The following is a 72,089-nucleotide window of genomic DNA, read 5'->3' as shown; positions in this document are numbered from 1 at the left end:
ATGTAACTGGAAGAGCCAATCGAAAAGAAACAGGATTAAGAATCTCCAAAATCTTATAAGGTCCAGTGAATCTTGGCTTGAACTTTGGAGATGCAACCTTCACAGGAATATTCTTTGATGACAACCAAACCATATCGCCCACTTTAAACCGAGGACCAATGGTCCAATGCCGGTTGAAAAACCGTTGGGCTTTTTCCTGAGAGCGGGACAACTTATCCACCACTTGGTCCCAAATCTGCTGCATTCTCTCTACCACAGTGTCCACACTTGGGCAGGTCGAAGATTCCACTTGCCCTGAAGAACATCGAGGATGAAACCCAAAGTTACAGAAAAAGGGCGACATCAAAGTGGCAGAACTAGCTCTATTGTTTAGCGCGAATTTGGCCAAGGGCAAAAATGAGACCCAGTCATCCTGATCAGCAGATATAAAACATCTCAAATAGGACTCCAGAGTCTGGTTTGTTCTCTCAGTCTGCCCAATTGTCTGAGAATGAAATGCAGAGGAGAAAGATAACTGAATTCCCAGTTTGGAACAAAAAGCTCTCCAAAATCTGGAAACAAACTGGACTCCTCTGTCTGACACAATGTTCTCAGAAATCCCGTGCAACTGAACCACCTGTTGTAAAAACAAGGGCAGCAACTCAGAAGAAGATGGCAACTTTGGGAGTGGTACAAGATGGATCATCTTAGAAAATCTATCACAAATCACACAGATAACAGTCATTCTCTGAGAGACAGGAGATATGGGTCCATGGTCTCTTGGGCACTGGCAGGGGCTTCAACAACCCACTAAAACGAGAACAGGGTTTAGACCGAGAACAAGTCCCACAGGACTGCACAAAATTCCTGACATCACAAGATAAGGCAAGCCACTAAAAAGACTGACTCACCAAATCTCTGGTACCAAAAATACCTGGATGACCAGCCAACGCAGAGCAATGCATTTCAGACATTACTCTCTTCCTCCACTAGAAGGGACATACAATTTTCCCATAGGGCAACGTTCAGGTTTGTCCTCCCGAAATTCCTCCAGGGCACATCTCAAATCGGGTGAGATGGCGGAAAGAACTACCCCCTCATTTAGAATGGTAGTAGGCTCGGTCACAGTAAGAGAATCTGCAAAGAAACCCCAAGAATGGGCATCCGCCTTAACATTCTTAGTGCCCGGAAGAAAAGAGACCACAAAATTAAAACGCTTGAAAAACAAGGTCCACCTAGCCTCACTAGGATTCAAGCGTTTTGCTGATTCAAGATAAATCAAATTCTTGTGGTCGGTGAGCACCACAACTTGATGTCTAGCTCCCTCCAACCAATGTCTCCACTCTTCAAATGCCCATTTCATGGCCAATAATTCTTGATTCCCCACGTCATAGTTACGTTCAGATGGGGAGAATTTTCGAGAAAAGACGGCACAGGGATTCATTTTAGAAGTCATCGGATCTTTTTGGGACAAAACGGCTCCTGCACCAATCTCAGAAGCATCTACCTCCACCTGAAATGGGAGTGAGACATCAGGTTGCCGTAGAACCGGAGCAGAAGTGAATCTCCGCTTAAGCTCCTGAAATGCCGAGACTACCTCTGGAGACAAATTCACCACATCAGCGCCCTTTTTGGTCAGATTAGTCAGTGGTTTGACAATACCAGAAAAATTACTTATAAATTTACGGTAGAAATTAGCAAAACCCAAAAACTTCTGGATAGCCTTCAAAGAAGTGGGCTAAACCCAATCATATATGGCCTGTATCTTGGCCGGGTCCATTTCAATAGCAGACGGGGGCAAAATGAATCCCAAAATGAAATCCTCTGTGCACCAAAGAGGCACTTCGATCCCTTAACATACAGAGAATTTTCCCTGAAAATCCAGAACACAGTCCGGACATGTTCCACATGAGAATCCCAGTCACTGGAAAAGATCAAAATATCATCCAGATAAATGATCAAAAACTTATCCACAAAGTCCCGGAAAATATCTTCATAAAAGATTGGAAGACAGAAGGGGCATTAGTGAGCCCAAAAGTCATCACTAGGTACTCAAAATGTCCCTCCGGAGTATTAAACGCCGTCTTCCATTCATCCCTGTGCTTGATGCGAATAAGATTATACGCCTCCCTGAGGTCAAGCTTGTTAAACCAACAGGCACTTTTAACTCTTGAAAATAAATAAGAAATCAGGGGTAACGGGTACTGATATTTAACAGTGATTTTGCTAAGGGAACGATAGTCAATATATGGCCTTAATGAACCATCTTTCTTGGCCACAAAAAAAACCCAGCACCTAAAGGTGAAGAGGATGGTCTAATATGACCCTTCTCCAATGACTCCTTGATATAAGATCGCATAGCATCATGTTTGGGTATTGATAAGTTAAAAAGCCGACCCTTGGGAAATTTACACCTGGGCATTAACTCAATTGCGCAGTCATAACTCGTATGAGGAGGCAAAGACGCAGACTTACTCTCACCAAATACATCCAAAAAATCAGCCAAAAAGTCAGGAATATCATGAGACTGTGGAGAGGTGGAGAAAACAGGAGCGTCCCTAAGAACACACTAACAACCCCAACTCACCACAGACACAGATTTACAATCCAAAACAGGATTATGAGTCTGCAACCAAGGAAAACCCAGAACAATAGTATCATGCAAATTGTGCAACACAAAAAATTTACAATTTTCTTGGTGGTTCGGGGCGACCTGCATTATCACCTGGGTCCAAAACTGGGGTTTATTCTCCGCCAAAGGAGTAGCATCAATACCTCTCAAAGGGATAGGAGTCCACAGGGGTATCATAGGAAAACCACAACGTTTAGCAAAGTCTAAATCCATCAGATTCAGAGCTGCTCCTGAATCTACAAAAGCCTTAGCGGAAAATGCCAAAAGGAAATTAGGCTGTACACTGCCCACAGCAAATGTGTGAGCAAAACGCTTTTCTCGTTTAGGGCAGACAGAAATAATATGAGAGGCATCCCCACAGAAAAAACACAGCTTATTACGCCTTCTAAACTCCTGATGTTGCACCCTAGACAAAACCCTATCACATTGCATGGGTTCAGACGTTCGTTCGAAAGGCAGCAACGCCTCTCGTGTAGTTTTACATTCACGTAAACGCCGATCAACTTGAATGGCCAATGACATAGAGTCGTCTAGACCAGAGGGAACAGGAAATCCCACCATAACATCTTTTATGGTTTCTGCCAAACCCTTCTGAAAGAGAGCTGCTAGGGCATCGTCATTCCATTATTAAGGACTGCCCACTTTCGGAATTTTTGACAATATAACTCTGCAGAATCCTCACCCTGGTTCAATGCCAATAAGGTTTTCTCAGCTTGATCAATAGCATTAGGTTCATCATACAACAGCCCCAAAGCTTGAAAAAATGCGTCCACATTAGTTAGAATAGGATCTTCGGGTGTCAAAGAAAAGGCCCAATTCTGGGGATCACTGTGCAGCAGGGAGATGACAATTTTAACCTGCTGCACAGAGCTCCCCGATGAGTTAGGTTTCAAAGCAAAAAATAGTTTACAATTATTCTTAAAATTCAAAAATTTAGACCGATCCCCAGAAAACACATCAGGAGTAGGGATTTTTAGCTCAGCAGCAGATGATTGAGTGAGATAGGTGGAAATTCCCTGCACTTCAGAAGCGAGCTGCTCCACACAATAAGACAATTCCTTAGTCTCCATTTAGAAAAAGAAAAAAAAATCTCCTCCTGCAGCCCCAGAGAAAGAAAAAACAGGAAAAAATATACAAGAGAAAAAAATAATTCTGACACTTTTTTTTTCTATTTTTTTTTTAAATTCTTTCCTACCTTAGAGTCTACAGTTAGGCTGGTGATTCTGTTATGATTGGGTCACCGAGGAGGAGAGCAAGGCCAAGCTAAGCCACGGAAAACCAGAGAGGTTGGTAACTAAGCGGATTGCAGACCCCTGATCCTATCCACACAACTAGCAGTAGCTGTGGACCATACCTACGATGATCCTAGATGCCTTGGCACAGCCGGAGAGCTAACTAAGCCTAAAGCAAGAAAGGGGAAATCTAAACTGCCCCAGAGCAGACCCCAAAGGAATAGATAGCCCCCAAACATATATTGTCGGTGAGACAAGATGAAAACACAAACACAGGCAGAAAAATAGACTGAGCAAATGATGGGGCCCACACTGACTAGACAGGACAGGAAAGGAAAGATGCTGTCTGCAATCACGTAAAAAAACCCTGCAAAAAGTCCAACACGTCTGATGCAAAAAACACTGAAGTCGCACAACTTCGCCCACTATATCAGCACTCTGGTATATTCTGAATGCAGAGCAAAAAGAGGCCAATCTAATAAGGGACAAAAGCAAATTGGCACAAACAGTAACATATGGACGGTGATTCAGCACAACCGCAGCCGGAGATGGCTGACCCACACAAAACTGAGATAGACAAAACCAGATCAAATGCAAACAGAATAGCAAATGAACACTTATCTGAACATGAAGGGACTGAGCTGGAAACATCAGACCTCAGGAGGCAAGAAGAAAATCACCAGCAGGGATAGAGTGTGTCGCCTGTCTTAAATCCCAATCTGAAACCTCAGATCTCCAATTGTCATCCTCATCATCAGGTGGCAAGCCTCTGTTAATCAGATCAGCTCCATTACCTCCAGTAACCACCAGAGGGAGCCCAGAAAGAGAACTTACAACCCATCTGTCAAGCTGACCAGCTCCACTACCTTCAGCAATAACCAGAGGGAGGCCAGGAAGCGAATTCACAACAGACACTGTTAAATAGATAGGGAAAGTGTAGTACCCTAGTTTGTACACTAGGTGGGGTTAGAGATGCTCAGCTTGTAAATAGTTAAAGTAGGAGGGGCTAACAGCTGTTAAGCCAGGGAGCAAACTCTATACAATAATAACCTACGATAGCCCTACACTAGCCTGCTATCCCTTCCTGACAGTGGAGGTTGGCACCCTAAAAGAAACGATTTGATGCCCCCACTCCGCGGTGGCTGTCCCAGACTCGCCCTAAATGACCCTTATAATCTACAGGTGGGAAAACTATAAGCAAATAAAAGAGATGAAAGATAGTGCTTAATATAATACACAGGCTATTAATGTACAATATATAAAAGACAGGCTATTACATGTAAACATAGAGAAACCTCTTGTAGAACCAATAGATAGCAGCAAGTCTTGTCTTTTTGGATATTAATAGACCACAGAAAATATAGATTCCATAAGCTACCAGTAGATAGTGGCAATCTTGTCTTTTTGGGTATTAATAGACTACAGAAAACATAGATTCCATATGCATTATCAAATAAAGCCAAAAAAAAAACCTCTCTGCAGTAAAATCAGACAAGCACAGACAAGAGGTAAAAAATAGCGTGGTTCAATAAAGGAACATCAGAATTATATCCATATTGGTTCCCATAGAAGGCAATGGATGATACCTTGGTCAATCCAAGGTCGGACAACAATAATCAAAGTACTAGAGCTTAAATCACACAGCATACACACACACCATTTGAGCAGAGCTTCAACTGGCAGATATTAGAGACAGGAAGCCACCTTAAAAGCCTGGGAACCAATCAGAACAGGAGACACCGGTAGGAAACCCATCACACGCCAGGCCTGATCGAGCGACTGGACTGTCACTCACCAAACTGACAGATCTGCATGCCCAAGTCTCGGATTGATGAGTTTTCTTTTGAAAGCTCAGCATGCCCCTGCCCCAGATTGGACAGTTGAGCTGCCACTCACTACACTGAATGGAGGAATCTTGACAGGTTTACTACTTTCAAACTTTTTACAGTAAGCTGTTTCAAATGTATCCATGATGAATAACATAATAGCTGACTATAATATGACTTGTTTCCTATGTTTTCACTAGTTATCCACATTGCAAGCTATAGCTCTTACTTTGCTGTTGACTCTGAGCTGGTGAGAGAACTGTCCTGAGCTGTCTGGATGTGAATCAAGCTCTCATTTAAAGTAAAAGACTTGTTAGAAAGTTCAACACAATCTCTATGTTTCTCCCTCTGCTTGTTTTCTTAGTCTGTGCCTCACTCATCTTCCTTCTCAATGGAGCCTAAAGGGCTGTCTAAAATGGCCTCACAGTGAGCTGGTAGCCCATTTTGCCCATAGACTTTAAAGCTAAAGGCAGATACATTTGTATTTTTTGGAGTAGATAAAAAGATCAGGAGGCAGCGGGGAAAGGAAAAAGTGTCAGATAGTTGAGGAAGAAAGCAGATTTCTCGAATAAGATACATCACAAAGTTTCTTATAATCGTCTGTAGTGTTGTTTCATGCAAAGCTTTCTGAAAGTACAGCTCCCTGTTAAGACCCAAATGTCCAGTGATATAGCATAGAAAAAGACCAAGAGGATGCCTCCTCATTTCTGGCATCTTTACTTAGTACTCTGCTTGTCAAAGATAAGGAAAGACCTAGGGAAATCTTCATTGCAAGAAAATATCAGGATTTTAGTTTCAGAATTCAGTAGTAAATTGCTTTAATTAATATTTTAATATTACCTATTAGTCAACTGTATTTCTAATAATGATTAGCAGTTTCACCAAATGGGGTATTCTAGTGGATCTGGGGGACCTAAAATTGTTTCATAGCCTGGATCCAGGTCTCTAGTGGACCAATGCGACTCTTTCCATAAAGGTACTGATCTAGAGTCTTTTAATTTAATTGTGCATATTAATGATAGGTTAAATTTAAAAGGTATTTGTCAGTACTACCCAGACCTCCCAACTGTTTGTATGGTATGCTGCTTTCTGCAAGATAATGTCACCCATAGCTTTAGTTATACAATCTGCTTTTTCAGCTCACATGCAAATGAAAGGTGCTGTCTGGTCTAAAACTACAAGTCTGCATTTACTCTGTGTGACTGCAGATTTGTGAATCCTCACATCAGGTGCACTGTGCACTGTGAGGATTTTCAGGTGCCAGTGCTGTAAGTGGAGGATACATGACTGCAAGTATGTGATTTGGATACATGTGGTCAAGTACCAACTAGACTGCATCCAGCCTCTCTGAATGCAAATATATTGGTCAAGGCCAGATACAGACTAGTTGGAATGTGGCCAGAACTATGTAATTCGCATACTTGCGGTCACATGACGGGCCGCTCCCAGCGTCGGCACCAGAAACTCCTGAATGACCATAGTGCATGCCTTATGAGGATTCACAAGTCTGCAGTCACCCATAGTGACTGCAGACTTGTCGTTTAAGACCAGGCAACTCCTTGAAGCTTACAGTAAGTGCTTTGGCTAGGATCAGAACACTTCCCAAGACTTAGTCTCCCAGATATAATTCAATATCCAGCCACACCTTCCTCTGCTTGACTGAAAACTGTGAAGTCAAGTCAGTGAACTGTCAGTAAAGCAGAAAAAAAGTTGGGTTGGTTGCAGAATAAAGCAAGGGAGGCAGAGCCTCAAGAAGTGCTTTGACACTCCCAGAGCACTTAATCCTTATTTGCATATGAAATAAAACTGTGATTTTTTTTTAAAGTTAGGGAGCAGCAGATTGCATAAGTAAAGTTATAGGAAGAATTATCTTACAGAAAGTAATATGACCATGTACATAGTTTGAGAAAGAGGGGATGGCGGGGTGGATCGTTCTGACAGACTCCCTTTATACTGGTTGCCCTATAAACATTTTTTTACTATCTACAGGATTGGAGTTCAATATATTAATGGTAAGGTCTTACCACCAATCTAGAAAATTAATGACCTTTTTCCCCTGTATGAATGAAGAAATAATGTGCATGCATGAACATCTCTTCAGATGAAACTCTCACCAGGATGCAGTTTACCTCACATTCATTGAGCGGCTGCTTGTAGACAAATATAGCATAAACGTCTTCCGACAGAGTATCACAAAACCAATAATTTTTTCAAATCTGGTCTTAATCCGACACATATATTTGGATATGTTGTGCCAAGAGGAAATGCAAAGACGCATACATTTGCCTGTTATTTTGCATGTCAATAGAATAATGTCAGAGGTAAAGGTTGAATATTTTCATGACCTAAATCAAAAAGGTAAAAAAAACAAACATGACAGCTTATGTGACTTAGCCTGTTTGCTCTACAGTAATATCTTCTAATCGTGGCGCACAGAGACCCAATAATCAGGATCCGTGTCACAAAATGGCAGATTTCTCCCATGCCAGATTGTCTTTAATTTTTAAGTGTGTTAGATGCTAGGACGATGATGTTTTGTCCGAATGTTCAGCATGTTTGAGGAGGATTTATTATTGATATTCAGAAGATTTCAGAAATATCTCCTTTAAGCAGGACTGGCCATCTGGCAATTCTTGCAAATGGCAGAAGGGCCTGTCTGGTCATGAGCCGCCTTGTCTGCTACGTTGTTAGCAGAATCTGTGTTCTCAAGACGCCCATACTGTTAAGAGCTGTGACTTGGAAATGGGTACAACATGGGCCTGTGTAATTGCAAATGCCAGGGCCGAATTTCATCCCCTGTGCGTACCTGCCTTTAAGTAACAAACATTTCAGTACAATGCCAGTCATGAAGCAATAAAGAGTACGACATCTTACTATTTGACTTGGCTCTCATGATTTGTAATGCTAGCTATTACACATCTCTGCGGGCAAAGGACAGATCTTGCTACATAGCACATCACAGGATAAAGTAATAGTTTTATGATTATAGAGAGGCATCTCTTATCTTGGCTGCTCTACTTTTCAGTCTCTAGGGGCTGACAATGACTGGTCTAATCATCAGAAGTTCTCATCAAAGGAGACATTTCTCTCCAACTTTTTGTGCTGTACATATGATCCTGTACAGAAGAGAAAAGAAAGATGGACTCCTCTGGTTTTCTGATCTTGACAACAGATGGTCTATCTGTGGCTGCACTCAAACTTTAAAGGGAATCTGTCACCCCTTTTTTGAGATATCATATAATGATATCATTCAATTATGTGTCACATAAGGATTCTCTTAGTACTTTTGCTTCCCCCTGACCCCGCACCTTTCATGCATAAATACCTTTTTTATATCGGTTCAGATGTATGTAAACTGCGCTGTCCGGTCCGCTGGGCGGGGCTTATTCACCTGCTCCCCCCCTCCCTGTCTTGCTCTACGCATTTCTTCTTGTGTAGAGCAAGACAGGGAGGGGGGAGCAGTTGAATAAGCCCCGCCCATCGGACCGGACCGTGGCAGTTTACATACATCTGAACCGATATAAACAAGGTATTTATGCATGAAAGGTGCGGGGTCAGGGGGAAGCAAAAGTACGAAGAGAATCCTTATGTGACACACAATTGAATGATATAATTATATGATATCTCAAAAAAGGGGTGACAGATTCCCTTTAAAAGGTTTACATGCACTTGCAATATTTGGGAAACCTTCTCCTCGACCTCAATTCTGTCTAATAGTAATGAAAGTTCAGAATAGAACTGATCAAAACATAGTTAAGCCAGTACGCAGCTACTCTATATGTCTCTTCCCTGCGTGCCTCCACTGTGGATGCTACACATGTTCAGTGACATAATTTTTAGGTCATAGTTAGAGATGAACGCATCTTTGGAAATTCAAATTCACCAGCTTTGCACATCTTTACCAATAAAACACATTTACGTATGGGAAAGCTTGCAGTTGCTCAGAATATATATGTTGGGGAAAGGCGAGAAAGAGAGAACATGTCTGACCATAAGAGCTTACATTTTATAAGAGAGAAAGAGAAAAAGAGAAAGGACCCCGATGACCATAGAAGGTTAGACTTTACAGAAGAGAGAGAGAACCTCTCTGGCCATAGGTTACACTCTACAGGAGAGAGAGAAAGGACCCCATTGATCATAAGAGCTTACACTCTACAGGAGAGTGAGGGAGAGAGAAAGAGGGGCCCCCGCTGACCATAGGTATTTACGTTCTACAGCGCAGAGAGAGAAAGAGAAAGAAATCTGCTGATGATAAGAGCTTACAAATCGATCAGAGACAGAGAGAAAAAGAAAGAGGGCCACACTAACCATAAACACTTACACTCTACAGGAAAAAGAGGGAGATGACCTTGATGATCATAAGAGCTTAAATTCTACTGGTGAGAGAGCTACGATCCCGATGACCATAAGAGCTTACACTCTACAGGAGAGAGAGAGAGGACCCCACTGACCATAGGAGCCTACACTCTACATGAGAGAGGACCTCGCTGACCATAAGAGCTTACACTCTACAAGAGAGAGAGAAAATCCCACTCACCATAAGAGCTTACACTCTACAGGAGAGAGAGGACCCTACTGACCATAAGTGGCCAGAGCTGTGTCCCAGGGCAGTTAAGGTGGTAACGGTGAGTCGGTGACGGTGATGGTAAATGCGAAGTATGGCAGGCGAGACGCAAATGACACAAGGAACACAGTTGGGTGCAGTTTCAGAGTTTTTACTCACAATTCCTGTGTACACGGTGGCCCACTTGGCACTGTGTCCTCCGGGTGAGGGGTCCAGCCAACTCTCAGGTAGATTGGGAACACCTTTTCAGGATTCCCCTCGATGTTCACCTTTCTAGGCCGCCTCTCTGCGCTGATTTCCACTTTCTCTCCTGTCCTGCGCCTTCACAAGCAGTGTCCCCGAGCCAGCAGCCACGGACCCTGTCAGGTGATGTTGTCATTGTCCCCTTGCTCCTATCTGGCTGCCTTTTTGGGGAATAATTGTGGTTGCGGCTGAGGCACTTGAAGTTACCTCAGCCTCCGGCTTGCTAGCTGATCCTCGTTTGTTATTCTCCACTAGACTTAGGGGCCGGCTCCCCCACTGTGGCCTGGTCCTTTCACATCTGAATACGGGCTCCACGGGTGACTTTCCGCACTACCTGTGCCCCAAGGACCCCTTCTATTCTCCTAGGAGCTTCCTTCCTTCTAGATGTGTCTCTCCGACCCTTACTCTCCCCACGTCAGTCCTGCTCCTCCGCTGTCCTGTCAACAACTGACTCTTTCTAGAATGATCTTCCTTTTACCTCAGCCTTAACTCCGCCCACCAACTGTCACTGATTGGATACCCTCTCGCACACCACCTCCTAAGCTCCTCCCCTTCTACCTACCTTTCCCCACTGACTCCCCAACCCCCTTTCCTAGTCAGCCTGGGATGAGGCCATCCTCTCCAAGGGTACACCCAGATGCCCTGACTGACTTGGTGTGTGTTGGATGCAAGTGTTAAGAGTTCTGGGTGGTGCTCCCCCCTTACCTTAGGGTGGGATACCACACCTCTTGATGAGGTGCAGTACCTCTGTGGCGATTAGACCCTCAGGGGCACCACATTCCCCCCTGTTAAGCACAGCATGTCCGCGGACTGGAACAGAGCAAAACATATAGGTGTTACAGAAACATACAAAAAATTTTCGATATGCATATCAAAAGGTATAAAAATTAAACTCAACTTCCCTTTATGGGAGGCACTTTGTCTTTAACGTTACAAATAACTACTAGTTTATAAATATACATCTTATAAAATTTTAGCTAAACATTAAATATAAATATCAATATTATATATGAATAATAACATTAAATATACATCTACATATAAATCAATTGCAATACAATATCAACACCATCAATAAAACATTTTTTTAATCAAGTGCAACAATGTCCAATTCATCCCGTACCGGAGTATTCTCTCTTTTTATTGTAATATGGGGAACCCGTCTCAAACCCCCAACGTAGGCCTTGGTCGGGCTTCAAGGCATAGTTGGTCTATACGTTGGACCATGTTTTTGGCCATGCCAAACGGGTTTTTGTTCTGTGGTGTATTAAGGCACTTTCAGAGGCCTGATGTAAAATCAAGATGGAGCAACTTAAAAAATGCACAACTTTTTACAATAAAAGTTTTGAACACCTATAGTTCAGTGACCCAACTGTCTCTTTAAATTTTTTTTTTACAGGAATATCAACGAGAACACCTAACCAGGTAAACTTTTGCATAAATCAAGACATATTGGCGAATATGCCTAACCAGGCAATATAACTATCCATATTAATACAAATTAATTCCTCAAACTATTTACAGTTATTTGCTGTCTTCATTTACTTATAGTTGCTTGTGTTTCCAGGGTAGGACCTGGGTTTGGCCACTCCCTGGCTGGGAAATTCCTGGGTGGATTACTACACCAGTGATCACTAGCTGTTCCGGGTGTACCATTGGGGTTTGGGTAACACGATCGCACACTATATTATAATGTGCCCATCCAGGTGTAGGGACTGCGGGGATAGGAAGGGGACCTATCAGGGTATCCTCAGACCCGATGACTGGGTCAGCCGCAGCTGCGGTATTTGGAGGTTTGACCTGCTCTGACTCCCATCCTCCTACCGCGGTCAGAGACAGATCCTGGAGCTGGCTGCTCAGCTCCTCTGCATAGATGGTTTTATTCTCTGCACTCGGGCTATCGCCTCTCTCTACACACCTTGCCGCTGCCATCTTTATTGTTCTGTCTCCTGTGCATTTCCTGCTAGTCCCTGGCTCCTTCCGGGGGCGGGCTTTCCTCTGCTCTTTATGCCTATCAAAGTAATGCAGGTGGGTCTTTCCTCCTGACACCTTTGCATCACCTGATAACATTGGCAGTGGGCGGGCATCACCCTTGCACTCACTCTCTGGCCCCGCCCACCACAGCTCATTCCTCTCAGCTCGTGCTCATTTCTCAACACAGCGATGGCAGTTATCTTCAGAGCATAAGCGTGCACACCCTGTGACACAGTCATGGCTGTAATTAGACAAGCCCACACAACCTGTGACGCAGCTATGTTTGTAGTCTGTGGTGCAGTTATGGAAATTGTTCACCAGCTCACTAAATCTCTAGGACACCATAAAATAAAGTCTCTAGCAGTGCAAATAAGTCTTTGTCACACAATATATTAAAGTCTCTAGCTCCTAATACATTAGAGTCTCTGGCACACAGTACCCAGCTTTGCAGAGCTCTGAACTAGTACCCAGCTTTACAAGGCTCTAGGTACCCCGCTTTCCTAGGCTCCAAGTACCCAGCTTTGCTGAGCTCCAAATACCCAGCTTTGCAGAGCTCGATGTTCCTGTTCGTGATGCCAAGTTGGAGCGCCCCGCAGGGCCTTAGGTTACTGTCACGTGGGACTTAGGTCAACTAAGGCAGAAATATCCGGGGCCCCTGTGGTGTCCCTTTCACTAGGGGAAACCCTGTCTGACCCTCAACTCAGGGTTTTTGCTGATGGTGCAAATGCCTGAGCCTCCACCCTTTCCTTATCTCCTGCTCAGCCCTAAGCTTAACCCTCCACCCTCCACCCAGTGAGGAGACAAACCACCAAAGCCCCAAACAATAAAGACAGACAGGGAGAACTTAAACTGCACCGCGCCGCATACACACAGGACTATACAGTAATGTGAACAGGGCACAACAAAACACAAATATGGGAAGGCGAGAAGGTAACAATGGATCATACGACACCAGATATGAATCTCTCTCTCTCTCCAACACCTCCACTCCAGACCGGAACCACTTGGTATGACGCACAAGCTATAATCGGCGACGCCCATAGGCCAGCACGACTATTTAAAGACCGTGGGCGTGACCAAACATCCAACCTGATCTTCAGCTAGATTAACCCCCGATAGCCTGAGAAACTCAAGCCGGCGCCACTGAGGCTATAGTGGACGGAGGTGGAACTACCTCTGCCTGCCGGACGCTGTGGTGTGAATAGCGTCCGACATGACAGTACCCCATCTTCTACGAGGGACCCCAGGGCCCTCAAGACTCATAGGACCCGGCTTGTCTGGATGACGACGGTGAAAAGAACTGACCAGCCGATCTGCATGTATGTCCGAGGCTGGTACCCAAGACCTCTCCTCCGGACCATACCCCCGCCAGTGAACCAAATACTGAAGAGTACGGCGCACTACTCGAGAGTCCACTACCTTGGAGACCTCAAACTCTAAATCGCCATCCACCATGACCGGAGGTGGCATCGGCGTCGTGTCCACAGAGCCTACCACCTTTTTCAATAAAGCCCTGTGAAAGACGTTGTGTATCTTGTATACTGCAGGGAGTTCCAACCGATAAGCAACTGGGTTAATGATGGCAGCAATCTTAAAAGGCCCAATAAACCTTGGACCCAATTTTAAAGATGGAATTTTGAGTTTTATATTTTTAGTCGCTAACCACACCCATTCACCCACACACAGGTCCGGACCTGGCACGCATCTACTGTCAGCCACCCGTTTGTACCTAGCACTCATGCTCAACAATCGCTGTTTCACCCTCCTCCAGACCGATGATAATTGAGCTCCTAGCTGGTCCTCCTCCGGGACGCCCCCCGAGTCACCCTGACGTAAGGTACAAAATTGAGAATGTTGACCGTAAACACAAAAGAACGGAGACTCTCCCGATGACTCTTGACGGTGATTATTTAACGCGAACTCGGCCAGAGGAAGGAAAGTAGACCACTCCTCTTGGTTGTCAGACACAAAGCATCGTAAATACTGCTCCAGATTTTGGTTCATGCGCTCAGTTTGACCATTTGACTGTGGATGAAACGCCGATGAATGTGACAACTTGATCCCCAAACGTGAGCAAAAAGCTTTCCAAAACCTCGCAACAAACTGAGTTCCCCTATCAGATACTATGTCCGACGGAACTCCGTGGAGTCTGACCACCTCCTGCACAAACACCTGAGCCAACGTCTTCGCATTGGGCAAGGAAGGCAATGAGACAAAATGCGCCATCTTTGAAAATCGGTCAACCACCACCAGGATGACCGTGTTCCCCGCCGAGACTGGCAAGTCAGTAATAAAATCCATGGAGATTTCAGTCCATGGCCTATCAGGTACCCCCAGAGGCTGTAGCGTGCCAGCAGGACGGGCTCGGGGCGACTTGGCCCTGGCGCACGTGATGCAAGCTGCCACGTACGAGACCACGTCCTGCCGGATTTTGGGCCACCAGAAACGACGCGATACCAGCTCCAAGGTGCCCTTAACCCCTGGATGACCAGCCAGTACTGAGTCGTGATGTTCCCTCAACACCTTAAGACGAAGATGAAGGGGTACAAATGATTTGTTGGCGGGAAGTCCTGGCGGTACCTCCTCTTGGGCCTCGGCAATCTCCGCCTCTACCTCAGTCGTGAGAGCCGAAACCACTACACCTTCCTGGAGGATGGGTACCGGCTCTTCCCGAGGTTCTCCCCCCGGAAAACACCTGGACAAGGCATCCGCCTTGGTGTTTTTAGCCCCGGGACGGTAAGTCACCAGAAAATTGAAACGTGTAAAAAACAATGCCCAGCGAGCCTGCCTAGGAGACAGACTCTTGGCCGACTCCAGATAGAGCAGGTTCTTATGGTCGGTGATGACTGTGACCTGGTGAGCCGCCCCCTCCAAGAAGTGTCGCCATTCCTCAAAAGCCAATTTGATGGCCAACAACTCCCTGTTGCTGATATCATAATTCCGTTCGGCCGGCGACAGCTTCTTGGAGAAGTAGGCGCATGGATGCATATCGCTCAAAGATGAGCCCTGTGACAGTACTGCCCCCACTCCCAGCTCCGACGCATCAACCTCCACCACAAAAGGTTTAGACACGTCCGGTTGCACCAGAATGGGGGCTGAAGCAAAACTGTTCTTCAGACGCTCAAATGCACGTATCGCCACCTCAGACCAGCTAGTCAGATGGGTACCTTTTTTTGTCATGTCCGTGAGCGGTTTGGCTATAGTAGAAAAGTGTTTTATAAATTTCCTATAATAATTAGCAAACCCAAGGAACCGCTGGAGCGCTTTCAGATTATCAGGCCTTGCCCATTGTAGCACCGCTTGCACCTTAGCGGTGTCCATTTTAAACCCTGCGGCGGACACAATATATCCCAAAAAAGGCAACTCCTGAACAAAAAATAAGCATTTTTCCAGCTTAGCATAGAGCTTATTCTCACGGAGCAACTGTAACACCTGCCTGACATGCTCTAAATGAATGTCCCGGTCGCTCGAATAAATGAGGATATCATCCAGGTATACAATCACAAATTTCCCCAGGACATGAGCAAATACGTCATTAATAAAATGTTGGAAAACAGCAGGAGCGGTTGTCAACCCAAATGGCATAACCAGGCTCTCAAAATGACCCTCAGGAGTGTTAAAGGCCGTCTTCCACTCATCCCCCTGACAGACCCTTATGAGGTTATACGCCCCCCTGAGGTCAAGCTTGGAAAACCACTTTGCCCCCGCCACCTAGTTGAACAAATCAGGGATCAAAGGCATCGGGTATGGATCACGGATCGTAATCTGGTTTAACTCCCGGAAATCCAGACACGGCCGTAACCCCCCCATCTTTCTTCTTAATGAAGAAAAACCCCGCTGCTACAGGCGAGGACGAAGGCCGGATGTGTCCTTTGCTCAGACTCTCCGCGATGTAGTCTTTCAGAGCTTGTCTTTCTGGACCAGAAATATTAAACATCCTGGCCTTAGGTAATTTGGCCCCGGGTTTTAACCTAATCGCAAAGTCATAGGCTCTATGTGGAGGCAGTTCTGAGCAACCCTTCTCAGAGAAAACATCCGCGAAATCCTGCAAAGCCTCCGGAAGGCTGGGCGTCACGGCGGACACACATGTGGCCAAGCAATTGTCCTGGCAAAAACCACTCCATTGGACTATGTCCTGAGTTTTCCAATCAATCACCGGGTTGTGCCTGGACAACCATGGAAAACCCAAGACCATTTGTGCTGGGAGATTATGGAGGACCCTACATGTAACCCACTCCGAATGTAGGACCCCAATGTGGAGTTTCACCTCAGCCACAAACTCTGTAATATCCCCTTGTGGGAGGGGAGCGGCATTAATGGTAACCACCTGAATAGGATGAGGGAGTTTTTCGATCTTAAACCCGGCAGTGCGTGCAAACTCCTCATCTATGAGATTGGTGGCGGAACCGCTATCCACAAACACTGATATTGGTAGCTCTCTGCCCACGATAATAACCTTGGCAGGGAGCATACATTGAGATACCATCATGGAGGATATGCATATGCTCAGTTGGGTCTCCTCCATACCCACTGAGCTTAGCAGTTTTCCGCCGGTGTGACCTTCTTCGGTAGCACAGGACAAGCGTTAACATAATGATTCCTTTTACCACAGTAAAAACATGCTCTGGGCTTCGTGAACCCAGGGACGCGACGCTTAACCTGTGACACCCCCGCAATTTGCATAGGTTCAGTGGGCTCACCTGCAGCAACCACACTTGCACCCCTGCTTTCCCCCAGGGGTAGCGTCTCCTGTGCCCCCTGACGCAAACGGCGATCAATACGTATAACCAAACTCATGGCAGACTCCAACAATGTAGGAGTCTCATACATCAGGAGGGCCTGTTTAACTCTTCCTGAAACCCCATGAATAAACTGACTCTGCAGCGCTGGGTCGTTCCACTGTGTGTCTACTGCCCAACGGCGAAATTCTGAGCAATAGTCTTCCGCCATACGTTCCCCCTGACGGAGGGCGCGGATTGTAGATTCTGCTAGAGCTAATCTGTCGGGATCATCATAAATGAGCCCGAGTGCAGAAAAAACATTATCGACAGAATGAAATGTAGCAGAGTCAGCTGGTAAGGAAAATGCCCATGCTTGGGGGTCCCCACTCAGTAATGATAACACCAGGCCCACCCGCTGAGCCTCATTACCTGAGGAGACCGGGCGCATGCGGAAGTATAACTTGCAGGCCTCCCGAAATATGACAAATTTGCTGCGTTCCCCTGAGAATCGTTCTGGCAGCGGGATCTTCGGCTCTGCACCGACACCTGCAGATGCCGTTTGCACCTTTGCTACTACCAGGCCCTGCTGCTGAACTGCCCCTTTCAACTCGGAGACCTGTAAGGACAGCGCCGCCAACAGGCGGGTTATGGAATCCATGGGATCCATGGACTCCTGAAAAATGTGGGCCGATTATAATGTCACGCGGGACTTAGGTCAACTAAGGCAGAAATACCCGGGGCCCCTGTGGTGTCCCTTTCACTAGGGGAAACCCTGTCTGACCCTCAACTCAGGGTTTTTGCTGATGGTGCAAATGCCTGAGCCTCCACCCTTTCCTTATCTCCTGCTCAGCCCTAAGCTTAACCCTCCACCCTCCACCCAGTGAGGAGACAAACCACCAAAGCCCCAAACAATAAAGACAGACAGGGAGAACTTAAACTGCACCTCGCCGCATACACACAGGACTATACAGTAATGTGAACAGGGCACAACAAAACACAAATATGGGAAGGCGAGAAGGTAACAATGGATCATACGACACCAGATATGAATCTCTCTCTCTATCCAACACCTCCACTCCAGACTGGAACCACTTGGTATGACACAAGCTATAATCGGCGATGCCCATAGGCCAGCACGACTATTTAAAGACCGTGGGCGTGACCAAACATCCAACCTGATCTTCAGCTAGATTAACCCCCGATAGCCTGAGAAACTCAAGCCGGCGCCACTGAGGCTATAGTGGACGGAGGTGGAACTACCTCTGCCTGCCGGACGCTGTGGTGTGAATAGCGTCCGACATGACAGTTACTCAGTAACAGGCCAGTCAGGGTCTTTAAACGGAATGTGTCACAGTGGCACTGACCAGGTCCGTGGCCCTGGGTGTCCAGTAAATATGGATGTTCATGTAAGGATGATGGATGATAATGGGGGAAGATGATCAGAAAATGGTAGGGAAAATGAAATCATGACGCCACCTGTGGTATTCGGCAACGGTAGCCGACGCTGCAATGCAGATCCTCTGGGATGGTGTTAGAGCAGCAAAGATGGTTAAGCTCTCCATGGGCAGAGCTGTGTCCCAGGGCAGTTAAGGTGGTAATGGTGAGTCGGTGACGGTGATGGTAAATGCAGAGTTTGGCAGGCAAGACGCGAATGACACGAGTAACACAGTTGGGAGCAGATTCAGAGTTTTTACTCACAATTCCTGTGTACACGGTGGCCCACTTGGCACTGTGTCCTCCAAGTGTGGGGTCCAGCCAACTCCCAGGTAGGTTGGGAACACGTTTTCAGGACTCCCCTTGATGTTCACCTTTCTAGGCCACCTCTCTGCCCTGATCTCCACTTTCTCTCCTGCCCTGCGCCTTCACAAGCAGTGTCCCCGAGCCAGCAGCCGCGGACCCTGTCGGGTGATGTTCTCAGTGTCCCCTTGCTCCTATCTGACTGCCTTTTGGGGGAATAATTGTGGTTGCGGCTGAGGCACTTGAAGTTACCTCAGCCTCCGGCTTGCTATCTGAGCCTCGTTTGTTATTCTCCACTAGACTTAGGGGCCGGCTCCCCCACTATGGCCAGGTCCTTCCACGTCTGGATACGGGCTCCACGGGTGGCTTTCCACTCTACCTGTGCCCCAAGGACCCCTTCTTTTCTCCTAGGAGATTCCTTCCTTCTAGATCTGTCTCTCCGACCCTTACTCTCCCCACGTCAGTCCTGCTCCTCCGCTGTCCTGTCAACAACTGACTCTTTCTAGAATGATCTTCCTTTTACCTCAGCCTTAACTCCGCCCACCAACTGTCACTGATTGGATACCCTCTCTCACACCACCTCCTAAGCTCCTCCCCTTCTACCTACCTTTCCCCACTGACTCCCCAACACCCTTTCCTAGCCAGCCTGGAATGAGGCCATCCTCCCTAAGGGTACACCCAGATGCCCTGACTGACTTGGTGTGTGTTGGGTGCGAGTGTTAGGAGTCCTGGGTGGTGCTCCCCCTTTACCTGAGGGTGGGATACCACACCTCTCGATGAGGCGCAGTACCTCTGTGGCCACTTGACCCTCATGGGCGCAACATTACTCTTCTTGTGGCAATGGTCGAGCAGCCAGCAAAGAAACAGGAGACAGTGAGTACCATAATGTTCCCAGCAGAGAAACTACAGTAACAGCAATTAAAAATAAAAAGTAAAGAGGTTGTCCATTGAATCTGTGCTGGCAGTATATACAATATACTACAGCATATAGAGTTTGCTTTACACAAATTAATCAAAATGCTTGCCGGCTGGTTGAACTGTAGTGGACCTGTAAAAGGTTAAAAAAAACAAACTGTCACGCTCGCGCCTAGGCTGAATGGTGCGAGCCAGGGGTTGTGGCCCCACTGTGCCACAGACCAGACTACCCTGGATGGGGCGTGACTGCGACAGCTACCTTGGTCTTCACTGGAGCCTCTGATGGTGAGGTCAGGCTTGTGCGGCAGATAACTGTTGGGTGCCACTCCAGGGTGGTGTCTGGCTGTGGCTGCTGATCCCACTTGGAGACAAGTCACTTGGACAGATGTGACTGACAGGCAGACTGAGACACAGGGCAAGAAGGTACGACAGATACAGGGCAAGCAGGTGTGACTTGGAGACACTGGGAAAACAGGCACGGCTTGAGACACAGGACAGGCGGGCACGGCTTGAGACACAGGACAGGCGGGCACGGCTTGAGACACAGGACAGGCGGGCACGGCTTGAGACACAGGACAGGCGGGCACGGCTTGAGACACAGGACAGGCGGGCACGGCTTGAGACACAGGACAGGCGGGCACGGCTTGAGACACAGGACAGGCGGGCACGGCTTGAGACACAGGACAGGCGGGCACGGCTTGAGACACAGGACAGGCGGGCACGGCTTGAGACACAGGACAGACGGGCACGGCTTGAGACACAGGACAGGCGGGCACGGCTTGAGACACAGGACAGGCGGGCACGGCTTGAGACACAGGACAGGCGGGCATGGCTTGAGAAGGAACAGGTAGGGACCTGTTCACACAGCAGGTGCAGGTATGGATGCAGGCAGGCAGGCGTGGAATATGAAGGAACGGGTTTGGACCTGTTCACACAGGAGGTGTAGGTATGGATGCAGGCAGGCGTGGAATATGAAGGAACAGGTCTGGACCTGTTCACACAGGAGGTGCAGGTATGGATGCAGGCAGGCAGGAGTGGAATATGAAAGAACAGGTTTGGACCTGTTCACACAGGAGGTGCAGGTATAAATGCAGGCAGGCAAGAGTGAAATAAGAAGGAACAGGTTTGGACCTGTTCACACAGGAGGTGCAGGTGAAGGCAGGAGTGGAGAGAGAAGCTGCAGAAAGAGGTTCTGCGGCGGCAGCAGGAGTGGAGCAAAGCTGAACCACAAGGTCTGTGGAGAGAAGCTGCATCAAGAGGTTCCACAGCGGCAGCAGGAATGGAGCAAAGCAGAACCACAAGGTCTGTGGAGAGAAGCTGCAGCAAAAGGTTCTGCAGCGGCAGCAGGACTGGAGCAAAGCAGAACCACAAGGTCTGTGGAGAGAAGCTGCAGCAAGGGGTTCCGCAGCGGCAGCAGGAACGGAGCAAAGCAGAACCACAAGGTCTGTGGAGAGAAGCTGCAGCAAGAGGTTCTGCAGCAGCAGCAGGACTGGAGCAAAGCAGAACCACAAGGTCTGTGGAGAGAAGCTGCAGCAAGAGCAGGACTGGAGCAAAGCTGAACCACAAGGTCTGTGGAGAGAAGCTGCAGCAAGAGGTTCTGCAGCGGCAGCAGGAGCCGTGCAGACAGAGCGGCTAGAGTGCAGATGCACAGATAAAGCTGTGAGAATGCAGATGCACAGACAGGGAGGACACAAGGAAAGACACAGCAAGGAAGGGAGCCACGGACAAGGAGAAAGGGAGACTGATAGACAAAGGTAAGACTGAGTTCAGACAGAGAGACAGGGACAAAGACACAAGGACCAGGATATTCAGCCTCCTGGCAGGCAGACAAGGTACAAGGCAAGACAAGACAAGACGTATTCCTCCAGAGAAGGAGATACACAGAACAGGACCTGGCTTCCTCAGCTGCAAGACACTGAGTATAGACATTGCACAGGCAATGTTTCAGTGGGAGTGGTGAAACTAAATAGTCAAGGGCTCCAGGTGATTGGTCAGGGACAGATTACCCAGGTGCACCCTGACTGCATAAGAACCAGAGAGTTCAGGCGCCGCCCCCCTATACACACAGTCTGGAAACATGGAGAGCAGAGGCACAGAGCTGGCAACAGACAGAATTCACAGCATGGCTTGAAGCAGAAAGTAAGTTGGTGTGCGGGGGATGGGAGGCCATGTAGTGATGCCAGCAGGGTTGTTACACAAACATATTCATCATTCACCATTCACCTCTTCGACCACCTCTGCTGCTTGATCTCCCTATATGGTTTTCAGTACACCTTTTATCACCAGTGTGAGCTGCATCTTCATGCTAAGCCAAAACTTCTGGCCACAACTCCTTGCGCTTGCACGTTGTAGAGCATAATAAGGGACGTTCAGTTCACAGAGAATAATTTCACTGCAAATCGACTTTCCTGGTAAAATCTGCACAATTTGGCATATTCGAATCTAGTATACTACTTTATATCATGTACAAACTGGGCCAGTTGTATTCCTTAAATAAAAAAGAAACAGATACTGTCTGACAGTGGATAGGGCCCATAGGGGACAGGGTCACAGGGCCAATCACTTAAGAGTTACAGCCATTCAGCGACCACTGATTGGTTGCAGCAGTGACGTTCTATCCAAGCTGTAAAAGTTTGTCTCACATCTGGCTCCGATGGAATGTCACAGTGCAACTGATCAGTAGACACTTATTGTTTGCAACAGCCACAAGATACCACCCACTGAAAGGGAGCATAGGGACCGCTATTGGCGCTGGCAGCAGTGATGATCAATGATAGGGGTCCAGTAGGTAAGAATCTGTGTTAATTTTTATTGCAGTGCCATCCTGAACCCATTTGTAAAAAAGAATATATAGTTGTCAACTCTTATAAAAATATTTCTTAAGTGCGTATTACATAGCTGTTATCCTTGTGTAGTACACTAAATGTAACTATTTCTTCCACCTAACTAACCATATTACTGGTGGGGTTGCACCAGTAGGTCACTTTTTGATGACCCTCTCATGAGATTCCTTTCTAACAAAAACCCAACCACTTTAAAGCACCACTCCAGAGTTTTTTCCTGTCCCTAGTCTTACATTGTCCAGCTGCCATTTTCATCTTTTAATGGTTCTGATCTGGTTGGTTTTCTGCAGGTTGTAAACTGCTGGAACTCTCCAGTGTTTGCAGGGCGATCCGGAAGTCACTTCTCAATGTAAGTCTATGAGAGCCAGAAAAAGGCCAGAACAAGGCTCTCATAGAATTAAAATGACAGCTTGTGACTGCTACCTCTGACTTCCGGTCAGTCGGAAGTTGTGGTCACATGATGGCGGCGCAGGATTGGATCGGCACTGAGAACAGCTGAAGACCATATGTGGTAAGCATTAGAGATGAGGAAATTTGGCTTGGATTTGGTTCCGAATGTGATCAGATTCGAATATTGTTTTTGCAATATTCGTCGAACACAACCAAACTTCATTAGAGTAAATGGGAGTAGAAAATACCGAATATGTTCAGACACGAACATAAGACATATATTCGGCCCTAATAGTGTTCGAATATGGCCCAAATATGTCAAAATCAGATTCAGGGCCAAAATCCGAACAAATTTGCTCATTTCTAGTAAGCATGAGACTAGGGTCAGAGAAATTAGATTAGTTGCACCACTCTGAGAAAAAATGCTGGAGGGATGCTTTAATAACATTTGATCCAAACATTTTCCATAAAAATACAGTATAAATCTATTAATTTACCTTTCTTAAAATTCACCCAAAACAGATACATTTACTCTAAGTAATAAGGACATTTTTGCTTTCGTCGGTGTTGGAAGTGTTTGAAATTTTCAATAGTCATGTCGACCCTTCTCCCAGTCAAGCAATCTGTAAACGCGAGAGAGCTTGGAAGAGGTAAATGAACTGTCTGGCTGCTTTTCTTGGCAACGCTCCCAACAAGTGGGAAGTGGCAGCCGAGGGGAACTGGAATTGTTTACTTTAAACGTTTAGCCAAATGGACAGAGAAAGTCAAGATAAATCACAACCTGTCAATGATGACAATGTTAGACGGCTACTTGTTCTCTCTGTGCACACTCTTAAACAAAGCTCTTAAAATTTCAGAAGGTCAAAGAGAATTTTTTTTTTGCCTTTTTTTATGGTCGATTCCATTTGTTTGCTTAAATTGTAAATGCACTGGGTGGATTTAATATCCCATTAGATGATTTGAAGAGAATAAGCTGCAAAGCCTCACACAACACTTCGGAGATAATATTCTTTAAAGAGTACTTGAGGAACATGAGTCAGTCCCTGCAGAATAATATCCATAGATCAGTGCCGGCTTAATATTTTCTCACAGAGCAATGTCTCAACCATCCATACGGTTAGGGCAAAAAAAATAATAATTTCGGCTTCTTTCCCGAGCACCTTTCTAAGATAGTAATCCCGTCTTGAAGCTTTAAATTACATTTAAGACTCTTGTTTAAGCTAACAGCAAGGCCAACAGTTCAGCCAAGAATCTCCTAATTTTTTTTGGTTCTTTGACCATCGGCAAATCTTAGCCAAGAGAGGCTTTGACAGATTTAATTGCAAGTAAATATTTTTACCCGTTAATAAATTATTACTCCAATAATAGCCCAAAGCGCAGAAAGAAACATGACTGAGTGCATTTCTGGATGGAGAGTAAAAGGATACAGTAAACAGAGCAATAGAGCAAAGTAAATCAAACTTAAACAGTAGTCCCCGAACATAAGCTGTTGTGGTGAATGTTATTGCATGTGACCAAGGTTAAAAGGGTTTTCAGCTTTGTCTTCCTTCCCATAGAATCTTTTGTTGATGTTTTCTGTTTATGGAAGGAATATTTTGAAGTTTTCTGAAAATAATATCTACTTATCCAGAATTCTGTTACTACTTGAGGTCAAGTTGAACATTACGTCTGTTCTGTAGGTACCGGGTTATAGATCAGAAGAAGCTAAGCAGATTGATATATAGCTTCATGAAAAAACAGATTCAGTATAATGAAATTTAGTGTTTTAAAGGGAGTGTGTAAGCACCAAACCAATTACGGGCGTTTGGTGCGCCATTGGTGTGCCCAAACAGCTAAGTGTACCTTCCCACCTACTTGTTTCCATCTACGGGTATCTCTGCCCTTCTTTGACTCTATAAAACCAGGACTGCCAAGGATGCACTGAGCATCTATACTTGGTTTGATCAGACATTGTCTGCTGACGAACTCCCTTAGAATCCATTCCTATGCAGTGATTGGCAGCTATTGTACAGTCATGGAGTGAAGACTTTCAATCACTAGGGTTTGCTCACTGGACTCCTAAGCTGAGAATGATCAGGGATTTAAATAATTGAAACATGTGAGAGGTTGAACCTGATGGACCTAGGTCTTTTTTCAACCTATATAACTATTATAACTATTATAAATATGAGCTAAACAAAATGTTTGCCTTTGAAGGGAATCTCTCAGTAGGAACAACCTTCCAAAGCCATCTACTGCATATGGGCACATAGGTTATAGGAAGCTAAATAAAATGATACCTTCATATTTATGATCTGATGTCTTATTCAATCAAAATTTTCTTACATGCAAATGATCTGTTAAGACCTATAGGCCGGACATAGATCTCTATGAGAATCTGCCTCCAGAGATTATTATAAATGAAAAGAGGCGTTACCAGTGTGAGACATAACTGGAAAAAATGAACTGGAGTAAAAGTTGGCATGCATGGATATAAAGAAGAGCGTAAAAGCCATCCCACCAGAGTCATTTTGTTTCTGTTTTGGGTTGTGTCTGTCAGTGCGAACATGCTCCTATATTTTGCATGCATGCCAAATTATTCTACAATTCATTTTTTTCCGTTAAGTCTCAGGTTTCTGTACTCACTTCAGGTAAGGGTGAGGCCTCCTTTTCTTTGAGCTGGCTATTACATTTCTATAGCTTCTCATTACTGAGTAGCCATATTCGGGACACGGTCCTGCCCAGCCCTTCTTCACATTGACATCAGTTTGACACATGGTAAGGTTTTAATACTAGAGGTTAGGACTAGTGATGAGTGAGCGTGCTCGGATATCGTGTTATCTGAGCATGCTTGGGTGTTATCCGAGTATTTCGGGAGTGCTCGAGTAATACTGTATGTCCATGTCCCCTCGGCTGCATGATTCATGGCTGTAAGACAGCCACAAGAAATGCCCGTCCAAACATATAGGCAATCATGCAGCCGCAGGGATTCAAACATACTACTCGAACACTCCTGTGAAACTCGGATAACACCAGAGCTTGCTCAGATATCTCGATATCAGAGCATGTTTGCTCATCACTATTTAGGACCATCTGGATTTGCTCAAACCTTGAGACTGGTAGGATGGCCTTTACTCTTTTTTTTAAAATAAAAAACAGTGTTTATTAAGAACCCCATTGTTAGGCCTACCAAAGCACATTCATAAGGGTAACATACAAACAAGGAAGACAAATACCTGAACTTGACAGGTCCCTGTTCAATCTAGGAAAAACCCTTCCCTGACTCTAATCTGTCCCCGCCTAACTACAAAGGTTGGCACCCTAAGGTAACGCAATAGCACCCCCACTCAACGGCGGCTTACCCTGAAAGTTCTTAGTAGCTCCTAGGATTGCTAGCATAGTAGTTTCCTAAGGCGAAAAGTAATCACGCACAAAGCAACTGCAACCAACACAAACTACAGCACAGGGAATGAATCCAACAAAGCCTATCACCAACAGGAAGCACCAGTAGGAGAAGATATCTAATGCTGCACCTGAAAGGTGAAAGGACAGACAGAGTAAATGAAAAACACCTGTTACCCAAAACCAACAGAATCAACAATAACAAAAATAAAACACCCTAAGGAAAGGTGTGCCAAGGGTTTGAATCCAGAAGCATGACACCAATGTTATTTATACGCATTATTGCATTTACTTACAGCAGAATTTTTGTTCATTTTGTTTCTATCTTAGGTTCAGTGTGAGACATGTGGATCAGGAGAGCAAACTGTTAGTCGTTACATGTCTCACACTGGCAACTCCCCCTTTCATTTAAAGTAAGCTCTGGAGGCAGATTTTCTTGGGAGATTTATGTCTGGCCCATAGATTTTAACAGCTAATATACATATTTAAAAAAAGTGAATTTCTCTAGAGTAAGACGTCGGATCGCAGATATCAATATATCATTTTACTCAACGTAGGAGGGTTGATCCTAACACATTACTTTTAAAACTACAGTGTGTCCTTAAAGTCACTTTTGACCAGTCACAGGAAAGTATACAAGTCAACCTTTATTGAGGTACAAATGAGAGAGGGAGTTTTCCCATGCTTGATGCAGGTACCAGTTGGCATGTATATGTATCATAGGAGCCCATGACTAGAGTTGAGCAAATTTTTCAAAATTCAGTTCCGATGACAATCATCGGTGAATATTGTTTTTGCAATATTCTCCAAACACAGCCGAACTTCATTGGAGTCAATGGGTGTAGAAATGAACAAATATGTTCGAAACTCTTCATCAAGCATAAATTCGGCACGAATAGGGTGCCAATATAGCATCAATATGGCAAATTCAGATTCGGCGACCGATTCCGAACATATTCGTTCAACTTTACCCATGACATGAATGGAGTCAAGATCACATGATGTTTATACACCTATACAAAGGTATTTTGGTATTTTTAAAATGCATTTAAGAACCCAAAATATTAAAATAACTTTACTTTTCAAATATCACATCATCAATTATAACAGGTCAACAAAAAAAAAATTTTTTTCTGGTGTCCAAAATATTTTAATGAATTTGGGGTATTTTTGGGGTGCTGATTCTGAATATGCTATCAGTTTTGCCAGATTGGCTCAAGTTTTTGAGATTTTTGGTATCTTATTTATAGCACTTGTTGGTAAATGCGACGCATCATCTCATTAATTTCTTTGGATTAGTACTTGAACTGAGCAGTTCTCAATATAGTTTTGTGTTAATTAGTGTTCTAAAAGTTTGTTCATAGCTTGATTTTTGCACTAACTTTATGTTGTTGTCTGTTTTCCAGTGAAAAGCATGAACTCATCAAGAAGAAGTTGTCTTAACGATCCAGACTCATTCTGTTACATTTGTGGTGAATATACACTGCCAAAACATAGAAGAAACATAACAGACTTCGTTAAAAAAGTGTATTTTGCCTATTTTGGGGTTATGCTTGGGGACCAAGACAAGTTTTGGGCACCACACATAGTGTGCAAAGCATGTATCGAATTATTACGAAAATGGAGCAAAGGACAAAGAACAAGCTTCAAATTTGGTGTTCCAATGGTGTGGAGAGAGCAAAAAAATCATCATGATGACTGTTATTTCTGTGCAGTGCAAGTACAAGGATTCAATAAGCATAAGAAACGAAAATGGGAGTATCCTAACATGGAATCTGCAAGAAGGCCTGTCCCTCATTGTGAAGATGTGCCTGTACCTGTGTTTACCATGTTACCTGACCTTCCCCCACCTGATGATGATGAAATGCAGGGTATGGAGCTAAGCATTAGTTCTGGAAGTGAACTAGAATATGAAGGAAGTTTCAGAACACCTACGCAATTTACCCAAGGAGAGCTCAACGATCTAATAAGAGACCTCAACCTCTCAAAAAGTGCATCCGAACTTTTAGCTTCAAGGCTAAGTGAAAAAAATTGTCTGACGCCTGGAACTAAAATTACATCTTACAGGACCAGAGAAGAAGCACTTCTTCCATTTTTCTGTGAAGATGACCTACTTGTATATTGTAAGGATATTCCTGGCCTGATGCTGCAAATGGGTTTACAAGTATATCGTCCTGTAGACTGGAGGCTTTTCATAGATAGTTCTAAAAGGAGTTTGAAATGTGTTTTGTTGAACAATGGCAATCAGTGTGCATCTCTTCCAGTAGCTCACTCAACTAAACTTGCAGAACAATACCAAAATGTCAAAATGGTCTTGGAGAAACTGTGCTACCATGAACATTCGTGGCTGATATGTGTTGATTTAAAAATGGTCAACTTTTTACTTGGACAGCAAAGTGGATACACAAAGTATCCTTGCTTCATCTGCATGTGGGATAGTAGAGCAAAACATCAGCACTGGGAGAAACTGAATTGGCCTCCAAGGGACACCTTGACAGTAGGAGCATCAAACATAGTGAACGAACCTTTGGTGGACAGGGAAAAAATCATTCTACCACCACTTCACATAAAGTTAGGATTAATGAAGCAGTTCGTCAAGGCATTAGACAAAGATGGTAATTGCTTCATGTACATCTGCAGATCTTTCCCTGGTCTTAGTAGCGAAAAACTGAAGGCAGGAATCTTTGATGGTCCTCAAATTCGGAAACTCATTAAAGATTCAAATTTTCCTAAGGAAATGAATGACATTGAAGCTGCTGCATGGTGTAGTTTTGTGTTGGTAGTGAAGAACTTCTTGGGAAATCAAAAGGCAGACAATTATGAAGAACTGGTACAAAACATGCTATTGAGATTTAGAAATCTGGGTGTACACATGAGCATTAAATTGCATTATCTTCACAGTCACTTGGACAGATTTCCAGAAAACCTTGGAGATTTTAGCGAAGAACAAGGGGAGAGATTTCATCAGGATATTATGGTGATGGAGGAAAGGTACCAAGGCAGATGGGACAGACATATGATGGCTGATTACTGCTGGAATCTACAGCGTGACTGCCCCAATAGCTCACATAGAAGAAAATCATATAAAAAGCGCTTTTCCAGCGATTAAATGTCTCCTATCTTTCATGTCTTGTTCATTTTTGAAGATTACTTTCTAAAACTAGTTAAAATAAACTAAAATCAACATTTACTTTGTTAAATTTATTGTATTCATGACAATATCAATAAAATTAATGCGCGTGTAGCAAATTACGTCTTTTTTTTTACACATTTTACGAAAAATCTCAAAAACTTGAGCCAATCTGGCAAAACTGATGACATATTCAGAATCAGCACCCCAAAGTTACCCTAAATTCAATGAAATATCTTTGGCACCAAAAATGCTGTTGACCAGTGTTATCATTAGTGATGAGCAAGTGTGCTCATTCGAGTTTTTCGAGCATGCTCGGTGTTCTCCAAGTATCTTGGACTTGCTCATAGATTATGTTTGTGTCTCCGCAGCTGCATTATTTGTGGCTGCTAGACAGTCTGAAAACATGTGGGGATTCCCTAACAAACAGGCAATCCCTGCATGTGTTCAGATTGTCTAAGGGCCCCGTTACACGCTTCAATGTCCCAGCGATCCCACCAACGATCCGATGTGGATGGGATCACTGGGACATAGTTAGCTGATCGCTGGTGAGCTGTCACATAGACGGACTCACCAGCGATCAGGACCAGCGAACAAGCTGGTATCCAACGTAAACAGGGGGTATCTAAGAGCTGCGCGGCTCTTAGATACCCGCTGTTTACCTTGGAAACCAACTCCCAGTGTCGCTGATCGTTGGTCTCTCGCTGTCACACGCAGCGATGCGCGCTGGCCAGCGGGAGACCAACGATCAAAAAATGGCCCAGGGCGTTCGAGCGCGATCAGCGATACCCGGCGTGGGGGCCGGTCACTGATGTGTGTCACAAACAGTGATATCGCTGGTGAGATCGCTGTGGCATCACAAAATCAGCGGTCTCGCTGTGTGTGATGAGGCCTTAACAGCCGTAAACCTTGCAGCTGCAGAAACACAAACATAATCTAGGAGCACGCCCAAGATACTCAGAGAACACCCAAGCATGCTCGGAAAACTCGAGTTATGAGCATACTCGCTCATCACTAATTGTCATGGTTCTCAAACAAAACAAATGTGCTGGTGTTAACCTGCTGTGATTGCAATGTAAAAGCAGCAAAACACAAAGGATGGTGCAGCACTCTGAAAGTGCCGAGATATAAACAAACATTGAAAAGAGGAGAGAACTTATGTTACAGCTAATATTTATTATACTGAATATGTGCGGTTCTTAGCGCACATTTTGATCAAACTGTGTGAGCCCATCTGACAAAACAAGGCAGTTTCACACAGAAGGGACCTACACTAAACAAAGACACCTCCCTAGGGCTTCAGTCTCCAAAATAAAGTCAAGGAACAAGCTTTGGTCATGTAATTTGCAATAGTAATTGATCTCTATGATCTCTTGACATGACTGTGCTGCATTGGATCTGAACCACTGTATTTAATGACAACTTTCCATCTAAAAAGTTAGATAAGTTGCAGTCGTAAAATTCTTGATTAGCTGAAAGATCTCTGATACCAGTTCCCTCCCCCCTCCCCTCCAAGCATGTTTTTTCAACTTTTTTAATTTACCGAGGATAGATGCTTCTGCCAAACACCAAGATATCAAGATAATAAGAAGGTAGACCACTAAAACACAAACTGCTCTATCCTTTATCTTTTGCAAGACCATTGAGAGACTTCTATATACATAAAGCTTGTCCAGTCAAAATCATTAAGCTCAGCTGACCTAAATTTAATGTGTCTGTAAAAAAGATGAATAAATCGATACACAGAGGAGCAAGTTTGAGTCGAATTTCAAGAAATTCACTGCTTCTCGCAAATTCAAATATTCTAAGATTCAATTCACTATGCACAAAAAAAGTACCAGATACTATTTCCCACACTGCTGAAGCATCTGAGAGGGGGTTAGTATCTTTTTTCATGGCCGTGTAAGCTTACCCATAATGCTCTACAGCCATGACATCTTACAGATTATCACACCTTGTACAGTAGGGGTCACTATCTGGGCCATCAAAGATCAGTGGTTCCAAATGGAGCAGAGCTGGTATGGCAGAGTCATTTTCCATCTCCTAAGTCACTGGGTAAATCTCTCTCTCCTGTAGAGTGTAAGCTCTTATGGTCAGTGGGGTCCTCTCTCTCCTGTAGAGTGTAACCTCTTATGGTCAGTGAGGCCCTCTCTCTCTCCCTCTCCTATAGATTGTAAGCTCCTATGGTCAGTGGGTTCCTCTCTCTCTTGCAGAGCATAAGCTCTTATGGTCAGCAGGTGTCACGATGACCCGTCCTGTGTGACGTGACCCGCAGGCTAGTAACTGAAACTTCAAGACACGGCACATGATATTGTCCTGTGTGACACGGTCAGCCGGCCGGTACTACAACTACAAGACACGAGGAGAGGGGAAACAGTTACAACGATGGGCCCTGTGATAGGGAAAGGGAACGTGGAGACCTCCTGCACTCCCCTGAGTCAGTGTCCCTAACACTCCTAACATTCCCTATGCCGGTTCTGCACAGGGCACCGATCAGGAACCTGTCGCCCTAGCACACCCTACACCTATCCCTTGCTAGGGAGCTGGGTGGCGCAGGCACTGGCCCCACCGCTGTACTAATACACACTAAGGAAAAACACAATCAGGGAAACACCACTTAGCTTTACTCTGTTGCACTTGCTCCCTGCATCAGAGTCCACAACCAGAATGCAGCTCTCCTCCTGAATCACTGCCACCAAGCTCTGTCAGAGCTAAAAGGAAATCCCCTATGACTCCTTCCACACCAGGGTTAAGACAGTGCTACAAGGAAGGTTCACCAGCTCCTTCCTCCACCAAGGATGGTTGAAATGAACACTATCACCAACACTGATTGCAACACCTGTGACTCTTTTATAGTAGAGCCACACCTGCATTATAATCATGTGCACTAAACTACAGAAACAAGAGTGCAATGATGCTCACCACCACCAGGGGCAAACTTAGAACAAACGACTCCACAGTGCAATAATCCTAATGGCCCCCGGGGGCAAAAACCAAACCTAAGCACAGCTTAAGAAAAAAAAGGTTACCTGTGCTTTTTATCAGTCCTGATCCAGCATGGATCATGACATTTTATCAGTCCTGATTCAGCATGGATCATGACAGCAGGTTTATTTCTCTCTCTCTTTCCTGTAGAGCGTAAGCTCTTATGGTCAGTAGGACTCACTCTCTCCTGTATAGTGTAAGCTCTTATGGACAGCGGGATCCTCTCTCTTCTGCAGAGCATAAGCTCTCATGGTCAGCAGGGTCCTCTCTCTCTCCTGTAAATTGTAAGCTTTCATGGTCAGTAGGGTCCTTTCTCTCCTTCCCGTAGATTGCAATCTCTTATGGTCACCAGGGTCCTCTCTCTCTCTCCTGTAGAGTGTAAGCTCTTATGGCCAGTGGGGTCCTATCTCTCCTGTAGAGTGTAAGCTCTTATGATCAGCGGGGTCCTCTCCTGTAGAGTGTAAGCTCTTATGGTCAGCAGGATCCTCTCTCTCCTGTAGAGTGTAAACTCTTATGGTCAGCGGGGTCCTCTCTCTCTTCTGTAGAGTGTAACCTCTTATGGTCAGTGAGGCCCTCTCTCTCTCCCTCTCCTATAGATTGAAAGCTCCTATGGTCAGTGGGTTACTCTCACTCTTGCAGAGCATAAGCTCTTATGGTCAACAGGTTTATCTCTCTCTCTTTCCTGAAGAGTGCAAGCTCTTATGGTCAGTAGGATTCTCTCTCTCCTGTATAGTGTAAGCTCTTATGGTCAGCAGGGTCCTCTCTCTTCTGCAGAGTATAAGCTCTCATGGTCAGCAGGGTCCTCTCTCTCTCTCTCCTGTAAATTGTAAGCTCTTATGGTCAGTAGGGTTCTTACTCTCCTTCCTGTAAAGTGCAATCTCTTATGGTCACCAGGGTCCTCTCTGTCTCTCCTGTAGAGTGTAAGCTCAAATGGTTAGTGCGGTCCTCTCTCTCCTGCAGAGTGTAAGCTCTTATGGTCAGTGGGGGTCCTCTCTCTCCTGCAGAGTGTAACCTCTTATGGTCACCAGGGTCCTCTCTCTCTCTTCTGTAGAGTGTAATGTGGCGCCACCAGGAGTATGGTCGCCACAGTGGCATTACCTTCCTCCAGGGAGGGTGATGTCAGGCTTGGAGGCAATGAAGGGTCTCGCTAACAGTTAACCATGTCATGCAACACAGTTCCCACTCCAGGCCAGCAGAGGGAGCTCTGAACCAGGATTGGGGGAGGAGCGCGCTCTGAGGGCCTGGAGGGGAAATAGTCAGTTAGTGTGCGGAGGGCAACGTGTGTAGACATGTGGAGAGAAGCAGGAGGTTGAGCTGAGGATAGAGAGCTCCCTCACAGTGAGCGCGCATGATCTGGAGCCTGGTCTCCACAGTTGTATGGATACTGAAGGTCCTGCAACAGAAACCAGAAGAATAGGAAGCTGTAAATGCTCTATTCCCAACTGAGACTCGGAGGCACAACAGCGACGGGTGAGCCAAGAGAGATAGAGGGCTACAGCTGTCTGCCATATGAGGTAGTTCTAAGAGAAGATAAGGAGGAACTTCAGTGTAACACTGTACTGCATGTACCTCAAGCCAGAGCTAGGAAGGAGACTACACAACCCATCTGATAGTGAGATCCCTGAGTTGCTTCCAGGCTAGCCTGCTCCTGTGCCATCTGTAACCAGGACCCTGGACTGCGTTTGCCAAGTAAAGGTAAAGAAACTGCACCCTGTTGTGTCCTTGCCTCCTTCCTGCAACATCCTCAGCACTGCTACATCTCTGTGCCAAACACTGCACCCTCTTCCTAACCCTTTATCTACACTGCCCTGGGACAACAGCCCTACCTGTGGAGGGCTACACCATCATTACTGCGCCATACCATCTGTTCCAGAGGATCTGCTTGCAGCATTGGCTTAACACCTCCCTTGCCGAACACCACAGGTGGTGTCACGAATCACTTATAAACTTTATTCCCAACTCAAACCCCTTTTACATGGGTGACCAGGGCCACGTACCGGGTCACCGCTGCTGTGACAATCCCCTCTGTGAGACCGGCCCGGTACTGAGTACCCCACAGCCCTGGGAGGGCAACCCACAAGCTCTTATGGTTAGTGGGGTCCTCTCTCTCCTGTTGAGTGTAAGCTCTTATGGTTAGTGAGGTCCTCTCTCTCCTGTAGAGTGTAAGCTCTTATGATCAGCAGGGTCCTCTCTCTCCTGTAGAGTGTAAGCTCTTATGGTCAGTGTGGTCCTCTCTCTCCTGCAGAGTGTAAGCTCTTATGGTCAGTGGGGTCCTCTCTCTCCTGTACAGTGTAAACTCTTATGATCAGCAGGGTCCTCTCTGTCTCCTGTAGAGTGTAAGCTCTTATGGTCAGTGGGGTCCTCTCTCTCCTGTAGAGTGTAAGCTCTTATGGTCAGTGGGGTCGTCTCTCTCCTGCAGTGTGTAAGCTCTTATGGTCAGTGGGGTCCTCTCTCTCCTGTAGAGTGTAAGCTCTTATGGTCAGTGGGGTCCTCTCTCTCCTGCAGAGTGTAAGCTCTTATGGTCAGTGGGGTCCTCTCTCTCCTGTAGAGTGTAAGCTCTTATGGTCAGTGGGGTCATCTCTCTCCTGAAGAGTGTAAGCTCTTATGGTCAGTGGGGTCCTCTCTCTCCTGTAGAGTATAAGCTCTTATGGTCAGTGTGGTCCTCTCTCTCCTGCAGAGTGTAAGCTCTTATGGTCAGTGGGGTCCTCTCTCTACTGTAGAGTGTATGCTTTTATGGTCAGTTGGATCCTCTTTCGCTCTCTCCTGTAGAGTGTAAGCTCTTATGGTCAGCAGAGTCATTTTTCTCTCTCCCACGAGTATTTTCTGAGAAATTACAAGATGCCAGTATTAAGATCTTATTCAAATTTATTCAACGCAAATCAAATTCTGGTAAAAATTCCGCAAAGCTGGTTAAATCAAATTTAATAAGATCCGTTCATCTCAAGTGTGTCAGGGCCTTAACATGGAAACAATTTTTTAATAGTTTGTGTAGATCCGTTTGTTAGGCTTTCTTATCCAGTTGGACACTGAATTCTTTTTCTGCTGCTCAATGACCCCGCTGTAAATATTCATGTTTTTATAAGTTAGAGGATAATTTAGATGCTCTGTTTTCACTCTATTTTGAGAATGTCTTCATTAGAAGCAATGACCTAAGCAACATAAAAAGGCTTCTAATGGAGAACATCGCAATTTTTTTCCTCTATAAGAGCTGATACGCATAAGGGTGGAAAAGAAAGAGTCTATGCAGTTTTTTAATACTATGTTACAGCTTTACACAACTTCTGTGCAAATGTGCATGAGTACTAAATGAAATCAGTGGTAAGTTATCAATTATATGCCAAGAAGAAAATAAAAACAAAACATAGTTGCTATTTTTCTAATTTTTCTATTGGCAGAGAGGCCTAAAATGATACATATTTGCAAACGACCATGGAATCTGATATAGGATGACTCACGGTCTGCTCTGTCCATGAGATACAAATCTTGCCAATGCTGTGTTATTCCTGTGGATAATATTAAACTTTGGTCCCTTGTGTTATTTTTTTATGCACCTTGTACAACCGCAACGATCATGCAAGTTTGAAGAGATAGCTAGGAGTAATTATTAGCCTGAAACCATTAAAGCCAATGGAATTCCCATAACATCTCCACATCCAAGAAGTAATTTGCAACTAACATTTTAATAGACTTGAATGCGCTGCTCATTGTGAGTGTTCCATAGAAAAGAACAATGCCAAATGAAGATGAATTGTTTTGGTCTAGAAAGCCAAGTGTGATTGGGTCGTTCTATGATTTATAGATTCTTAAACGTAATATTAAAAATTGTTTAAGCAAATGGGACAAATCTGAAAAATATGTTTTTGATTCGGTCCTTTTGGTCAAGAATACATTTTAAATAACAAAATTCGGGTGCTGTAGCTAAAAGGGTGGTTGCGTAATTTAAATTATATTTATCCTGTTTGGTGTTTTGATTGATTGATATAAAATATTTTTTGTTTTAATTTTTTACTTAAAGGGTGTGTCCACTATCCGAAAAACCCCTTCTCAATTGCTATATTCCCCCTTAAAAAACAAAAGCACCTTACACTCACCACTGGTGCCGGCACCAAACCAGCAATATTGGAACAGACTTCCCAGGCATTGTTATTTCACGCCAATCATCCAGTCAACCAGTCACTCTCACTTGGCTTGGACGTAACTAACATTCGGAGGAAGTCACAGAGTAGCAGCAGCTTTTGCTTCTTAAAGATGTCCGTTTCTTCCAAACTCATAGCAAAGTTGCATGTTGATTAAACCTGATTAAAACTGCACCCCTTAGACTTTATTATAGTATTTTCTGTATACTTCACTGTGTACAGATGTGGCCCCTCACCTCTTGGGACCCTGTGCGACTGCATGAGTTGCACCAATGATATGTCCACCCATGCTACAAGCAAAAAGTTCTTAAATAAAATGAGTATTGTTCTTTTTGAGTTTGTTAACTAGAAATAATAAAAACGAGCACTGCATGGCTACTGTGGAGACACAGGGGGTCGGTGGGCACCCAGGTCCACTAGCGGAAATCACATGGACAAGGGATCGTCCCACCACACGCCCAGTCTCCTTTTAACGTGGGCATAATACAACTCAGACAACACAGGGTGAGGGTAAAACAGTGTGGCAATACTTTATTGAACCACAAAACAATCAGATAACACGTAGAACAGTCCTAGCAAAATACCCAAGATGGTGCACATTACAGAGTCCACCCATCCTCTGACTCGTCGGAATAATATTAATAATAATAATTTTATTTCTATAGCGCCAACATATTTCGCAGCACTTTACATTTTAGAGGGGACTTGTACAGACAATAAAAGACAATATAGAATAACAATAATTACATAAATCAGTAGATACCAATAGGACTCTGCTCGCAAGCTTACAATCTATGAGGAAGCACGGGAGACACAAAAGGTGGATGGTAACAATTGCTTTCATTGTTCTGACCAGCCACAATGTAATAAATCGGGTGTTCATGTAATGCGGAATGAACCGGTTACCAACCAGTGTGTGTAAATGTACAGACAAAGAGGGCTATTAAATGCATAAAGCGTGTGAGAACACGATACAAGGAACCTGGTTACGAAGAAAATTTGAAATGGGAAACACAGGGATAGTTAAATGCGTTGAGGCGGTCTGAAGAAATGCGTTTTTAGTGCACGCTTAAAACTGTGGGTATTGGAGATTAATTGAATTACCCTGGGTAGTGCATTCCAAAGAATTGGTGCAGCATATGAGAAGTCTTAGAAACAAGAATGGGAGATTCTGATTACTGAAGATGTTAATCTTATGTCATTAGCAGAACGGAGGGCACTGGTAGGGTTGTAGATTGAGACGAGGGAGGTGATGCAGGGTGGTGCTGAACCGTGGAGCCCTTTGTGGGTGAGAGTGATAAGTTTATATTGAATTCTGGAGTGGATTGGTAACCAGTGCAATGACTGGCACAAGGTAGAGGCATCGGTGTAACGGTTGGTGAGGAAAATGATCCTGGCTGCAGCATTCAAGACAGATTGAAGAGGGGAGAGTTTGGTAAGAGGGAGACCAATTAGCAGAGAGTTACAATAGTCCAGACGAGAATGAATAAGAGCAACAGTAAGAGTTTTGCAGAGTCGAAAGTACGAATTGGTCAAATTCAAGAAATGTTTTTGAGGTGCAGATACCAAGAGCAAGTCAGTGATCTGATATGGAGGGTGAATGAAAGCTCTGAATCAAGTATGACCCCAAGACAACAGGCATGTTGCTGGAAGTTATGGTAGAACCACACATGGCAATAGCAATGTCAGCCATAGGTAGGTTAGTAGAGGGAGGAAACACAAGAAGTTCAGTTTTTGACAGGTTCAATTTCAGATAGAGGGAGGATATGATCTTGGAGACAGCAGTAACACAATCTCTGGTGTTTTGTAATAATGCAGGCATGATGTCAAGAGTAGAGGTGTACAATTGGGTGTCATCAGCATAGAGATGGTACTGGAAACCAAATTTATTTAATGTTTGTCCAATAGGGGCAGTATACAAGGAGAAGAGGAGGGGGCCTAGGACTGATCCTTGAGGAACCCCAACAGTAAGGGGAAGGTGAGAGGAGGAGGAGCCAGCAAAAGATGCAGTGAAGGAGTGGTCAGGAGGAGGTAGGAGGAGAACCAGGAGAGAACGGGGTCCATGAGGCCGGTGGAGCGGAGCATAGTGAGGAGGAGATGATCCACATGATCCACAGTGTTGAATGCTGCGGAGAGATCCAGGAGAATTAGCAGGGAGTAGTAACCATTAGATTTAACTGTTATTAGATAATTAGAGACTTTAGTGAGGGCAGTTTTAGTAGAGTGTAAAGAGCAGAAACTGGATTGACCAGGGTCAAGAAGAGACTCATCTGAGAGATAGCGGATTAGACGGGAGTGGACCAAGAGTTCCAGGAGTTTAGAGATGAAGGGAAGATTAGAGATGGGTCTATAATTAGCAGCAAAATTTTGGTTGAGGAATGGCTTTTTAAGTAATGGATGTATGATGGCATGTTTAAATGAGGAGGGAATGACACCTGAAGAGAGAGAGGTTGAATATTTTTATTAGGTGAGTGGTTACAGCAGAGGAAAGGAACTGGGAGAGAAGTGATGGAATAGGGAAATTGGTGCAAGTAGTAGGGCTAGAAGATGCAAGGAACCCTTCTTCCTTGACTGGTTCAAAGTCAGAGAGTGAGCTAGGTGCAGTGGGGGAGGAAGGACAGGGCATGGTTTAAGGGGATTGGGAGATAATTTCCCGTCTGATATGGTCTATTTTTTCTTTGAAGTAATTAACCAGATCGTCAGCGTGGAGATCCGTGGTTGTGGCCTGCACTGTTGGGTTGAGTAGGAAATGAAAAGTGTTAAGAGATGTTTAGGATTATTGGATAGTGAGGTGATGAGGGTGTTCAAATAGGTTTGTTTGGAGAGGTGAAGTTTAGAGTTGTATGTGTGGCGCCCCCAGGAGTATGGTCACCACAGTGGCTTTGCCTTCCTCCAGGGGAGGGTAATGCCAGGCTTGGAGGCAATGATGGGTCTTTCTCGCAGTCAATCCATACATGGATCTGCATGCAGCGGTAACGGGGGAATGTATTTAATGGAATAGTTTGTGACGCCAACTGTGGTGTTCGGCAAGGGAGGTGTTAAGCCGACGCTGCATGCAGATCCACTGGGACTGATGGTAGGGTGCACCAAGGGTGTAAAAGCTCCCCACAGGTGAAGCTATAGTCCCAGGGCAGTGTAGAGGTGATCGGCACGGGGATGTAGCTGTGCCGTAAGGGTAGGAAGCAGACAAGACACAGCGGGTTGCAATTTCTGTACCTTTACTTGATAACTGCAGTCCAAGGTCCTGATTACAGATGGTATTGGAGCAGGCTAGCCTGGAAGCAATTCAGGGATTCTCTCTCAGCAGACGGGCTGTGCAGCCTCCTTCCTAGCACCTATTTGAATGAAGTACTCCAAGTACTGAGTTACACTGAAGTTCCTCCTTTCAGATGTTCCCAAGAACTCTACTTGCACGGCAGACAGCTGTAGCCTATCTCGGGGGCTCCTTTCTCCTGAGTCCCGGCTCTTTATCCAGTTGCTGTCGTGCTTCAAGTCTTAGATGGGAGTAGGGCATTTACAGCCTCCTACTCCTCTGGTATCTTTTGTAGGACCGTTAGTATCCGTACAACCGTGGAGACCAGGCTCCAGTTCATGCGCTCACTGTGAGGGAGCTCTCCTTTCCCAGCTCAACCTCCAGCTTCTCTCTACACGTCTGCACACTTTACCCTCCACAGACTAACTGCCCACTAATACCTCTTGGCCCATCAGAGAGCACTCCTCCCCTTAATCCTGGTTTAGAGTTCCCCCTGCTGGCCTGGAGTGGAACTGTGTTGCATGTATGGATTGACTGCGAGAGAAACCCATCATTGCCTCCAAGCCTGGCATTACCCTCCCCTGGAGGAAGGCAAACCTACTGTGGCAACCATACTCCTGGGGGCACCACATATGTTCTAAGCATAAACTTATAATGGATGAAATCCTCAGGCAGATTGGATTTTCTCCACAGGCGTTCGATGCACCTGGAGCACCGCTGTAAAATACGTGTTTGCAGCCTGTGCTAGTGTTGTCGCCATCTGTGCTGAGTTGTTCTATGTATTGGAGGTGCAGCTTCATCCAGAGCACTTTGTAGTGTTTCATATAATGGCTGCTCTTACTTCAAAGCTCCCTGGATTGACTATCCCACCTATGGCACACACACACATAGAGGAGGTAATGACAAGTGTAAGAAGGTGACAGTCCATTCAGGTACAAGGCCAGATGACCCAAGGGTTGCAACCTGGCTACTCCGAACATCTACATGGTGCCAGGCAATCGGCGGGTCCCAATCCTGGCTTTCTCCAAACATATCCATGGTTCAGCAATGGTCAATGGAGCAAATCTATATTCTTCCAACGGGGGCAGAGGTCCTCTAGGTTATTGCCTGTAGAATGATAGATCCTTGGCTCTCATGATGGAGCCATGATGTATGGGCGGCAGCCCTGTTGAGTCCCCTGGATGAGTGAATGACTTGGCTGAATCTCTGGCTCTCTCTGTCACTCTGAACACAGGCAGATCCTTCTTTTTATAGGTCACAACTATTCAGGCATTCCACCACAGGTTTGGGGGAAGGTGGAAGGAGGCCATCCCTCACTGCTGTAGTGTTCAAACAAAAAGCACAAATTGTCCTTCATATTGCAGAGCACCAATGGGTCATCATATTAGCAAACATTCAAACATTGTGCCTTTGTTTCCCAAAGATAGTAGAACAATACTAGGACTGCAATACAAGGACAGATACAATAGCTAATCAGTAGGCAGTCAACAAATGGCAGTCTTTGAATATTAAATCAATGACAATAAGGATTAACAGTCATTCTCACACAAATTCTAGCTCATGTCCCTGGGCTTACTGAAATAATAGTCATCTGGTTAATTCTGATACAATGCTGTGTCTTCACAGCTACAATGATCTTCATACATTACACAATGCACAAGAGTTTTGAAGAGCAATCAGTGGATCATAATGACGATGTACTGGCGGTCTCGGCTACCTGTTGCAACAAAACAATAATTCTCTATTACATTGGTGCCTAGAGTAATCATAGGATGGCATTCTTATCTGTCAATATCAACTATAATCAAACCTTGCGACTGCAATTCTACTTGGCCAACTTTGATGGTCACTTCCTTATACCTCACCTGAGGCAAGGGCTGACCATTGCTGGCAAAAGTGTTAAAATGTTCATCTGGAAAAACAAGGGAGGGGGCGCAGACATAGGGCTTCACCTGGTATAAATCAATGAAAATGAAAAAAGTACTCTGAAGTACTCACCCTTTATGGGTTGTGTTCAGACACAACCACTCACAACATTTTTTGCAGTTGTATAGCTGCTGCAGAGCTCGTGCAGGTGGAAATGTCCACTAAGAATCACAAGTTGAGGATCAAGAAAAGCACTTCTGAGAACAACTCTGTACTTTAACCTGAAGAAGAGGTGCGGTTTGTCTCCTCGAAGCGCGTAGTTTTTGTAGTACATTTAATAAAGAACTTGAAAGATTTATATGGATTTCTGAAGAATTCATGTCACTGTAGCAGCGCGGTTGCTCAGAAGTGCTTTTCTTGGTCCTCAACTTGTGAAGATGTTCATCTGGGCTGTGAGTTTTGTCTGAATCAGCCCAATACTATTTAAAAAGGATATATGGCATTGTTGTCACCTGGGAGCCGGTGTCCAATACAGCATTTATCGGGATGCCATGAAGCACAACGGGCAGGACCGGCCATCCTCCCATGTACTTGTCTCGCCAGCTTTGTGGGCCCAGTCATCTTACTCCTGGGGGTTGGCCCTCTGCCCCAGGGGTTGCTTGTTTAAATTACAGAATCTTGCAATGTGCCCTGTCTTGTCGCAGCGGCGACAGATGGGCCGTCCGTCCAGGTCGTTGCGATCGGTTTCTCTCCCTCTGGTCGGTGGGATTCTCCTCTGCCCTCGCCACGGGACGTCATCTGGACTGGAGGCATGCTGGATCTTCTCCTTTGGGGACACTTGCATGGACTGTATGGTTTGGTTAGTGCAGCCACACTTTTGCTCAGCTCCTGGACCTGGAGACGTAGGCTTGCAGAGGAGTCATTATCTAGGGTCTGCGCATCGGCGTTCACAAATGCAGTGGTTGGTGACAGATGGGCACTGGAGGGGTGCAGTGCCACTAGGGGTTGGTTCTCTCAGTACCCGGATGGGCCAGTTTTTAAATCCAGTCCAGGTAAGGGCTTTGCAGGGCCATAATGTGCAGCTGTGTCCGGTGAGCAGCAGACAGGAGCCTCTCAGTAAACTGCTCGGTTAGCAATCTGTCCTCCTCTCGCAAACTGTCGAGCTCTACCTGTCTAATGGCCTGCATTGCATCTTGCAGGTTTAAGGCATAGTCCCGTACACTGTCCAGTGCCCTTTGTTTTCACCCATAGAATTTCATTTTAATCTCCGCTGCTGTGCGGGTGTCAAAAGTATCCTTCAGCCAGGCCACGATTTGCCTCACAGTTCTTTTGTCGGTGTCCAGCCAGGACTTCACCTCCCTCTGGGCCACACATCCTGGCCAATAAGGATGCTGAATTTTTAGCTCTCCTACAGTGGGTACACTTCGAATAAACTATGCAGTGTCGCCTAAAGTCACTCCCCTGAATACTGAGGTAGCCAGGCCGCCCGTGGGATATATGGCATGGATAAAGGCATTACAGTGGCCGCGTTCACCTCTGGATCCTCTCCTAGATTGGTCATCTTCTTCCTTCCTAGTGAACCTCAGCCAGGCTCTGGGTATCTTTACCGTAGTAAGCGGCTGCTCCGCAGGTGGGATGGATTGAGCTCCCAGGGGTTTCCAAGTCATGACCTCCTGCTTTCTGAACGCCATGTGGTGCAGTAATTGCAGCTATTTTACAGTGTAATAAAGTCTATGGCACACAGTACCTGGTAATACCGGGCTGCGAAATCCTGTTCGTGATGCCAAAATTACATGCCCACCTAGGCAGCGGGGTACTCGGAACTGGGTCGGACAGTCTTTTGGGGAAGCCGTGACCCGTCTACGTGGCCCTGGCTGTGCCGTAAAATCGGAAATAGGTATATGGGATTTAACTTGACGCCACCTGTGGTGTTTGGCAACAGATGGCTGATATTGCTAAAAGAGACCGCTGGGGCTGATGGGGACGTAGCTCAGAGGGTTCTGCCACCCACAGGTGGTGCAGGGCACCAGGGCTACTGGTTCTATTTAAGTCAGGCTTTGTGTATTTTGTGGTGCAGAGCTCAGGGCGCAAGAGATCACTGGAGGGCACAAGGACTGTAGTTTTCTGTTCCTTTACTTGATGGTTGATAGTACAGACCGGGGCACTAATAACAGATTGCAATGGAGAGCCGGGCAGCCTGGAAGCAATTTTAGATACACCTGGCAAGGTAGATACAGAGGCCTTCCTTTTGTGCTGTCCTCCCTTTTTCCTCGCTGCCTAACAGCTCACCCTCCTGCTGCTAACTGTCTGTCTCTGTTTTTAAAAGCAAACCGTTGCCTGCATGACAGGCAGCTTGAGCCTATCACAGGTGCCATTCCTTTGTGTCAGCTCCAAGCTCTGGCATGCTGCTGTGCCACTGGGTATTAGATCGAGCCAGAAGACCTGCAGTCCCTTTCCCTCCGGATTTAGCTGCCGGAACTTCAGTACCCGCGCAACCACGGACTCCGGTATCTGATTCCTAGTGATCAGCTGTGGGATGAGTTTAATAACAGCTCCACTTTCCAGGTTCTGCTCGACTTCTCTCCTACTGACACCTGGTAAGGGGACCCCTCCTTGCTTCCAGGCATGACATTGCTCCCTGTGCATTGCAGTGCCCGAATGGCATGCCGTTGAACTCGCAGAAGCCCACTGGTGTCGTAAATGCTGTCTTCTCTCTGTCTGCTTCTGCCACGAGAACCTGCCATTACCCCCTAGGAGTGAAATGTTGATTTGGTGTCAGGCCTCAGGGGTCAAGCAATAGGCCTCAGGGGTCAAGATTACCAGGCCCTGGTAAAACCCACGTACTCTGATAGTAGACCCACCATCTGACACCAGAGGGGTAGTCGATGTCTGCAAGGGGAGGATACCGATACACATCCTTAATTGTGGGGAGAAAGAGGTCTATTTACCCTGGTATGCCACCCTTGCTAAGCTGTTCACTGTCAGTAATAATGCAATAAAAGCCGTGGAACCTTTGCTTCTGTCCAACCAGGTGGAGGACAATGGCTCTGAGTGGCTACACATAGGTACTGACTCCACCCCTTCGCACCAAAAGCATGGGGTTTACTGGGTGGTTCAAAAATGTGAGCGAGTCTTTAGCAAACAACCTCTACACTTTGGGCAGGTAAAAAGGGTTCAACACCATATCCCCACTGGAGATCATTAGCCCATTAAAGAGAGGTACCGGCCTGTACCCCCAGCTCACTATCAAAGTGCCAAGAGTATGTTATGAGAGGTGAAGGAGGCTGGGGAAATCAGAGATGTAGCCCCTGGGCAGCTCCATTAGTCCTCGTTAAAAAGATAGATGGTACAATGAGGATGTGTGTTGAGTCGACTACAGGCAGATTAACCACATTACACATAAAGATGCCTACCCATTACCACTAGTGTTGAGCATTCCGATACTGCAAGTATCGGGTATCGGCCGATACTTGCTGTATCGGAATTCCGATACCGACTTCCGATATTTTTTCAATATCGGAAGTCGGCATCGGAATCGGAAGTTCAAAGTTGATTGACAGCAGAAATGACGTCATCATGATGCGCGGTGTGTGCGCATCATGATGCGCCGTCATTTCGGGCCTTCCGGTGGTCCCTGCCGGCCTGCCGGGGGGCTGTGCCGGCCTGCCGGGGGGCTGTGTGGACTGCCCGGGGTCTGTACCGGCCTGCCGGTGGTCTGTGCACCCTGTGGGGGTCTGTACCGGCCTGCCGGGGGGCTGTGCCGGCCTGCCGGGGGGCTGTGCTGATGTCCGGGGGTCTGTGCAAGCATCGTCCGATGGGACTACAAGTCCCATCTGGCGATGCCTGCTACCATGACAGTGATTGACACATTAGCCAATGATGGGACAGTAGTAGTCCCATCATCCGGCTAATGTGTTAAATGTTAAAAAAAAAATATATATATATACTACATACATACTACATACATACTACATGCATGCTACATACATACCACATATATACTACATGCATGCTACATACATACCACATATATACTACATGCATGCTACATACATACTACATGCTACATACATACTACATATATACTACATGCATGCTACATACATACTACATGCTACATACATACTACATATATACTACATGCATGCTACATACATACTACATGCTACATACATAACACATATATACTACATGCATGCTACATACATACTACATGCTACATACATACTACATATATACTACATGCATGCTACATACATACTACATGCTACATACATACTACATATATACTACATGCATGCTACATACATACTACATGCTACATACATACTACATATATACTACATGCATGCTACATACATACTACATGCTACATACATACTACATATATACTACATGCATGCTACATACATACATACTACATGCTACATACATGCTACATATATACTACATGCATGCTACATACATACTACATACTACATATATACTACATGCATGCTACATACATACTGCATGCTACATACATACTACATACATACTACATACATACTACATGCATGCTACATACATACTACATACATACTACATGCTACATACATACCACATATATACTACATACATACTACATGCATGCTACATACATACTACATGCTACATACATACCACATATATACTACATACATACTACATGCATGCTACATACAATACATACATAGACATACAGTACATATAACATAGAGTAACATACTTACCAATACTTGTCACATTGTTCCCCGAAGCCATTGTCTTTTACGGAATAAATATTAACATAACAAACCACAAAAATACTCACCCATGCTACATACATACTACATATATACTACATGCATGCTACATACATACTACATGCTACATACATACTACATATATACTACATGCATGCTACATACATACATACTACATGCTACATACATGCTACATATATACTACATGCATGCTACATACATACTACATACTACATATATACTACATGCATGCTACCACACAGCAATGGCATAAAGTGAGACTAGGGACTTTTTTTTTTTTAAGTGGCGGAGGAATACAGTGCGGAAGGATACCTACCTTCCGTCATTGGATTCCTGCAGCCCGTAGAGAACGGCAGCATCAGCTGATGCTGCAGTTCTCTACCCAAGATCGTCGTGGGACACACTCGTGGACTGCTTCGGATCATGGGTGAGTTTTTTTGTGGTTTGTTATGTTAATATTTATTCCGTAAAAGACAATGGCTTCGGGGAACAATGTGACAAGTATTGGTAAGTATGTTACTCTATGTTATATGTACTGTATGTCTATGTATGTATTGTATGAATGTATTGTATGTAGCATGCATGTAGTATGTATGTAGTATGTATGTAGTATGTATGCAGCATGTAGTATGTATGTAGCATGCATGTAGTATGTAAGTAGCATGCATGTAGTATGTATGTAGTATATATGTAGCATGTAGTATGTATGTAGCATGCATGTAGTATGTATGTAGTATGTATGTAGCATGTAGTATGTATGTAGCATGCATGTAGTATATATGTAGTATGTATGTAGCATGCATGTAGTATGTATGTAGCATGCATGTAGTATGTATGTAGCATGCATGTAGTATGTATGTAGCATGCATGTAGTATGTATGTAGTATATATGTAGCATGTAGTATGTATGTAGCATGCATGTAGTATGTATGTAGCATGCATGTAGTATGTATGTAGTATATATGTATCATGTAGTATGTATGTAGCATGCATGTAGTATGTATGTAGCATGTATGTATGTAGCATGCATGTAGTATATATGTAGTATGTATGTAGCATGTAGTATGTATGTAGCATGCATGTAGTATGTATGTAGCATGCATGTAGTATGTATGTAGTATGTATGTAGCATGCATGTAGTATGTATGTAGCATGCATGTAGTATGTAGCATGTATGTAGTATGCATGTAGTATATATGTAGTATGTATGTTACATGTAGTATATATGTAGTATGCATGTTGCATGCATGTAGTATATATGTTGTATGCATGTTGCATGTAGTATATATGTAGTATGAATGTAGCATGTATGTAGTATGCATGTTGCATGTAGTATATATGTAGTATGCATGTTGTATGTATGTAGCATGTAGTATACATGTAGTATGTATGTAGTATGTATGTAGTATGTATATATGTAGTATGTATGTAGCATGTAATTTTTTTTTTTTTTTACATTCAACACATTAGCCGGATGATGGGACTACTACTGTCCCATCATTGGCTAATGTGTCAATCACTGTCATGGTAGCAGGCATCGCCCGATGGGACTTGTAGTCCCATCGGACGATGCCTGCCCAGACCCCCAAAGCCTGCACAGCCCCCCGGCAGGCCGGCACAGCCCCCCGGAGCCTGCACAGACCACCGGCAGGCCGGCACAGCCCCCCGGCAGGCCGGCACAGCCCACCGGAGCCTGCACAGACCACCGGTAGGCCGGCACAGACCACCGGAGCCTGCACAGACCACCGGAGCCTGCACAGACCCCCTGGCAGGCCGGCACAGCCCCCCGAAAGGCCCGTACAGACCCCAGAGAGGCTGTACAAGGCAAAAACAGGGTTTTTCTTATTCCAATACCGGAAGTCCCATAGACTTGAATGGGACTTCCGGTATCGGAATCGGCGATACTGATACTTTTTTTTAAGATCGGCCGATCCATTCCGATCCGATACTTTGAAGTATCGGACGGTATCGCTCAACTCTAATTACCACTAATAGAGGAATCATTAGCTGTACTGAGATCTGCTAACTATTTCTCCACTTTAGATCTCACCATTGGGTATTGACAGGTTCCCGTGGCAGAAGCAGGCAAAGAGAACACAGCGTTTACGACACCAATGGGCCTCTGCGAGTTCAACTGCATGCCATTCGGACTCTGCAATGCATCAGGAATGTTCCGGCGGTTAATGGAATGCTGCCTAGGACATAAAAACTTCAAAACCGTTTTGTTGTATCTGGATGATGTCATCGTCTACTCAAAGATGTACAAAGACCACCTGGAGCATGTGGCAGAGGTGTTCGAGGCCTTATCCGGTTCTGGCCTGAAAGTAAAGCTGTCCAAGTGCCACCTGTTGAAGCCCAAGGTGCAGTACCTTGGTCACTTGGTAAGCGCCGAAGGTGTGGCACCAGACCCTGAAAAAGTCACCGTGATCAAGCACTGACCCTCCACTATCAAGGCAATGTGGCAGTTCCTAGGGTTGGTAGGTTACTACAGGAGATTTATAAAGGGCTTCACAAAGATTGTTGCACCCATGCAGGACCTCTTATTAGGCCAGTCCAAGAAGGCCAAGAACCTGAGTCCTCCGTTTAAGTGGAGTAAAAGAGAAGAAGAATCCTTCACTCGGTTGAAGATGGCTCTTGCGGGAGACGAAGTCCTGGCCTACCCCGACTATGGCCAACACTTTTTGCTCAATACGGATGCTAGCAATGTGGGATTGAGAGCAGTGTTGTCCAAGGGATACAAAGGCAGAGAGAGAGTGATTGCCTACGCCAGCAGGAAGCTTCTTCCCACACAAAGGAACTCAGACAACTATAGTTCCTTTAAACTAGAATTTCTCGCCATAGTCAGGGCGGTAACAGAGTGCTTCAAGTACTACCTGGCTTCAGTGAAGTTTACCATTTATACGTATAATAATCCACTGACCCACCTTGAAACGGCGAAGCTAGATGCGTTGGAGCAGCGATGGATGGCTCGGCTGTCCAACTATGAGTTTACCATCAAATACCAGGCGAGGCATAAAAATGCTAATGCTGATGTGCTTTCCAGGATGCCCAAATTGCGGAATGGAGGAGAAGACCTGGAGGAACTCGAAGAAATCGAGTTACCAGCCTTCCATCGCCCCAGTGCTATGCCGTGCAAGAGGCAACGATTAACCCATTTCCCCACCATGGATGGGCAGAAACGGAGGACTTGCTGACACAAGCTGGTCCAGATGTTCCACAAGAGACTCAACAGTTGTGGAAGGACAAGGGCAAGCTATTCATCTATGAGGGGAAGCTGTGTCGGAGAAGCGTCAACTCCAGAACCCACAAACTGGTCTGGCAGGTGGTAGTCCCAAAGCGAGATGCGCCAATGGTCTTAGAAGCGTACCACGATGGAGCAGGACACTTCGGGTGGAAGAAGTTGGTAGTCCTGCTACGTGAGCGATTCTACTGGGTTGGAATGAGGAAAGCAATTGAGAAATGGTGTCGAGAATGTGGTCCATGCAACCTGAGATGGAAAGACCGTGATAGCCAGAGTGCTATCCTACAGCCCATAGTCACCAAACAACTGCTTAAGATGGTAGCCACGTGAAGCTGGCCCCAAGCCGGCCAGGCTATGTCTACACCCTCACCATGGTAGACCACTACTCCCGGTTCTTGGTAGTAGTGCCAGTGAAGGATCAGATGGCGACGATGGCAGCCAAAGCATTTCATCAACACTTTTGTGGCCTGCATGGTTACCCTGAACGAGTACTTACCAACCAAGACCCAGACTTTGAAGCAGAAGTGTCCAGGAGTTCTGTAACCTGTATGGCTGCAAGAAAATAAGAACCACGGCGTATTATCCCCAGACCAATGGGTTATGTGAGAAAATGAACCAGGTAGTAATAGACCTGTTGAAGACTTTGCCTCTGGAAGAGCGTAGCCTGTGGCCAGAGAAGTTACCGGATTTGGTAGACTTATATGACCACATCCCGGTGAACTCCACCAACTGTACACCCACCTACCTGATGAGGGCAAGACCTGGCAAGTTACCCATTGACTTGAACATGGGAGTTTTAACACCTGAGACAACATCACCAGATGCAGACTGGGATACGGAGCGGCAGCAACAATATCACAAGGTGCAAGAATGTGTAGAGAAGAGTTTGTCCCAGACAAGACAGAGGCAGGAAAGAAATTATAATCAGCACGCCCGTGCAATTCTTTGTCACCTGGAGAACAGGTACTGAAAAGGAAGAAACGAGTTCACAAACTAGATGACCAGTGGGAGGCTGAGCCATACACAGTTTTACCTTCAGATTTTGATAACACCAAGGTGTGCCTCATCAGTAAAAATGGAGGAGAAACCTAAAACCATGCCCTGACCAACTAAAGCAAAGGATTGAAGGCCAAGACATTCCTCAGCCAGTGGAAGAGGTGGAGGAAAAGATCAGCACAGTACTCGGTGAGTTCCCTCCAAATTGGACAAGGGTGAACCAGTCCATATTCATGCCTGTTTTGAATTTTCCCCAGCTAGTAGTGCCAGAAAGAGATGAAACTCAAGACCAGTCTGAATACCAGTGGGCTCAAGCAGCAGATGCTACAGCAGCAATGGAGCAAGAGAATCCACCCCCTGCCAGCGGCGAATCTGTAATGGCCACGATGAGCATCAGTGGTCGTAGAGCATCAGTTATACCCGTGCTACGTATAGTCACCCATAGTGCAGCCAATAGAGAGCGCACTATACCAGTAGCCAGTGCTACGAAGGTCTACCCGTAGTGCTCTAGGTCAAATCCCCGTAAGGTTCCACATGTAAGTAAGGGTACCGTTACACTAAGCAATGCACCAGCGATCCCGACAGCGATATGGATCACTGGTGCATCGCTAAGTGGTCGCTAGTGAGCTGCCACACATCCAGATCTCACCAGCGACATAGCAGGGGTCGGGGGTCGCTACTTACCTGTCAGACGCGGCAATCCTGATGTCCTCCCGCCCGCGTCCACGCGTCGCTTGTCGGCGCCACAGGAAGCCCAGCAGGAACTGGCCAAAGAGGAATGGTCCAGGGAGTTTTCGCGCGACCAGAGATGAGCGGGGAGTCGGTCAGAGGTAAGTATCACATGCAGCGATATCGCTAGCAATATCGCTGCTACATCACAAAATCGGTGACTTTACAGTGATATTGCTAGCGATATCGCAGTGTGTAACGGGGGCTTTAATCGTGTAAATAAGATATGTAAATATGTAATGTAAGTACTTAACCGTCAAGCATATAAGCCTACAGAAACTTTGTAAGAACTCTTGAGCAATCCTATTTTACTTGATTTAATGGACAATTGGGTCACTGGACTCATTGTGACATGGACAATGCTTGTAAATAGTTACCAACCTGGCTCAGTAATGAACAATGGACAATGAAGCATGGACTAATCATCACAAGGACTATTTTTGAGCTTTGGTTTTCGTAATTTTTATTTTTGAAATCTTGTAAATAGTTATGATTGTTCACTTGTTAATATGTTTATATTTCCTCAGTCCGGGAGTGCTGAATTTCAATAGGGTAGAATATGGCACCCCAGGAGTCCAGTTGCCACAGTGGCATTGCCTCCCTCACAGGGAAGAATGTCATGCCTGGAAGCAAGGAGGGGTCCCCTTACCAGGTGTCAGTAGGAGAGAAGTCGAGCAGAATCTGGAGAGTGGAGTTGTGATTAAACTCACCCCAGAGCTGAGCACTAGGAACCGGATATCGGAGTCTGTGGTTGCACAGGTACTGAAGTCACGGCAGCTAAATCCGGAGGGCAAGGGACTGCAGGTCTCCTGGCCCAATCTAATATCAGGCGGCACAGCAGTATACCAGAGCCTGGAACCGACACAAAGGAGAGGCACCTGTGGTAGGCTCAAGTTGCCTGCCATGCAGGCAATGGTTTGTTTTTAAAAACAGAGAGAGACAGTTAGCAGCAGGAGGGTGAGCTGTTAGGCAGCGAGGGAAAAGGGAGGACAGCGCAGAAGGAAGGCCTCTGTATCTACCTGGCCAGGTGTATCCAAAATTGCTTCCAGGCTACCTGGCTCTCCATTACAATCTGTTACCAGTGCCCCGGTCTGTACTATCAACCATCAAGTAAAGGAAAAGAAAACTACAGTCCTTGTGCCCTCCAGTGATCTCTTGTGCCTTGAGTCCTGCACTACAAGGTACACGAAGCCTGACATAAACAGAACCAGTAGCCCTAGGGCCCTGCTCCACCTGTGGGGAGCAGAACCATCTAAGCTATGTCCCCATCAGCCCCAGCGGTCTCCTATAGCAGCGTCGGCCATCTGTTGCCGAAAACCACAGGCGGCATCATGTTAAATCCCATATACATATTCCCTATTTTACAGCACAGCCAGGGCCACGCAGTCGAGTCACGACCCCGTGACTTCCCCAAAGAACTGTCTGACCCGTTTCCGAGTACCCCACGGCCCTGGTGGGTGTGTCATATCTCATGGAAAGATTAAAAGGCAGAAGAAGAAGGAAATGAAGGAGAAGAAGATGGAGAAAAAGAAAAGAAAGAGTAGCGACTGTATTGGCAGTCATACAATGTGTCTGTAGCAATAATGTGAACAAAGCTCTGGTCTATTTGTTATAATGAAGACTAAAAAGGAGAATAGAAACAATATATATATTGAGAAGATGAAGAAGAGGAGTTAGAAAACAACAAGTATAAAAAGATAGAATTTAATCACATACAGCATTACAAAGCAAAAAAATGAAGGAGAAGCAGCTGAAGAACAAGTACAATAAAGGGAATCTGACATCAGTGTTTTGATACCCCATTTGAGAGCAACATGATGTAGAAGCAGAAACCCTCATTCTAGTGATAAATTACTTACTGGGCTGCTTGCTGTGGTTTTGATAAAATCCCTGTTTTCTTTGCTGCCGATCTACCACCTCTCTGAATGCTGAGCTCTATATAACCCCGCCCACACCACTGATTGGCAGCTTTTGTATACACTGTGCATAGGGAGAAAGCTGCTAATCAGTGGTGGGGGAGGGTTTATAGTAAGCTGATGAATATGCTTGACTACCTAGGGGCAGGTTTACTAGACCTCCAGTGATAATCTCCTGCTGATAAAACAATCATTATATCAAAACTGCAATAAGCAACCTAGTAATAATAATAATACATTTTATTTCTATAGCGCCGACATATTCCACAGCACTTTACATTTCGGAGGGGATTTGTACAGACAATAGACATTACAGCATAACAATAATCACATAGATCATAACAGATACCAAGAGGAATGAGGGCCCTGCTCGCAAGCTTACAGTCTATGAGGAAAAAGGGAGACACGAAAGGTGGGTGGTAACAGTTGCCCTGATTGTATGGAGCAGCCATAATGTTAAGTGTGTAACAGTACAGACACAGAGGGCTAATGGATGCATAAAGCATGTGGGAACATGATGCGGGGAACCTGGTTATGGTAAAACTTTTGACTGTGCCACCCAGGGATAGATTAGGTTAATGTGTTGAGGCGGTAGGCCAGTCTGAATAAATGCGTTTTCAGGGCACGCTTAAAATTGTGGGAATTGGGGACTAATCGTTTTGACCTGGGAAGTGCATTCCAAAGAATTGGCGCAGCACGTGTAAAGTCTTGGAGACGGGAGTGGGAGGTTCTGACTATTGAGGATGCTAACCTCAGGTCATCAGCAGAATGGAGGGCGCGGTTAGGGTGGTATACTGAAACAAGGGAGGAGATGTAGGGTGGTGCTGAGCCATGGAGGGCTTTGTGGGTGAGGGTAATAAGTTTATACTGAATTCTGGAGTGGATGGGTAGCCAGTGTAATGACTGGCACAAGGTAGAGGCATCGGTGTAACGATTGGTGAGGAATATGATCCTGGCTGCAGCATTCAAGACAGATTGGAGAGGGGAGAGTTTGGTAAGAGGGAGACCGATTAGAAGAGAGTTACAATAGTCGAGACGAGAATGAATAAGAGTAACAGTAAGTGATGCATCACTGGAATTGGGGTTTATGTCTCTACGTTATGCTATATGATTAGATGGCAAATACCTACTGACATATTCCCTTTAAGTACAAAAATGTGATATAGAAGAAAGAGCAGAAGAACAAGGAGCGAAAAAAAGGGAAAAAGAAGTAAAGGAAGAAAAAGAGGAAGAGGAAAAGGAGGGAGAAGAGAAAACAAAACAAAGTGAAAAGAAAGGAATAGAAAAAGAATTAAAAGGAGAGAAGGAGAAGAAGGAGAAAAGAAGGATGAAAGTATTGACAGCTATTTTTACTGCTGCAGTGCGCTGATAATTCACATGGAAAAAAAAAAGAAATTGAAGGGAGTGTCTTTATGAAAGCTGGCACCCCGCACAGATGACAAGAGCGCGCTCTGTGCCCAGCTACAGATGTTTACACACACAATTCCTTGTGTAGTTTCAGAAACAGCTGCCTCCCACTACAATGCTGAGACTTGGCAGGTTCTCTGTGTAAGTGAGACGTAGCAAAATGTTAACATCAATTCTGCTTGTAATCCTCCGTAATTTAGATGTCAGTGCTCCCAGTTTACAGAGGGATTAATAGGATGCGTGCTGTGCGCCTCTATTTAGAGACAAATGTAAACAGAGCAAATGCCCAACGTGGGGATCGGAAATGCCAGAATGTGTTGTATCTTCCAGAAAGATCCGATGTGACGGAGACCTCAGACAACCAAACACGCAGAAATTGTGTTCAGTCCCAGAGATGATCCTGTGCAGGAATTTACAGGAGGACTGGGGCAGAAATATTAGTGCAGCCTCAAAGGGGCCCAAGAGACAAGGGGGCCCTCATCCAGCTCCTTAGCAGGTGGCATTGCGCAGTGTGAGGAGTTATTGGACTACAAAGGTCCTGTGTACTGTTTTCCTGTCTGTGCTTGACACTGCAAACGTGTAGCATCGGTGCCAGGGTGTTGTACTTCTACTTGTTTGCAGACAGGGGGCAGAACAATGCCAGCAGAAGAGGCGGGCTAGGGAACAGCTGGTCACTTCAGTGTAGAGAAAGGAGCATGGGGACACTCTCAGGGGCCTATGGCCAAGCGTTCATGTGCTTCACTGGGTTCCAATCCCACCAAGGACAACATCTGCAAGGAGATTGTATGTTCTCCGTGTGTTTTTTCCGGTTTCCTCCCACATTCAAAAGACATAATGATATAGACTCTAGATTGTGAGCCCCGATGGGGACAGCACCGATAATGTTTGTAAAGCGCTGTGAAATTAATGGCGCTATATAAATGAGAAGAATAAATAAAATATAGTGCGGTTGTACTATTTAATCACTGCGTGGTGGTATTATTTACTTACACTATGTAGTATTATTTATTCACTATATGAGGTATTAATTGAATATATTATAGTGATAATATTTATTCATGGCTTAGTGGTATTACTTATTCACAGTATGGTTTTATTATTTAGTCACTGGATGGGGGCATAGTGGTGCTATTTATTTATGGCAATCTGCTGTTATTTAATATGGTATTATTTACATATAGTATGGTGGTATTATTTTGTCACTTTACATATATTATGATGGTAATATTTAATCACTGTATGGAAGTATTATTTATGTACAGTATGGTGGTATTATTTACTCACTGTGCCGTGGCTTTATTTGTCTATATTATGGTGGTGTTTAATCACTGTATGGTGTTATTTAATGACAGTATACTGTTTTTATTTAGACACTGGATGGTAGTAGTACTTACTTACAGTATGCTGTTATTTAATCAGTGCATAATAATATTATTTTTCACAGTATAGCGTTAATGTATAGTCACTGTATAATGAATAACATTACTTGAGATATATATATATAATATATATCACAGTAGACAAGGATCAGAAGACAGCAATGGTAATAGATGTGGCAGTGCCAAGTGACAGCAACATCAGAAAGAAGGAATATGAGAAGCTGGAGAAATACCAGGGCCTCAAAGGAGAACTGTAGAAGATGTGGAAGGTGAAGGCAACAGTGATTCTAGTGGTGATAGGAGCACTGGGAGCAGTGACCCCTAAGTTGGAAGAATGGCTACAACAGATCCCAAGAGCAACATCTGAGCTCTCTGTCCAGAAATGCTCAATACTGGGAACAACTAAGATCCTGTGCAGAACCCTAAAACTCCAAGGCCTCAGGTACAGGACCAGAGAATGAGGAACGAAAAGACCACCCCCTTGAGGGGTGAGAAGGAAGTATATATATATATATATATATATATATACTGTATATCTAATATATAAAGCTGAATGTGTGTGTGTTTGTATGCATGTATGTGTGTATGTCTTGGATTGGCATCTGCACCGTCGCAGCTACAGCCACAAAATTTTGTACAGTCACACGTCTGGACCCCGAGAGCGCCATAGGCTATGTTGTGAGGCGAAATTTTAACTCCGCGCGTTCCAATTCACCAAACAATTTGGCCTATTATTCTTATCATTTCTATGGTGTTATCGTCCTTCTGAAAAGCTGAAAATAACACAGACCACCCTGTGACACAGACTGCAGGGGGAGCCCAGTATCACACAGGATAGGATTAGATACACGGCTCAGCAGTCAATTTCACACAGGATAGGATTAGATAAACGGCTCAGCAGTCAGTTTCACACAGGATAGGATTACATACACAGCTCAGCAGTCAGTATCACACAGGAGAGGATTAGACACATGGCTCAGGAGGCTGTATCACACAGGATAGGATTAGATACACGGTTCAGCAGTCAGTATCACACAGGATAGGATTAGATACACAGCTCAGCAGTCAGTATCACACAGGAGAGGATTAGACACATGGCTCAGCAGTCAGTATCATGTAGGGAAGGTGACCAGATGGACAGACTGACTGGTTAGATTTCAGAAGGGAAAACAGCTAGGAAAGTGTAGGTGACGTGCAGTACCTTGAGTTGACCATTAGAGGGCAGGGAGGAGTGTGAGCATAGGACTTGACATCAGCTTAGGGCTAAGAAACCATTGGTCATGGGGGGCGGGGTTACAGCGAACCGGGAAAGCTATAAATTTGACAGGAGGGTTCCAGAAAGTTCCAGTCCCCAGGGGGAGCTCAAGTGGTAAGAAGACTGTGACAGTTGGTGAACTGTGATGAAAACCTACCCAGGGGACTGAGGAGAAGGAAAGACCAGGGGGGTGGTCCTGACATGAGGTACCGCAGTATAGACGAGGCTCCGGGTGTGGGACACCATACTGGAACGACGTTTGACCGGTGAAATTACTGTTGGTGTATAGGCCTAAGGCAGCCACAGTATTGGAGCTGTCAGAGCATCACTGAGTGTAGAGGGGACAGTACGTATATATACGTCCCTGGAGAAAGTACGGTGTCACAATGTGTTCTGTAACCGGAGAGCTGTGAAGAAAAGTGCGGTGTGCTGTGAGGCCATCTGGCGGACGGCAAGAGAAAGAATAAACTTGGACCTGTTGCACCCGAAACTTGCCTCCAGCTTGTGTCTGTACGTTACTGCGCAGTATACAGAGGGACCACCCCCCAGCCCGGCCCACCGACCCTACCCGAAGGGGTCCATGAGTGAGAGGGTCTGGGAGACCGAGACGCCGACCATGACTGGTAACCAAGAGAAAGACAAAGAGATGGAGTCAGAAAGACAGGAGTCCCAGGTCAGGTCCCTGACACCACAGACACCCCAGAAAGGAGAAGTTGGGCACTGGTAATGATCTGGTAGGTGTAAGGCCTCGATCATGGTGTACCGGATGATAAGAATAATAGACCAAATTGTTTGGTGAATTGGAACGCGCTGGGTTAAAATTTTACCTCACAACATAGCCTATGACGCTCTTGGGGTCCAGACGTGTGACTGTGCAAAATTTTGTTCCTGTAGCTGCGACGGTGCAGATGCCAATCCTGGACATACACACATACATACATACAAACACACACATTCAGCTTTTTATATTAGATTGTTGAATCCTAGAAAACATTGCACTGCTTTAAGGTCACAAGGTTTATCCCATTCAATTATAGCCTGCACCTTCCCAAGATCCATCTTAAACCCTTCAGCAGATACAATGAGCTTAATTAACAGTATTTCTTGAACAGAAAAAGTACATTTTTACTAGAAAACAATGAATTTTCCCTGGGTTTTTGTAAAACAAAATGAACATGCTCATAGTTCAAATCCATATCAGGAGAAAAACATTGAAGGTCATTAAGGTGTATCATAATAAACCTTCCAATAATATTAGATAAAAAGTAATTCATAAAATTTTAAAAGACGGCTGGCTCATTGGTTAAACCAAAAGACATGACAAGATTTTTAAATACACCCTGAGACGTTAAAAATGCTGTCTTCCACTCATCACCCTTCTGGATACGTATCAAATTATAAACCCCTCTTAGATCATGTTTAGAAAACCATTTAGCCCCAGCAAGCTGATTATATAGGTTGGGGATGAGTGGAAGTGGGTAAGCATTTTTAATCATAATTTTGTTTAATTCATGGAAATCGAGGCAAGGGTGGAGATCCCAATCTTTCTTTTTCACAAAAAAGAAACCAGCAGCTATAGGCAAGGAGAAAGGATTGATAAGGCCGTTCCTTAAACTTTCACTTAGATGTTTTTCCATGGTGCTACGTTCAGGTCCCTACAAATTGTACAGGTGAGCTTTAGACAATTTAGCATTAGGAATTAGATTAATAACACAATCATAAGGACGATGGGGAGGTAACAGCTCTGCCTCTTTTTCCGAGAACACATCTCTGTAGTCTTTCCGGTACGCCGGCAGACCCTCCAGACTAGCTGAGCAAATTTGTACAGAACTAAGACATCTCATAAGACAGTTGGGGCTCCACTTAACAATATCCTTCTGACACCAATCAATAACAGGATTTTAAATACAGAACCGAGGAAACCCCAACACCAGCCCAGCAGGTAAATTATCCAAAATGTAGCAGGAGATGGACTCAGAGTGAAGTGTTACTCCTTTAAATGTGAATTCCACTGTTGCCAAGCTGGACAAAGTTCTGGAGCAATGGTGTCTTGTCAATGATGACAATTCTAATGAGTCTTTCTAAGGGTGGTTTCACATTAGCGCTTTTTAAGCGCACGCACGGCCGGGGGTAGCTCCGCCCCCGAGCCGGCTCTCTGCCCGGCGTGCCCGCCCCTTGCTTGTAGCGCCGCCTCCTAGCGCACAGCGGCGCCTGCGATCGGCGCACCCTATCTTTAGCATAGGGTGCGCAGATCGTGCGCAGGCCGTGCGCTAGTTGCGCTTTGACCTGCGCTGCGCACTTTTGACGGTGCGCCGTGCGCGCCAAAATCCGAAAAGTTTGATTTTGGCGTGCACGGCGCACCGTCAAAAGTGCGCAGCGCAGGTCAAAGCGCAACTAGCGCACGGCCTGCGCACGATCTGCGCACCCTATGCTAAAGATAGGGTGCGCCGATCGCAGGCGCCGCTGTGCGCTAGGAGGCGGCGCTACAAGCAAGGGGCGGGCACGCCGGGCAGAGAGCCGGCTCGGGGGCGGAGCTACCCCCGGCCGTGCGTGCGCTTAAAAAGCGCTAATGTGAAACCACCCTTATGTAACTGTCCATAATCCTAATTTAAGTACCAGTCCTGAATCAATTATGTTGGCAGCAGACCCACCGTTAATGAAAGCAATTGTAGATATCCACAGGATCCGAAAACGTAGTTCCACGTTAAGCAGTACTTTATCAGAGGAGTAAAAAGGTACCTGTAAGTCTGGGTGACCTCCTCGACAATCACCCAGAATTAGGCATTTCCCGCTGGCTTGCTTGCTAGAGAGCAGATCATGTAGACCTGAAGAAAATGCCCAGCGTAACAACTGTAGAAGCAGAGTCCATGATTGTGCTAATGTCTGCTCTCAACAGCCCAAGAGCTTGCAGCTCCAATCTCTGTTTCTCCTTAGAAAAGTGGACAGATTCAGGGGGAATGACAGAATCCCCCTGTCACTCATCACGCCTTTCCCGAATTCTGAAATCCAAATGAATAGCATGGGTCATGGTCTCCTTCAAGGAATAAGGTGCAGTACGTAGAGCCAGAGCAACCTTGAGTGTAGCTGAAAAGCCTCTGCGGAACTGGCACCCGAGGGCTGCATCATTCCACAGCACTTCCGTGGACCATTTCTGGAATTCGGTACCGAAATCCTCAGCGGTGCAGCCCCTCTGTATCAGTGTCATGATCTTTTACCTCTGTGATCTGGAGCCTGTTTGGTTCATCATAAATTAACCATAACACATCAAAAAAGGCATTAACCGAAGACCATTCTGCAGCTAGTGGGACAAAGACATAGAGAATGCCCAAGTCGAGCAGCATTCCCACCTGTTGGGACTCATCCCCTGGATACCGATAGATACCCCTGGATTTTTTACCAATGTAAAAAATAACCCACAGCTTTTCCTAAACTCCCTGAACTGATCTCTCTCCCGAAAAAAATTATCATGGAGACTAGCTGTACATCAGAAGGTACAGCCATCATAGTTACTGCTGACAGCAGTGGGTTCTGGGAGGCATCCATCAAGCTAGTAAACTGACCCTGCAGTTGAGACTGTGATGTTTCTAATCTCTGGTGCTCCCTGTCCTGATCCTGGACCACGAGAGTCAAATTTATCATTTGATCACAAAGTGTGCAATTTCGTTCCATACTGGCAGGAGGAGAGAAAAGAAAGGTATATGGCCATTTGTAATGTGACGCTAGTCCACACTCACGGACAGGATGTGAGGCTGGGTCATCAAAAAAGTCCTAAGTCAAAAGCCAGGAGGTTACTTCATAGACAGAGGGGTGATACAAATGAACAGTCAGGTCATGATCCAGGGATTAAAAACCAGGAGGGCACACCATAGACAGAGAGATGATATAAAAGAATAGTCAGGTCATGGTCCAGGGTCAAAACACCAGGAAGATAGGGGAACAAGCAACAGGTTGATGCAAACAGATGGTAAGAGCGTGGTCCTAGGTCAGGCAGCAGTAGATCAGAGCACTGAGCAAAGTGTAACAATGCAAACATACACCAGTGAGCAAGAAGCTTCAATTGGCACAAGTCTGAGGCAGAGAGCTGGCTAAATTGTCAAGTAATTATCGAAATAAGAGAGACCTGGACGAAGCTCAGGCAACACCCCACTCTGATTGGACAACTAAACTGTCATTAAAGAAACAAGCAGCTGAGTATGCCCCAGCATCCATTTGGGCAACTGAGCTGTCCATCAAATACTGACAGCTCAGCACACTGCTGCTGTAGACTGAATGGCAGACAGTAACTCACTGCATTCAGACACCCCTGAAAGGTGGAATCGTGACAACTTTATCCTATTTTTAATTATTTACATAAGGTGTTTCACATTAATGAAGAATTTCATCTTCATCATATTGTAGACATTGCGGTTGAAAAAAAAATCTAGCCTCAAGACCTTCCCATTCTTGTCTAGTTCCTAATTAACAGGGAATACACATTTATTTTCTCAGAGAGAATATTTATTCTAATGTGTAATGCATCCCATTTTTTACCTCCACAAGAATCCTAACCCAGCAGAACAAAAGACGTATTGATCGCGAGTCAAGACAATCACCCAATATAATGTCTTGTAAACAATCATAAGACAGGTTTCTAGTTTCTCTGGTATGTGTTGACGACCCAGGTGCTTATAGCTAGAAGCTAAATTTAACTGAGAACTAATACACTTCTCAGTTCTCAGATAGCGGTAGGAATCTAGAACAGGTCATGATAGTGCTGGCATTGTTCGCTATTTATTAAAAACATAAAATAAATCATAGAGTTAATAACATGCACAGCACTGTCCTAAATAATAAGCCCAGAGGTTGTATAAAACAACGAACATGAATACATGCTTGTTTTAGCTTCATATAGCTCATTACACAACCCCTAAACGAGTGTTTTCAAGTTATTGAATTGCTTTAATTAAACCATTTAGTTAGACAGCATGAAAATAAGCAAGTTTGCAATTTATTTGCTTTTTCCATCTGCTGTCTTTCTCCTGTAATGCTGTTATTATCCTGCAATGAGAGCTTTTTATCTTTCATAGTGCACAGCTGGTTTCCATGGAGCTTGCCCCACCAGTGTCTGCCCAGACCTTGACCAAGAGTGCATTGTGGATATATTCTAAGTGAAAAATTAACTCTTAATTAACCCTCCATCAGGAACAATGGATCTGACAGGCGCAGCTCTTCTACTTTCATTTCTCCCTTCTCACCAGATTTTCAGGAAACCCCCTCCCTCTAGATAGTCTCCTGGCTCTAGCTGCTGTGTGAAACCTGATACCACAGTTGGTCTGCAGAGCTTCAGGAAGGAAGATATAGCTGTGCTGGCTTCTCAGGCTCATTGGTCCCGAACACATCACACTCTATAAGGTTGGTATGTAATGTTTTTAGTCATTACTATTGTTTATTTAGCTTGTTTTATGAATGGATAGAGAAAGGTTTGTGGCTATTTCATATAAATAAGGCAGATTTTCTTACAAATGAAAGTGTACTTCTCAGGAGTTTTGAAATTTGTGTAAATCAAAGTTATTACTTTTATGTTGAGTAAATGGCTTTGTTTTGCACCTGATAATGTGTAGTCTCTTTTATTACATCCCTGTGAAGGTCTCTGATCACTTTTAGATCACTGAAATTGAGAAAATTAGATATTCTAGGCATTTTTCTAGCCTGTGCTTGACAGGCACATTGTTCCATTACGAGTTAGTGCAAATATTGTTCCTGACGGAGGGTTTTAACATAAAAATAAAAGCAAAGACACAATAAGAGAAATTAGAATATCCCCCCCTAAAAAAAAAAATAAAATTTGGGTTGCAATTTTCTGTTTTCACTTGCTTGTTAGCTTCATTAAAAGTTCAGATCAGTTTTCCAATCTCTGGTTGCACTTTGGTACAAGGAGATCACTGAACACTTTAAGTGCCGTAGGTAATCACTGTATCTGAACCAGTATATAAGATCCCATGCCTGTGTCAAAAATTTTTTAGTACTTGAACAATTCCTCTTGAGAGGGGCATATTGGCCCTTAAGTAGTGATGGGCGAGTCCTAAATTACTCGGAATCGCTTGACTCTAGCGAGTCCGAGCCCGGGACTCGCTACTCGTTGCGAGTCTAGCGAGTCCAATGTTAAAGAATGGGGAAGCGAGTCTTAGCGAGTAATGTGCGATTTACAAATCGCAGATGTGTCTCGGAAAGCGCTTGCATTGGCGATTTGTAAACCCCACTCGCAACAGTTTGTTGCTGCTGTGTCCGAGTCCAAATTCGCATTTGTTTGTCTTATTTAGCGCCGATGAGGCGAGGGAAGTGATTTTCTCTAGCACACACCATGCTTTGAGCAAACAGGAAATAATCCGAGTCGAGTTGACATACGCACACACACAGAGCAATACAGAGCAATCATGGCCCGTGTCACTGTCAACACGCTGCAGTTGATTGATCTGGTGGAGGCTCGGCCCCTGCTTTGGCTCCCCACTGACCCTGCCTATGGGCATAACATCCAGCGGACTACAGCCTGGAGGGAGATCGCTCAAGTGATGTTCCCTGCACTGCTACGGCCACGTCCTCGTCCCTTTGCAACCTCTTTTTTGGGAAATTGTGGTTTTTGTGACATTGTTGACAAATGCACAGTCACCGAGATGGAGTTAGGTGGTGCTGTAGGCGTCACTTGCTGGCGGGGTAAGTGTGTGTGCTTCACCTAGCAGTGAAGCTGCACACTAGTCCCTGCACTGTGCACTGCACTGTAAGGCTTGATCCTCCCTGCCTGCCTGCCTACAGTCTACACAGTACTCCTCTGTCCTCCTGGTAGCTCTCAGAAGAGCTGTTTGGGTTTAATATAAGGAATCTTGAAGTTTCCCTACACTAACTGACAATCCCTATGATCTGCTCAAGCATCTACCTCACCCTGCTCTATCTCAGATCTCTCAGGAATGTAGAGGAAATGGCGGTGGAAAAGGCTTATATACAGCCTCGCCTCTCATACATGACATAGGCATCACGATGGACAGAAGCCAATCATAGTCCTGCCACAACCAACATTACTGAATATGATTGGCTAACATGCTTGTCCATCTAAAAAAGATTTCTGACCTAACACGCTAGGCTGTCTCGGAAGCTTTGTAGGAACATAACAGATTCTATATTTGCGAGTCCCGAATCCAGTATACAGGACTCGGAATCGTAGACTCGCTCAGACTCGCTGTTGACAGTGATGTGATATAGCGAGTCTAGCGAGTGAGAAAAAAAAACTCTGCCAAAACTAGGATTGCCATTGACTTGCATTGGACTCGTTACTGTGCGAGTAATCACTGGGAGACTCGCCGAGTAACGAGTCCAGCGAGTCCCTTACTATTCGCCGAGTAACGAGTCCTAGCGAGTAGACTCGCCCATCCCTACCCTTAGGTATGCCTCTCCTCAGGGCATGTGGATGGAGAATCTCCGACCTCAGGAGGTAATTTGTTGCCATACTTTTTTTTAAAGATATTAGTGACAATCTTATTTTTGGGTCCTGTGATAACATCCACATGCAAGAAGAATACATGCTGTTGCACAAAGTATGCTTTTAGTCTAACAAGGTGTTTTACAACAGCTTTCTTTGGGGGCGTGCAGTCCTTCCCCTCTATGATGCTCGAGAGACAAGAAGTTCAAAATAAAGTCTTATCTCGTGACAAAAGGGTATAGAATGTCAAAAAATCCATTCACCTGACAGTCACAACTCCTGTAAAAAGCATGTGAAGGCTGCTGCAGGATCACCATTGGGGTTTGATGCAGTGGAATGAGGAATCTGGTTCTTCAAAATCCACGCTGCCAGGTATCCAAGTACAATCATAGACAAAGATGTGGTATAATTGCGGTTTATTGAGTCAACGAGTTTGAAGGTTTACAAACCTCTTCATCAGGACAAAACCACAGTTGACGCAATAATCAGCATTTATAATACATCTCAGTCTATGATCGCACTTTGGATACTTGGCAGGGCAGATTTTGAATCAGCAGCAGTTTCCTCATTCTATTGCATCAAAGAGAAAACAGTGGCAGGTTCAGGGGAACACAAGGATTTTGGAAAAGTAACCAACTCCTGTTTTTGAACACATGACAGGTCCTCTTTAAAGGCCCTGTCTCACATAGCGAGATCGCAAAATCGGTGATGAATTAGCGATCTTGCCAGCAATCTCGTTACATGTGACACATAGCGGCGACCGCCCCCCCTGCTGGATATCGCTGATCGTGCTCGAATGTCCTGGGCCATTTTTTCATTGTTGGCGTCCCGCTGGCCAGCATGCATCGCTGTGTTTGACCCGACGAGCGACCTCATTGGCGACGCAGAACTCAGGGACGCAGGCTGGAAATGTTCAGAATAGCTGCTGTGTGACAACGCACCAGCGATCCTTACCAGGTTGTATCGTTGTCGGGATCGCTGGTGTGTCGGTGAAGAGATCTGTCTGTTTGGCAGCTTACTAGCGACCATGTAGCGACACACCAGCGATCCTTACCAGGTCGTATCATTGTCGGGATTGCTGGTGTGTCGCTATGTGAAACGGGACCCTAACTCCCTCTATTAGAATTGAGCAGGATTGCTTGATTGCAGGCACAGTACACTACAATGGCTCCATATTATAGTGTATTATCATTTAATCAATTTCTTATTGAGCCCTATCTGTGGCAGACCCAGAGCTCTTATAAGACCCCCAGGTGCCAGTAAATTGAAAACCCAATGTTTCATAGCTTGGAAAAATTGTCTCTGTACAATTATTGGTAGGGTCAAAAAATGTAAGCGTGGCCTGCAATGTATCTTGATTTCCAGCGAAATGCCAAGGCAATCAATTTTCCTGCCATTTTTAAGCACTTTTGCACTTTAATAAACCATTGAGTGCAATATATTTATTTTAATAGAACAATTAAAAAATAGAAAGGTCCAGCTTCTGTGAAGGCTTCAATTTATTGTTGAAAATTAAAATAGCATGGCATCAGTGACCACAGCAATGCCTTTCGAACAATGGTGGTTGAAACGTGTTGTTGTGGCCACTGATACCATGTTATTTTAATTTTTATCGATAAATTGAAGCCTTCACGGAAGCTGGACCTTTCTATTTTTTCATTGTTCTCTTCAAGCAGTCACTTGGAGTCTGCGCTTCAACATGCCACATACAGGGTGAGCTGGTATTTCTATTTTTCACATTTATTTTAACCATTGGTTGTCTTATATTGAACCAAACTTGGTATTTTGTTGAAAACCAGGGGTAGAATGATCAGCCATCGAGGGTCGGGGGCACCAGAGCCCAAGTGCTAGGGTGCCAACCTCTGCGGTAAGGCAGGAAAAGTTTAGCAACCTGATAGGGTCAGGCACATTCCCTGCCCTGGTTTCTATCTTCTCTTTCACATTGACAACCCATCAGCATCCAATATTTGTGTCTGAGGGCTAATATCGTTATCCCATCTAACCGTTTAGATGGCGCAGTTGCTGATGATTGGCACCTAAGGGCTTAAGTTGGCGTAATGTAATCCACTAGTAAGACTGTGGTTAGTCACCAGATTTTTCTGTGACATAAATTGTGCGCAGCAGCTTCTTTGAAGCTTATTGCAAGGGAATGAGGATACTGTGACAAGCAAATCAAAAAATTCAGCTGGATCTGACTTTTTGCAACTTATTTCATAATGGTTGCGTTACTCTAGGGGCCACAATTCCATCCCATTCACCTGCACCCACTCATTTGATAATGATCCTTGTTTCTTTCAAGACGAAAGAAGGACTCACAGAATGGAGTATTGAAGACAACTTAAAGGAAAAGGTCCGAAAGCCAAAAGTAAATTTCAATTGATAAAGTTAAAAAAAATGTATAATCTTTATAAGTTAAGTCATAGTAAAATTCCCTACCATCCACTCGGTACTGCAAATTAGGATTCTGTTTATATTACCCACTTCATATGTCGATTCATTTGAAAATCCCCAATGCGTGATGGGATACTCAAATGAATTGTCATCTTCAGGCTGAAACTGCTCTCCTCTTTTTGACCTGAAATGAAGCATCTTTGGTTGGCGGGCTGGGATATCCCAACACTCCCCATGCTTCATTTGCCGCCTTGAAAAGAAGTGTCATGGGGGGGGAGCTGGGACATCCCGACACTCCCCTTGCTTTATTTGTCACATTCAATTGAAGAGTCATCAGGTGGGGCTGGGACATGTCGACATTTCCCTTGCTTTGCTTGCCGCCTTGAAATAAAGTACAATTTGTTGCCTGCTTATTATTATTATTCAGCTAAGCAGACAGCAGACTGGACACTGTGCTCATTGCACAGGTCACAGGGGGAGACACTGCATAACGGAGACACCTCAGGGACTAGCCCTTGAAGCAAGCGTCACAGATGACACTTTGTTTCAGGTCAGGAAAAGAAGCAAGGGGAGTTTCAGGATGTCCCAGCCCCCCGATGATGCTTCATTTCAGGGCGGAAAGGGGAGTTACAGCAGATGTTTGAGTATCCGATGATAAACTGGGATTCTCAAATGTATCACCATAGGAAGTGGGGAATATAAACAGAACCCTAAGTAGCAGTACAGAGTGAATGGTAGGGAATTTTACCATGACTTAAATTACAAAAGTTATACTGTAAGTTTTTCAAGATTTATTAATTGAAATTTACTTTTGGTTTTCAGACTGCTTTCTTAATATCAGTTGGGGTGCGAGAGTTTCTAGCAATATGCCGTCACTTTATAACATGGGAAAACCCCTTTTTGATGTTCTACTTTAGTGCGGTGATTGACTACAGAACCTTTGATCTCTTGAACATCTGGGTTTAACCAATGCTAAAGAATGAATTTACTGAAATTAATCTAAATATAACATCACATAAAATGAATTGAAACGTTCTTTATGCGCACTGCCGTTATAATAGTATAAATGCTTTTGTAAAAACACTGCCAAGGTTTTTTACAGGTCCTAACACTCCATCTAAGTGCTCGATACCGACTAGATGTTTATAGAGCCACAATATTTAACAGGCTCCTAAATAAACTAAGTGAAACCATTTGCTTCTAACTTTGTAACCAGTCTCAGGCATTATTTATAACATTTTATCTGGAAAAAAATCCCCAGGTCAGTAAAAATCGCTTATCCTCAACCTGTTCTTCATAAATTTTGGAAGTGGCCCTTTTCATTAAAAAATAAAACTTGTGTTGAGGTTTCCGTTCAGCTTCTGGATGTTTCTAGTGGGAAAAATGGCGCAATTCTAATTTTGTGTGTTGTGAAGTGGTCTATGTTCATGAGTTACACTATCCTTAGGGTCCCGTTTCACTTAGCGACGCACCAGCGATCCCCACAATGATACGAACTGGTAAGGATCGCTGGTGTGTCGCTAAATGGTCGCTAGCAAGCTGCCAAACAGGCAGATCTCTTCAGCGACGCAGCAACCATCCAGGGATCCTCGGCGGTTGTTGTGACCTTTTCACACAGCAGCGATTCTGAACGATTCCAGCCTGCGTCCCTGAGTTCTGCGTCACCAATGAGGTGGCTCGTCTGGTCAAACACAGCGATGAAAAAATGGCCCAGGACATTCGAGCATGATCAGCGATATCCAGCGCGGGGGGGGCGATCGCCTCTGAAGGTCATGTAGTGAGATCGCTGTCGAGGTCGCTGTTGCGTCACAACATCGGTGACGCTTCAGCGATCTCGCTATGTGAAACAGGGGTTTTAGAATATCACTAGGATAAACCATAGGGGGGGTACACCAAGGATGCCAGTGAAAAAGGTGGGCAGTCATTGGAATAAATGAAAAGAAAACAAACATTGATCTGTAGTAAATGGTGCTGCTAGGTCAAAGGATCCATCAATCACAATAGGGGATGTCATAGCTGACCCTACTTCTCCTCCGTTCACAATAACCATTGCGCATGCAGGTTAGACGTTTCAATTAAAAAAATAGGGTCCAGACGATTGCAGCTAATGTACTTGTGAATTTCTTGAAACAATTCTAATTTAATGTCTAAAAAACACCAACCGCCAGTGTGAAAATGGCAAGATTTCTATTTTTTTTATTTTTTGCACAAAATATGATAAGCAAAAAAAAATTTCCAATTTAAAAAAAAGACATACAAAACAAAAACTATGTTTAAACAATAAGTCATTTTCTAACAATGGCTTTCTTTTAAAGAAGCAGACAATTTTAATTTTTATGATTTTTATTTTTTTTCCATCCATTCTTCCAAGAGCTTTCACTTTTATATTTTATATTTTTCTTTAACAAGGCCATGTGAGAAAATGTTTTTTTATTTTTTCAGGATGAGCTGTCATTTTGAAATAAACAATTCATTTTAAAGTATAATGTACTGAAAAAAAGAAAGCATTTTCCAGTGTATTTAAACAGTGGAAAAATGCTATTCTATCATAGTTTTTTAATTTTCTTTTCTACATCTTTCATTGTGTGGTAAAAAAAAAAACTTGTATAGTGTTTTTATATTATTTCAGTTACTTAAAAAAAAATTCTGAACTTTGGAAACAAAAATGTTGCTTCTTCTACCTATTAGCCATTCTACCCCAGAGTCTGTTTTCACCATCCTGACCATTCACAGAATGCTTGCACGTGACTTTTTTTCAGCCAATAAGCAAGGACATCCACTGTGGGCAACGAGATGACATGTGCATCGTCCGGGGAGAGAGAGAGATTTTGTGCACTTTAAAAAAGCGGTCTGGCATGTAGGTGTCCTCCTCTCCCTGCCAACTTTGATTCCCCATTGACATGCATTGGGTTTCGTGTTTAGGCGGACCTCAGACTTTTCCCGATTGTCGGCCGATTTCATTCGACTCGACTTTTGAGAAAGTCGGGTTTCATGAAACCCGACTCGACCATAAAAAAGGCAAAGTCACTCATCTCTAGTAATAACACATAAAATAGTTGAAAAATAACATTTCCCACATATCGACTTTACATCTGCATCATTTTTTAAACATTCGTTTTTTGCTAGGAAGTTATAAAGGTTAAAAGTTTATCAACAATTTCTAATTTTTCTAACAAAATTTACAAAACCTTTTTTTTTAGGGACCATATCACATTTTAAGTGGCTTTGATGAGCCTATGTGACAAAAAATACTCCAAAAATAAAACCATTTTAAAATCTGCACCCCTCAAAGTGCTGAAAACAAAATTAAAGAAGTTTATTTACCCTTTAGGTGCTTCTCAGGAATTAAAGCAATGTGGAAGGAAAAATAAACATTTTAATTTTTCTCACAAAAATGGTCCTTTAGCCCCAAATTTGTAATTTTCACAAGAGTAAGAGGAGAAAATGGGCTATACAACTTATTGTGCAATTTCTTCTGAATACGTCTAGACTCAAAATGTGGTGGAAAACTACAGTTTGGGTGCACAGCAAGACTAGGAAGGGAAGGAGGGCCATTTGACATTTGGAGAGCGAAATTTACTGCAATCGATAGAGGATGCCATCTCGCGTTTGCAGAGCCCATGCTGTGCCTAAGGAGTGAACACCCCCCAACAACTGACCCCTTTTTTGGAAACTAAACCCCTCAAGGAATTTATCTAGAGGTAATTGCCTTTAATCCTCAGGTGCTTCACAGAATTTTATAATAATGAGACGTGAAAATGGAAAAATATATTTTACTCACAAAAATGTTGCTTTAGTCTCGAATTTTTAATTTTCAGAAAAGTAATAAGAGAAAATGGACCATACAATTTGTGAAATTTCTCCTGAGTACGCTGTTATGCCATATGTGATGGGAAACTACTGCTTGGATGCACGACAGGACTCGGAAGAAAAGGAGTGCCATTTGACTTTTGGAACGCAAAACTGGCTGGAATAGATTACAGATGCCATGTAACATTTGAAGTGCCCCTGACATGCTAACACAGAAGAAACTCCCACAAGTGACCCCATTCTGGAAACTGCAGCTCTTGAGAAATTCATATTTGAGGTGTAGTGAGCTTTTTCAACCGTCAGACGATTCACAGAATTGTATAACATAGGGCTGAGTCAATGGAAAATTACTATTATTTCCACTAAAACGTTGCTTTGGCTTCAAGTTTTCAATTTTCAGAAGAGATAATAGGAGAAAATAAACCATACTTTTGAGGCAATTGGAATTCAGATTTTGCTGGAATGATTTACATACATACATAGGTTGAAAAAAGACCTAGGTTCATCAAGTTCAACCTTTCTCCATCAATTAGATATTTTGTTACTAAATTAACTTTAACCCACAATGTTACAGTGGCATGTAAAAGTTAGGGCATCCCTCATAGAATATAATGCAGCCCCCTCTCACAGAATATAATGCAGACCCCTCTCTTAGAATATAATGCAGCACCTCACAAAATATAATGCAACCCCCTCATAAGGTCTAATGCAGTCACCACCATAGAATATAATGTAGCACCATTATAGGGTATACTGCAGCCCGCTCATATAGTATAATGCAGCCCCACCACAGAATATAATTCAGCCCCCCCAGAGTATAGTGTAGACCCCTCATAGGGCATAATGCTGCCCCCCCATATAGTATGATGCAGCCCCCCAGAATATAATGTAGTCCCCTGAGAGAATAATGCAGCCCCGCAAAAA

The sequence above is a fragment of the Dendrobates tinctorius genome, unplaced genomic scaffold, assembly GCF_039654945.1.
Source record: "Dendrobates tinctorius isolate UK_male_01 unplaced genomic scaffold, ASM3965494v1 ptg000021l, whole genome shotgun sequence".
Classification (NCBI taxonomy): Eukaryota; Metazoa; Chordata; class Amphibia; order Anura; family Dendrobatidae; genus Dendrobates; species Dendrobates tinctorius.
Note: the sequence above shows the minus strand (reverse complement) of the source record.